Consider the following 72089-nt stretch of genomic DNA (forward strand, 5'->3'; position numbering starts at 1 on the left):
TATCAAGGAATACCATTTCTCAGGCATGAATGAACTCCAGTGGCCAAAAATCTGGTTGCAAAAAAATTGTTCCTTTTACTTAATTACCATTTTTGAATATATAATTACTAAAATTGTATCTTGCCTGAAAGATCTTTTGGAGTTAAAAAGTTAGAAAAGTTACTTTTAAGCTATTTAGATTTCTAAAAGCAGATAGATGTTTTATATATTTTTTGATTCATACAACTTATAATGACTTTTTCTTTCTTTCTAGGAAATACATATATTCAACCAAATAGTGTTTGTACTTTTGTTTTGAAACTTTACAATATTAGTTTTAAGATTACTTATCCCCAATTATTTAGTTCAGTTATCTCCTTCCCCCAGAAAGAGACATGTTCTAGATTTCCTTCTGCAGTATACATTAAATACAATGTAAATATAATTGTATTTACATACATCAGGGCAATATGCATAATTCCATGATTTATGGACACTCACCATCATACTCATTTTGTCTTTATCTCCCCAAACTCTAGTTTTGCCAATGGTGTAAGAACTTTTTAAATGTCTGATAAAGAGTAAATTCATGGTTAAGGTAATTTCCAAGGTCTTGATTTTTTAAATTATTTCAGAGAGAAACTCTTTTTAATTTTAAGGAATATTCATTGTATTAATAATACCTTTAAGTAGTTATCCCAAAATCATCCAAAATATATTGGTGGAAATATGTCCCTTCTTTCAGTTTCTTTATAGTTTCAACTAATTGAGAAAGTTTGAAAAAGTCTCCTTTTGATATCACTTTATGTTGACCTAGATCACAATTTGGAAGTTAATCTGGATCATTAATAATATGAGATTAGGTGATACAGTCATTAGTATCTTTCTGTGATATTTATTGAGTTTTAATGTGGCATAGTGTGAGGCTTCCTAGGTGGCTTGGTGGTAAAGGATTCACCTGCCAAGGTGGGAGATATGGGTTTGATCCCTGGGTTGGGAAGATCCCCTGGAGAAGGAAATAGCAATCCTCTCCAGTATAGTTGCCTGGAAAATTCCATAGACAGAGGAGACAGGTGGGTTACATGGGGTCACAAAGAGTCAGACACAACTGAGCACACACATACACACACAGTTTAGCTAAGATGAAGCTTGGGTTAATTAGTTTTGAGCCTTTGGCTGATGTAACAATAGACCAAAACAAAAGATTTCACATCCTTGTTATCTGAGAGAAATTGAAACTTTATCTACATGTATATTGCATCAACTATTTATAACTTGTTGAAATAGATTCCTTTTTCATTGATGTGGTAGTGGTCTCCTGAAATAGTCTTTGTTGATTTTCTACAGGGATTTTGTTTTGATAGTGCTGGGATGTCACATGAGTCTCTCATTTGGAATAATGGACAAGTTTCTCTGAAATAAAAAAAAAAAAGAACATAATCCAATCCCTTTTCATGATGACTTTAATACTGATGCATGAATAGAAATACCTACAACTAAAAATTATGAAATAACAAGCAAGAATGAGAGATCTCCAGCTAGTTTTCTGATTCAGTTACTTTACTTAAAAATACTCTTAGACTGTGGTGTGGATCCTGGAAATCAAAGCTTACTGATCTCAATGACCTAGCAGAACTGGCAAGTAGCAGCGTCTTCCTGCTACCCACCGGCACAAGTTAATGCTGGCCCTTAGGAAAAATTTTTGAACTGAAATAGTTGCTGTCTCTTAAGTTATCTAAATGTAAAATATGAATTTATCCAAAAATAGAATAATCATAATTGTAAACTGCCAGTTGGCTGTTTTGAAGTCAATTGGAGTCAACATTTTAAAGATCATATTATAGAAGTCTGAAATAGTCATAAACATTTAAGATCCAAAAAAATCTGACCTTGTATTCTTTTTACTAAATAAGTAATTATACTTCTATGCACATATTACACAACCATCTTTAAAAATATAGTAACAGGTGTTCCTTGCTTCAAAGAGTCCTGATATAGGAAAGCTTATTCATTCAATAAAATGCTAAATTTCAAAGTTTATTGTTAGCTTTAAAATTTTTTTTCCAAGATAGTTAAAACAGTTTTTAAAGAGCAAGCTTATTTTAAAATATTCAAGACCATTAATTTTACTTTAAAATTATTTTATATACACTTCTTTAGAAACCTAACCACCAGGCAAAATGAGGTCAATTTGTAACTACAAATACATGAGTATATGTGTGAATTCACAAATGGAAACAACCCAAATTTTAAAACAAAGTGCTCCTTCATTTACTTTCCTACAACCTTGTGCATGCAAAAGGACAAAACTATCTGTTTATACAATCATTTGTATGTTATATAATAGCAGAATATATAACAAGATAAATGTACTTGCACATATGTAGAAAGGTTAAACTGTTAGTTTTGTAGTGTGTGAAAGTCAGAGATTAAAGAGTTTTCCTCACATGAACTTTCTTTAACAGATAAAAGGGTTTCTGACATTTCAGGAAAGTTCTGTTCAAATTAACTCCCAGTGTTTTCTTTAATCTGCACAGGTAAATATTATATGCTTTAAGGTTACTCTTAGAAGGTTACAGATTCCAATTAATTAGTTTCTGCTGATAGATACATGCATAGTAAATATAAACCATAGGGTTCCAATAGAGAAATTAATTCAATTTCTACAAGAAAACACTGAGATAAATATTCCCTTTTAAGTATTTGTAAGAAAACATACTACCCATTAGGCAATTATTTAATGAAGGCAAACTTGTAGTTGTGATTAAAAGAGATTATGTTAGCACTTCAAAAAGATAGTATGTAACGCTTAATCTTTGTTTAATAAACACAAAATATGACTTGGGATTCTTGAAAATTAATAATTTTCTAAAGATTCTTTTACCTTTTTGGAATATAGATGATCATCGTTTTTCACAGAAAATATTATCAAAAAGATAAATTTTCATGTCATTCAACTTGTTATTATTTTGTTCAGACAGTAATCAGAACATTTAGTTGTGTGAAACAAGAAAAGACATGAAAAGCAAGTAAACTAACTCAGTTTAGACTATCATTTTACACCTCTATTTGCTACACTAGTTCCCCAATCATATTTGCAGAATATATTTCTTATCATCTGGAACACCTATAGAATGTCATCACCCTATCTTCCTTTTTTAAAACCTAGGCCTTCTAAATGATGCTTCATTTCCAACTGAAAACATGTGGTAAGTCCAGATGTTCAAACACAATCACTCCCCAAAGGCTTACAGTTACAGGTTGATTCAAGTATGGCTATGTATAAATATACACATCAGATCCCTAAGTTAAAATTAGAACACAGGCTGTGAAGTGCATAAAAATGGTAAGAGACCACAGTTGGCTGTGTAAATTCCTTGTTTAAATGAAAATTCACATTCTGCCCCATCAGTGTAGCACATCTGATGGAGTCAATGAATTCTTACAGAAGTGTTTGTATATGTAAAAGAGTAGATAATAGCTGTGACAATATTATCTGCATGGGAAATATGATTTGCCTAGGAGCCTTGCTTTAAATAAATTTGAAATGGCATCATTGGTCCAGTTGGGAAACTCAAGGGTTCAAAGGGTTTAAAATCATTCATTCTCTAGTCATTTCCAGTGATTAAGATATAAAGAAAGAAGTTGATCACAGGAATAATAACTTACTTGTTTTGATTTCCTAACAGTTCATTCAAACCTCAAACTAACAAGAAGAAAATCAGAAAGATTTTCTCCTTTCCCTAAGGAAAGCTAGCACTTGCTAACTAAGAATATTTATGGCGCTTTGCTGGCTAATTCATCCAGACAGATAAAAGAAAAGCAGTGGTATATGATGGAACAATTGTGAAAATAGCAGACAGATTTATGAGCCACAGGGCGACTCTCCTGGGACTCCCCCATAATTGAGTTCTTTAAACTTATGCATTTCATTGCTTTATATTTTCCTTTTTCTATCTATGCTTTCTGTAGTCACATTTCCAAGAGTCTGAACAAGGGTAAGAAAACCCATCTTCAGCATTTTCTTAGTTTAAAATTTATTATCCATGTTGTAATCAGAGCTCCCAAACCAGTCAATAACTCTCCCTCTAGTCAAAGCACTGTCACCAAGCCAAAACTGTAAAGTTGAAATAAGCAAGAGATACTCTGCTATCAATGATTGGTGCATGGTGTTGATTTCCACTTGTGTGGGAAAGGAAATAGACTCTGAATGAATGAGGGTCATGTTATAAGAAGGGAAGTCTTAAAATCTAATAAGTCCCCTGTGTTAAATCTGCTTTAGAGCAATCTTGGAGCCACTCCTTAAATAAATGTAGACCAGACTTAAGAGGATGAGGAAAAACAATTGAATCTACTGCAAAATTCCATATAAGGCGTGAAGCATATGGCTGCTATAATAGGTACAAAATAGTCTTACTTATTTCTAATAGAATGGGACAAGGGGAAAGAAGAAGCCAAGCAGATTTAATTAGCAGCTGCCATTTTCTAAACATCAGGAGTGAAGAGCCTCTTGGTCAACTTGTAATTAGAGAAATATTGCCTGATCAAAGGGAACTTTTAGAATAACTAACAATTGCTACTACTACTGTTTGTTTTTCCAATGTTGCTGCTACTAATGCAGATTATTTTACCATATGCAAATCTAGACATGTTATATATATTATCCAATTTCAAAAACTATATAAAATCAAAATTAGTAACCCTGTATAAAATGACAGGATAGACTGGTTTAGGTTAAATATTTTGCTCAAGGATTTAGAATTCAAAGACAGTTCTGTGTGTTTTCCACAACCTAAAATCACTAGAATTTTATATTTACTGTTTTATTCTTGGAATCTGCATACTATTCAATGGAAGGCTGAGTGCCAAAGAATTGATGCTTTTGAACTGTGGTGTTGGAGAAGACTCTTGAGAGTCCCTTGGACTGCAAGGAGATCCAACCAGTCCATTGTGAAGGAGATCAGCCCTGGGATTTCTTTGGAAGGAATGATGCTAAAGCTGAAACTCCAGTACTTTGGCCACCTCATGTGAAGAGTTGACTCATTGGAAAAGACTCTGATGCTGGGAGAGATTGGGGGCAGGAGGAGAAGGGGACGACAGAGGATGAGATGGCTGGATGGCATCACTGACTCGATGGACGTGAGTCTGAGTGAACTCCGGGAGTTGGTGATGGACAGGGAGGCCTGGAGTGCTGCGATTCATGGGGTTGCAAAGAGTTGGACACGACTGAGCGACTGAACTGAACTGAACTGACAAAGGGGCTTCCCAGGTGGCTCAGTGATAAAGAATCGCCTGCTAATGCAGGAGATGCAGCTTTGATCCCTGGTTCAGGAAGAACCTGGAGAAGAGAATGGCAACACATTCAAGTAATCTTGCCTGAGAAATCTCATGGATAGAGGAGCCTGGTGGGCTACATCCATAGAGTCTCAAAAGAGTTGGAAATGACTTAGCGACTAAACAACAACAAAAACAAGATACAAAACAGCCAGTAGAAAAACAGAAAGGAAGCTTGTGCATGTGTGCTTAGTCGCTCAGTCAGTCACGTCCAGCTCTTTGCAACCCTTTATACTGTAGCCCACCAGGCTTCTCTTTCCATGGGGTTTCCCAGGCAAGAATACTGGAGTGGTCTGCCATCCACTCCTGGGGCTCCTCCCGGGGCTTTTTCCAACCCAGGGATCAAGTCCATATCTCCTGTGGCTCCAGCATTGCAGGCAGGTTCTTTACCCGTTGAGCCATTGGGGTTTCCCAAGAAAATCAGAAAGGAAGAGTTGTAATATAAAATTTAAAGGATTTTAAAAATTAAACTAAAAACCTTAAAGGTTTTAAAAATCAACTTTAGTAATCAATCCTTACTAGTAACTGTAATCATTGTGTCTCATTTTTTGTATTTATTTTACAAGTCTGAAATACATACTTTCTAAAAATGCTGAAACTGATTTCAATTTTCTTTTTTTATTCTCAGAATTTAGCAAGTGGTTGTTTTTAGCTAAATTGTCTAAATCATGGACATGCCAAAGTATCAATGTTATGTCCTGACAAAAAAATGTGAATAGGGCCTCATTATTGTAGCTTAGGGCTTCCCTGGTGGGTCAGCAGTAAAGAATCCTCACAGTGGATTCACAGCAGTAAAGCACACACACAGCAACGAAGACCCAGCACAACCAAAAATAAATAAATAAAAGAACATTAAAGTCAATGATAAAATAATAAAGCAGTTTTGGATTACCATGCTTTTGAACACCCATGTTTCTGTTCTGATATAAATAAATGATTGAAAAAAATCAACATATGGGAAAATAGACAGATTTCCCACACAGAAGAATACCAAGTAAGTCATGGAACTACTCTGCCTTCAGGGAGGGAGAGCATAGTTTTCCACTACAGTGTTGGGCGCTGATGGTGTCTTTGTTCCATGGACTGCAATAGGGGAAGGAGTGAGGGGAAGAGGAATTCTATATTAGAGAAACTCGACACACACAATACCTCAGCCAGGCGGTCAAAATGGACATCAGCAGTGTATCAAGTAAAAGCAAAAACAGACTTGGATAAGGAGAAGCTTTATTCAAAAGGACTTATTAATAAGGAGGACACTCCAATACCTGAAATCTGCAATTGCCTCAAAACTAAACAGTAAAAGGCTTTTCTTTTAGAGTGAGGAAGGGTGAGCAGTAAGGAAGGGTAAGTTGTATGTTATGAGCTGAATTTTGTTCCTTCTTTCCTCAAGTTCATATGTTGAAGCCCTAACCCCCAGGACCTCAAAGTGTTAAGTGTATTTGGAGACAAAGCCTTTAACAAGGTGTAATTAAGGTTAAATGAAGTCAAATGTATGGGGCTTAATACAGTCTGACTGATATCCTTGTAAGAAGAGGAAATTTGCACACTAAGAATATTAAGGATGGATACACACAAAAGAGAGGGCATTTGAGAACACGGTGAGAAGGACAACCATCTGCATGCCAAGAAAAGAAGTCTCAGAAAAGCCAAACCTACCAACACCTTGATCTTTGATTCCTAGCTTCCAGAGCTGTGAAAAAAATAATTTCTGCTGTTTAAGTTTCCCAGCCTGTGGTGTTTTGTTATGGCAGCTCTGGCAAACTAATACATTTTTTGAAGTAGCAGGAATAACTACCAGTGTGGTTGGCTACAGTATGTGTCACCGTGGTCAGCCAATTTTCAGGAAAAGGATAAAGCCGGCATGTTTTGCATTTTAGTGTCGGCTCAGGCTTGTGGGCAGGCCACACTCGGGGTTCTGTGGAGAGAGGAGAGACCTGACAAATGTCTGATGGAGACAAAGTAGAGGGCAAGGAATGGGCAACTGTGAATACTTGTTCAAATGATAAATCATGTTGATATGTGTACCCTTGATGGGATGTGACGAGAATGGCACTTCAGGTTTATTGTCTTTCTCCCCAAAACCTATAACCTCAGTACAATCATAAAGAAACCAGACAAATCTAAAATAAGAATGTTCTACAAAATACCTGACCACTATTTCTCAAAACTATCAAGGTTATAGAAAACAAGAATAGTCTCAGAAACTGTCATAGTCAAGAAGAGCCTAAGGAGACATGACATTAAATGAAAATCAGTAGTGAAAACAGAATCCTAGAACAGAAAAAAGACTGTAGTTAAAAACTAAGGAATTCTGAATAGAAAAAAAGGGATTGCATAAAAACTAAAAAAAATTCTGAATAAAATGTGGACTTTAATTAGTAGTAACTAATACTGGTTCATTAACTGATAAATGAACTGTAGTAACTAGAGATGTTAGAAATAGGTAAAACTGGGTGTGGGATATAGGGGAATTCTATACACTATCTTCACAATGTTTCTAGAAATCTAAATCTATTTTAAAGTAAAAAAAATCTATTTAAAAATAATAAATAAAAACAGAATCTCAGTTGTACATTTCAGACAGCAAGATAGCAAAAATTGGTTGCTAAAAAATTCAAATAGGCTTTGAAATGCTGTTCTATTATAAAACATGATGTAACTACCACCCTAGGGGATTGTGGCTTTGGTAGAAAGTTTAAGTATTTTCACATTTACCAAATTCTACAAAAGTGATATTTATTTACTGTATGCGAAGTGCCAGTCAATCCAGAGATTAGAATGCTAACTCACGTGCATTTACTTCAAGAACATTTTTTTCCCTGCAAGTTCCTAAATGTTTGACCTGCATCAATCACTCCTATACCCAGACCTTCACAGATTATCCTCAACCCCATGATTTTCAGGGCTAGGATCCCTTATTGCTGTGAATGTTATCACCCTCCTTGTGTACCTTACTAATGGACTGATGTGTTATTCTACTTATTTAGACAATTTTTTTTTTTGCATTTTTAAACTATATATGTTATCAAATAAAGGGCTCACTGCCCAGCAGCCACAGAGGCCAGTACTATGGCACTGGGTTTGAGAAAAGAAGAGACTTTATTGTGAGGTCAGCCAACAAGGAGACAGGAGACAAGGCTCCAATCTGTCTCCCCACCTGGGGTGCAGTCAGACTTGTGAGTTATGGGAGAGCGCGTGGTAGCAGAAGAGCTGGTGGGGCAGATTTCCACTGCAGGGCTCTAGAACTTGGCATGCATGGTCAGGTGTGGGAAAGGGGCTTCAGCACTGGATCTTCCTGGGCAAATGACCCTTTTGAAAGGGTCAGCATTGTGGTTCTAGTCGTGTTCCCTTCCTTTGGTTTCTTTGGGAGCGGGAAGAGGAGAAAGTTTAATTCTGTATGTTTTTTGAGATAAACATTTTCTACTCTGTGCATCCCTTGCCTTCATGACTTGTGGTTTTGTTCTGTTGTCTCTGAAAAACAGCAAAATATCTTGTTAGCAACAGGAAAGGGCCATTTGGAGGTTGATTCTGTAGTTACCTATATATTCGAAACATAAATAAATGCAGTCATAAAAGTATCCAATCTTTTCCCTACACAAAATTTCAATAGCAGCAGGAACAAAGTCTATTTCACATAACTACTGTTATTCTACTGTACTCAAATAAAAAAGTTTCTTTTCTTTCTGCTTCTGGTAGCAGTCCCTCCATGTGCAAAGAAATGAATGCTGATTTTATTTGAGTGTCAGGAAGTATTGTCTTTTTGCAATATTTCCACTGATAAAAATACTTTTATGAACCATTGTCAAATCATACCTATCTTCCATGTAAGAAATCACCCTGTAAGGATACTGCAGAAATAAGCTTTTGTGATCATAGACTTGAAAACTTTATCACACTCTTAGCTTGGCATTTGTATTTAATTCTGTCTTGCTTTGAATTAAAATATATATATATATATATATTTCTACTTTCTTAAGGATAATCAAAAAGGGGAATAAGAAGAAAGCTGACCGGTCAAAAGATAGTCATTTGATTTTACTGGCTATTTGTAGTATTTTTTGCTCACTTCATAATTAAAATCTGATGGCTACAGGAAAAAATTATCTCCCAAGAAAAATTAGTTGATAGATTTCTTTATTCTTTGAAAAATGAGTTAATGCTGGCAAGTTTGAATTATTACAGTTATGGAATTTTATTTTTCCTAAGTTCAATCATTTAATGTGACTAGCCTTTTGGAAAATGAATATAATATTTCAGTAGCTCAGAAACATAATCTGTATGTATGTATTACACTTACAGTTTAATTAGAAAACTAATGAGGTGCAATTGCCAATCTGATTGGTGAGGAACTAGTATGGTAAATTTCTGTTAGCAGATTTGAGTATTTCTCTTCCAGCTCTGCATTCACCCAACCTCAGGATATAGGGATTATTACATTGGACAGCTGCCATCCTGGTCTTTGGAAACCATCCTCCTGTAAAACCACCAAATTAATTATAGCTCAAAATAAGGGAATACTGGAAGATTCAACTACTTGTGAATTTACCTTAGAAGAGCAAAAACTGTGGAACAGATGACTATGGCTATTAATTAGATGTAAGTGAATTAGCAGAAATAAAGTTTAGCAGAGGACTATTATTTATCTAGAACTTAGATCTTCAGAAGGGAGTGCACGTACATACATATGTTTTAAATATATGTTTAAGTATCACTGGTAGTAGGAGAGGCACACATTTTCAGTGTCATTAACTCTGCTTTTGAAATTAGAAGCATTTGTCACCTTTCTAGGCAATTCACAAGGTTGTTGAAGCGAATATCCTCTCACTCATGTTTTCTTTCAGCATTAGTCACCTCTCATGATTTACAGCAAATTCATGTTTTAAATCATTTTCCACACTTATCTTCCACTGTCTGAGTCTCATTCTCACAAACATCATAAATTCTAATGATAATCCTATCAAATGTAGAGCTTGAATTGATGAAATGAGTCAGCAATCTCATTGGTTGTTGTGAATAAAACCAACATGTCATTGTTAGATTTCATTTTGGTATTATTAAGTTCCATTATTTATAAAACATTGTATTTTAAATCTAGTCAACAAAAGACTTAAGGTGATTTTTACTTTTTTTCCTAAAAGCCAGCAAACTTGTTAAGACTTGTTAAAACTTAAGACAATAAAGCCTAAATCAGAAATGCCAGTAAATGCACCAGTATTTACTTACTAATGAAATAAGTAAAGACAAAAGCACTATTAATAAACACAGCTCCTATGGAACAGGCATTGTGTTTGTGGTTTACCATATTATCCTTTTGAAAAAGTGTAAATTATTACTGCCACATATTTAAGTCATGAAAATAGAGACCAAGAAGCTTAATAATTTGCCCAAAGATACAAATAATACTGAGTACTGAAATTGAATTTGAACCTAGGACCACCTGACTCCAAAACCATGTCTTATATTATTTTGCTGTACTACAATCTAATTACCTATGAATGAACAATGCTTTCCATGGGAAAAAAGGAAAACTGATGAAAAAATGTGTAAAAATTAACTTGAAACAAAATTCATTGTTAAAGAACCATAATTCATAATTTCTATAATGCAAAGTAACCCAATACTGCAATTATTCCATAATAAACTTTTTCCCCAAAATGACCTCTGCTATTGAAAAAGATTGATAGTAAAATTGAAATATTGTTAGAAAAATGTCATTTTTCCTATTAGATTCTATATATTATGTTCTCTCTTTCCTCTCTCTCTTTCTCTGTCTCTCTCTCTCTCTCTCTCTGGAATTATTTTTTGCAGTGGTTACTTTGATCACTAACTACTTGAGATGGAGCAGGCAAATTAGATGAGGAAATAGCCAAAAAGTTCAATGAAAGATAGATTGAGCCAACTGAAGATCAATCCACAATGAAGGTTAAGGGTTCTGAGTAGATAATGTAAATCAATAGAAAATATGATTGGACTTTGAAAAGTGTGATTTTTCAAGCTACTTTTCAGGAAACCATCCATTGTGTCAATTAATAACTCTGAATTTAATTCTGAGAAGTCTGCAGGTGGTATATTCTTGATCTTCTTTATCATATTGCCACTTTCAATCCCATGTGTCCCGAACATGTTGTATAAACTTTCATTCCAAGATCTAGGTTTTAACAAACATGTGAGCTCCTACTATCGGCAAAGTAAAAATGCTAGTTGTTGATGACACATTGGTGGACAGTCATTTAGCATGGTCATGATTAGCCCATAGTCAGCCCATAGACCAATATTGAGTGAATTATCAGAAATCCCAACAGATCATGTCAATGTACTAAATAGTCCTACAATAGCCCAAATACTAGGTGCTGTAGAAGTCCTGTGTTACCTAATCATGAACGATATATGAGTTTAAGTTACTGATTAAAGATGAGAGATATTAAGCATCCTTCATCTCTAACCCATGACTGGTTCTCTTGTGGTGGTGTTGTTTAGTTGCTTTCTGACTCTTTTGTGACCTCATGGATGACCGTAGCCTGCCAGGTTCCTCTGTCCATGGGATTTCCCAGGCAAGAATACTGGAGTGGGTTGCCGTTACCTTTTAGATTTTAGAATAGACATGTGCTTGTGTATCCATACTTTTTTACTTGATGTGAAAAGTCTTCCCTGACCCAAGGAATGAACCCGTGTTTCCTGCATTGGCAGCCAGATTCTTTACCACTAAGTCACATGTCCAGTCCCTGGTTCTCTTACAGAAATTCATTTCAGAACTAATCCCTGTTACTAAGAATGCTATCTCTCAAAGTCCTTTTAGAGAATGGGTTTGGGGTTTTGATGCACTCTGTTTCTTTCCAGTTGAGTGTTACATCGGACAGGTTTTTGTTCCCTCTGGTTTAGAGTGGGGACAACAATTGTGCTTACCTTATAACTTGGTGTGAGAATAAAATGGATGTATGTGTGTGTATGGCAGTAAGAATTATTGTTAGCCTATATTTACATAGTATGGCTAGTTTTCAAAGTTTACTTGAATAGACTGGTTAGCTGCTTACGAATGGTTCAAGAAGAAATAGGAGATAACCTCAAACATATGGGAATCAGGCACACCCACAAAGATTAATCTTATTTTGAATATGAAATCTTAAATATATTAAATGAACTGAAATTCCATGAGACCTCAATCCTTGACAATCCTTAGAGAAACTGAGATCACCTTGTTTTTCATTAGTAAAAGCAAAATTTTCACATTTCTGTTTTGAGGAGCATTGTAGAGGGCATTTGTCATTGTTATTTAATATTTTTCTGGGAAAATGAAACAATATCCATCATTTCCTTTTGACTATAGTTAAGTCATTGAGTGAAAAAGTGTAGATACATGAGCACATGTCCATTCTAAAATCTAGGATCCTAAAACAGACTCTAATGGGAAAATTTGAAAAGTCTATAATTTGTTTTCTATTTATAATCTTTTTGCATGCACTATGGTTTTTTATAGCTCCAGAAAATATATGCATTTCAATGATGACATATGCTAGTCAAAATGCTGAATTTCACAAAAGCATGTGAGTTAGGCTCTTTTCTAGCAAGACATTTCAACCTGAGGCAAATTATTGATTTAGGTTCTGTCCATGGATGTGTCAGAATGTCTGTGCACTATTATAAATCATATTAATACTTGATATGTACACATATACATTTTGTAGTTTTTAATTTTCAACAGATTTTAGGATAACATGGCTATAAGTAGTTAAAAACAGCTATCATAAAACACATTTTCACAATTGCATCCAATAAATGAAGTTGTCTGCCATAATACCTTTTCTTTTGCCTTCACTTCTTTAGCTCTTGCTGCATAACCAAGCAGGTAAAACTTAGCAGCCTTTCCTTTTTTTTTATTTCAAGTCTATAAACTGGTTGACTGTATCTCCTGATCTTCTTCAGTGTTGGCTGGGAAGTTTGGACTTATTCATGTGCAGTGGTCACCTGGTCAGTTAGCTAACAGCTGACTGGTCTAGGATGATGTGGATTGGGATAACTCAGTTCTTCTCCACATGATTTCCCATCTTGTAGCAGTCTAATGTAGACATCATCTCATAGCATAGAAGGTATCCAAAAGAAGTATAATTGTCCAAATCTTTTGTGAAGTCATTACTGGTGTCAATTTTTAATTACCTAATTGACTAGAACAGTTAAATGGTCTCCAATTCTATGGGAATACCAGATCTCCTGAATATTCATTGTAAGAACTGATACTGAAGCTGAAACTCCAATACTTTGGTCACCTGATGCAAAGAACTGACTCCTTAGGAAAGCCCCTAATGCTGGGAAAGATTGAGAAGGGGACAACAGAGGATGAAATGGTTGGATGGCATCACCAACTCAGTGGATGTGAGTTTGAGCAAACTCCAAGAGTTGGTGATGGACAGGGAAGCCTGGCATGCTGCAGTCCATGGGGTTGCAGGGAGCTGGACATGGCTGGCTGACTGAACTAAACTGAACTGAACCAGATCATCTTAGCTGCCTCCTGAGAAACCTGTACCCAGGTCAAGAAGCAATAGTTAGAACCGGAAATGGAACAATGTACTGGTTCCAAATTGGGAATGGAGTATGTCTAGACTGTCACCCTATATTGTGACTATATTGTCACCCTGCTTATTTAACTTCTGTGAAGAGTACGTCATGTGAAATGCTGGGCTGAATTACTAACAAGCTGGAATCAAGATTGCCAGGAGAAATTTCAATAACCTCAGATATGCATATGACACCACCTTTATGGCAGAAAGCAAAGAGGAACAAAAGAAGCTCTTGATGAAAGTGAAAGAGGAGAGTGACAAATCTGGTTTAAAACCCAACATCCAAAAACAAAGATCATGGCATCTGGCCCCATCACTTCATGGCTAATAGATGGAGAAATAATGGAAACAGTGACAGACTTTATTTTCTTGGGCTCCAAAATCACTGCATATGGTGACAGCAGCCATGAAATTAAAAGATGCTTGCTCCTTGGAAGTAAAGGTATGACCAACCTAGACAGCATATTAAAAAGCAAAGTCAGCATATTAAAAAGCAAATGTCTTTGTCAACTTTGCTGACAAAGCTCTGGTCCTTCCAGTAGTCATGTACAGATGTGAGAGTTGGACCATAAAGAAGGCTGAGAGCCAGAGAGCTAATGTTTTCAAACTGTGGTGTTGGAGAAGTCTCTTGAGAGTCCCTTGGATGGCAAGGAGATCAAACCACTGAATCATAAAGGAGATCAACCCTGAATATCCATTGCAAGGACTGATGCTGAAGCTGAAGCTCCAGTTATTTTGGCCACCTGATGTGACGAGCTGACTCACTGGAAAAGACCCTGATGCTGGAAAAGATTGAAGGCAGGAGGAGAAGGTGGGGACAGAGATTGTTGGATCCAACAGAGATTGTTGGATGGCATCACCGACTTGATGGACATGATTTTGAGCAATCTCTGGGAGATGGTGAATGACTGGGAAGACTGGCCTGCTGTAGTCCATGGGGTCACAAAGAGTCAGACATGACCGAGCAACTGAACCACAACAGCAGCAATTCTATGGGTAGGACTCTACTAAAGGGCAAAGATGCAGAAAGGGCATAAGTTGCTGCCATCTATGCAATAAGCTACCAGACCTCAAGTTACGCTATTGTAACGAATAAGTCCAAATCTCAAGCAACTGAGGCACATGACAGAGATTTATTTCTCCACTATTGTAGTCACTAGTAAATACAGCTTCATGGCGGTTTCATCTCAATTCAAGATGATATGCAGCATTTTTGTTAATGGAGAATCATTTGGAAACCATCCAAATTTCTTTCATGATGGGACTAATTAACTGAACTGCCTGCATGCTCAGGAGTTTCAGTCATGTCCAACTCTTTGTGAATCTATGGGCTGTAGCCCACCAGACTCCTCTGTCCACTCCAGAATACTGGAGTGCGTTGCCACGCTCTTCTCCAAGGGATCTTCTTGACCCATGGACCAAACCCTTGTCTCCTGTGTCTTTTGCACTGCAGGCAGATTCTTTACCTCTGAGTCACCTGGGAAGCCCAATTAACTGAATTTTGTCATATCTATTTCATTGGATCTGCATAGATTAAACAATTAATTAGGAAAACTGCTGATATGTAAGTGTATGTGAGATACATATTTAGAAGATACATAAAAGGATGAACCCTGGCATCAGAAAAAAAAGGAAGAAATATACATATACAAACACATGTACATAGAGCCTTCGTATGTGTTCATAAGTATCAAAAATATAGACAAAAAGGGAAAATAGTATGGGAATAAGTTGGGAGAAAACCAGGATTCAAAGGAAGTCTTCTCAGAGAATATCTTTTATGCTTTTTGAAGTTTGAAGTACATTATTTTATTAGTTAGTGATAAGTAATCAAAAAATAAATAATTGAAATAAGAATTATAAAAAGAGAAGACAAAAGAGCATGGATTGTTGTCAGATATATATATTCTAATCCTGAAGTACATTTTATTGGTGAGAGCTCAATCAACCTACATAACTTTTGTAAACTAGGGTTTTCCCTATTAAAGGTGAAGGATAACAATACCTCCCCAACAGAATTATTGTCAAGTTTAAATGGGATAATCCATGTAATGCACTTGTTTGACACATGTGCCCAACTCTTTGTGACCTAATGGACTATAGCCCACCAAGCTCCTCTGTCCATGGGATTTTCTAGGCAAGAATACTGGAGTGGGTTACTGTTTCCTATTCCAGGATTTAACACATAGTAGCTGGTTAATCAGTTTTCCCAGGTAGCTCAATGGTAAAGAATCTGCTGCCAGTGAAGGAGATACAGGTGCAATATCTGGGTCAGGAAGATCCTCTGGAGAAGGAAATGGCAACCCACTCCAGTATTCTTGTTTGGGAAATCCCATGGAGAGAGGAGCATGGTGGGCTATAGCCCATGGGGTTGCCAAGAGTCAGATATGACTTAGAGAATAAGCACAGCTGCTTACTGCTGCTGCTAAGTCACGTCAGCTGTGTGCGACTCTGTGCGACCCCATAGATGGCAGCCTACCAGGGTCCACCGTCCCTGGGATTCTCCAGGCAAGAACACTGGAGTGGGTTGCCATTTCCTTCTCCAATGCATGAAAGTGAAAAGTGAAAGTGAAATCACTCAGTCATGTCCGACTCAGCGACCCCATGGACTGAAGCCTACCAGGCTCCTCCATCCATGGGATTTTCCAGGCAAGAGTACTGGAGTGGGGTGCCATTGTTCAATATTCTTGTTGCTACCACTGTTCATTTCATTATTTAATTATAAGAGGTAAATTGTAAAATAGCTGAAGTGCAAGTCAAGTAGGATTTCCACTGAGAATGTTTTTCTAGATTGTTCTTTCTTCTCACTCTTCTTAATGCCTTGCTTAGAATTTAACCTTTGATTGTTGTAGATTATTTTAATATTTTTGGGAATACAGAGCCTATTATACAGACAGAAGTAAGTCAGAAAGAGAAAGGCAAATACTGTATATTAACACATATATATGGAATCTAGAAAGATGGTACTGACAATCCTATGTATAGGGCAGCAAAGGAGACACAGACATAAAAAACAGACTTTTGTATTCAGTGGGAGAAGGAGAGGGTAGGGTGATTTGAGAAAATAGCATTGAAACATACATTACCATAGGTAACATAGATAACCAGTGTGAGTTTGATGCATGAAGCAGGGCACCCAAAGCCAGTGCTCTGTGGCAACCTAGAGGAATAGTGTGGGGAAGGAGGTGGGAGCTGGGATTCAGGAGGGAGGGGACACATGTATACCTATGGCCAATTCATATTGATGTATGGCAAAAATGATCACAATGTCATGAAATAATTATCCTTCAATTAAAATAAATAAATTTTAAAAACAAATGTGACCTTTGCTCTCTTTCTGGTTAAAATGTCTTCCCATTTTAATATTATTATTGAAAGTGAAAGTGAAGTCGCTCAGTCCTGTCCGAATCTTTGTGACCCCATGGACTGTAGCCTATCAGGCTCCTCTGTCCATGGGGTTTTCCAGGCAAGAGTGCTGGAGTGGATTGCCATTTCCCTCTCCAGGGGATCTTCCCGACCCAGGAGTTGAACCCGGGTCTCCAGCATTGCAGGCAGACACTTTACCGTCTGAGCCACCAGGGAAGCACAAATGAAAGGTCAAAATCAACAATTAAAACATAGCATACAGTAACTGAATTTTTAATATCATGTTAGAATTCTCAGTTACTCCTTCCTTGTGTTGGCTACATGCAACAAATGAATTCTAGAAACTTGTAGAAAAATCATTGTGATGATATTAACTTTTCTAGTGGGGAATTTTGAGCTTTTTGGTTTATTTGTTTTGGGATCTCAGAAGTTTCAGATGTTGCAAGTGTTAGATAATACCATGATGTTTTTCACTGAAGAGGTCTTTAATTTTTTATAAGAAAGGACACATTCACATTTTGTTTGAAAGCTTGTGCTCTGAGGATTTTGTTTATTAGTTTGGCAAGTCTTTGTTGTTTGTCTGTTTTAAATAATAGAAGTCGCTTTCCACCCTAGTCGAAAAATTGAACATTGATTGAGTAATAAATGAAGTCAAGGAATTAACATGAATTTTGTTAATATCAGTGTGAGTACCTAAGAAATATTCATAGTTTCAAGATGCCTACCAAAGTTTTATTGAGGAAGACAGTGATCAGAATTTGCTTACACTAGACTATATATACTATACTATGTATACTGCATAAATTCTGTCTCATAAAAAATAAGTATGGTAAGTTCTTGATAATTTTTGAATCTGAGTTATATGTTTTGTAACTTTGAGGATAAAGTTCTTCAAAATGGTGCCTTTTTTTTTTTAACTAGGAAAATTCTGTATTTAGATTACACTTATCATTCTAATTGAACTTTCAAAAAACTCAACCTTGAACTTTTTTAACTCAATGTTTCAGGGGTGGGATTTATGCAAGAAAGCCACCTTTAGGGCTCCTTTAGAATCTACTGAGAAGAAAAGCTTGATTCTACATAAATATGTTGACACAAGAGTATACATTTATTTGTTTACTTTATGTTCAGATAAAATGGTAAAAAAAAAAGACTGAGTTGTAGCCTCATTTAACATGTTTCAATTTTTCAGAAAAATGCCTTTTCTTTGTCCTTGTACTGTATGCCAGAACACACTCTGTTGGCTGCCTCCTGTGTGTGGGTAGTGATACATCCTTCAGCAGGGTTTCCCTAACCACCCATCCCCTCCCCAGAATACAGATATTTTCATGTATGTTTTCTATAACAACATTTAAAGTATTTTATGTTTATTACCTGTTATATTGCCAGCATTGGCAAATATTTGTTGAATGAATAAGTGAATTAACATAGAAACAAATACTGCTTTTAAGACCCGGGAAACCCAAGGGATGAAGTTGTGTCTGTATAGTCTGCTGCTCAATGCTTCCTAGTATATAGGATCATTTAAAAATAATAGAGATCAATACAATATTGTAAAGTAATTAGCCTCCAATTAAAATTAATAAATTAAAAAAATAAAATAAATTTAAATAAATATATTAGAGATCAAATCTTGACTTCTAAAACATAAACACATTCATCTAAAGCCTGATCTACTCTGTGAAGCAGCCATATTATAATGGAGTCTGTCACGGCTTAGAAAATATTGTTCTAGTTTTGTGCCCAAGCCTGAGTTTTCTATGTAACAGACAAGGTACACTCAGTGATACTTTCTGGTCTCCAACACCATCTTCTTTACTGTTGAACTTCCATGTTTTACAAAGGACAACCCTGTGTCGAATCATGTTAATTGTACTGATTTCTTGTTAAACACTGACATAAAGAAAAGATGAAGGTAATTTACCAATACTTGCAGCCTAAGATGTCTCATGCATAAGCATTTCTAGTCTCAGTGTTATGTATCTTGTTAAGAGTAAAGTGAACATGGATGTAAACAAGGAAGAGTTTTGCACTCTAAAAATGAAGAAAATGCCATGTAGAGCATAAACGAAGAAACTTCAGTATGTAACCAACAGAGCATATCTGTCAAGGAAGAATTCATTGCATATTAATCACAGACTGGATTTTATAATGGTTTATACTTGTTTCAAAGTCCTATTTTTGCAACCCCAAGTTATTAGTGTTTTTTCCTGATTAAATTGGATTTCTTCCAGTACACCTCAGAATAGTGAGCTAGATTTCTTCTTTTTTCTTTATGTGGCAAAAGTAACATAAATAGCAGGTATTAATATAAAGATTTTCCTTCATCCATCCTTAAAATTTTAACTGAAAGTTTCCTCCCTGTATTAAAGTATTCCAGCCACTTGACAAGATAATGCTCCTCTGATGTGTATCTGATCTAACCCTTGTCTTTGTCAGGAAAAGAGAGATTTTTCATGGAGATGTCTCAGTTTTAAAGAATGCAGTTTGTCTCTTTAATAGTCGGTGAGGGAGTTGTAGTGTGATATATGCTGTATTTTGGCATAGGCATATGCCATGTAAAATGAAGTGCTTCATTTATAAAGTAATAAGAACATTAGCTAAATTTGTGTTCCTAAATATAAACAGACAAGTCAAATAAAGGTTTTAATTCAAACAAAAAATCCCAACCTGTCACATTGTTAGGTTTTTGACAGTTGCTGATTTGATTGGTCATCTTTCATTAGTCACAGGAAGAATTAAAGCCTTTCTGGAATTTAATTTTAATTTGATCAGCTGTTGTTTTTTCCTTTAGTATGCTCAACTTGTTCCTCTGATTAGTAATAATTTTTAATATTCTATTCTTACTGAAGTCTTAATTTAATAGGAAACTACCTAGCTATAATTTCATTTACTAGTTCCAGAGAACCACTTTGATTTTTGTTCTTCATGGCTTATGAAAAAAAATGCCATTTTAGACTCAATAAGAGTTAGTGGAATGAACTTATACTCTTGAGAGAGGAATTTTCTGAAAACTAACAAAAACTAAAAGTTTATTCTTTTTGCAGTCTATACTGTCTCACCTATTCCAGTTCTTTTTCATTTAACATAAAAATATCCTTATGTTTATCTTATTTGCTAATCAATCCATAGAAAATATATTTCAGTAACATAAAATTATTTGAAGAGTTACCCATATTTTAAAGTATTTTTCTTATGCTGTTCATGTAAGGAGACATAGTTTAAACTTTATCTGTAGATTAGTGTATCATTTACTTTTATAGTGATTAGTCATATTACAGCTATCATTGAAAATTAAGGCATTTGACTTTTGATTTTAACAACCATAAAAATGACTTGCCATGGTATATATCCTTTATTCTAGAAAATTTCTACATAATTGTTTAGAACATAAACATACATAAATGACCAGTATTTATCCTCCATACACACCTGGGTAGGTAAAAATACTTGGAATTTTAATAATTCTACCCTTGCTTTGTTATACTTAATTTTTAAATAATTGTTATTTTATTATGAATTCTTCCAATGACTTCACTCTTCTACTCTTTAATTTTACTGTCATAGAAGTTAAAGCTTAAAACCATCAAAAAAGTGATTTTACTATACAAGAAAAAATAATTTTGTTATTCTTTATGAGGGTATATTTTAGGAAAGTTTAAACTATTCTCTCCAATAACAGCACTTTTTGGTCTAAATTAGAAAGTTGTTCTTAAAGGTTAACCACCATAACTGAATAATGTAAAGTAACGTTTATGAAAACAGATTACCTATACTCAGATTTAGATCATTATATAATCATCTATGAAACACATACCATCTTGTAATGTTTTAAGTTCCAAAATATAAATATTGGGAATCTCTTGAAAATCACCAAATTCGCAACATTCTAAAATAGTAGCAGAAGGGACTTTGTCCATTTGGATAGTCCAATTAAAATGGAATTATTCTTCTATTCAGTTCAGTTCAGTCATTTAGTCGGATCGGACTCTTTGTGACCCCATGGACTGCAGCATGCCAGGCTTCCCTGTCCATCACCAACTCCTGCAGCTTACTTAAACTTATGTCCATCAAATCAGTGATGCCATCCCACCATCTCATGCATTGTTGTTCCCTTTGCTCCTGCCTTCAGTCTTTCCCAGCATCAGGGTCTTTTCCAGTGAGTCAGTTCTTTGCATCAGGTGGCCAAAGTATTGGATCTTTAGCTTCAACATCAATCCTTTCAATGAATATTCAGGACTGATTTCCTTTAGGATTGACTGGTTGGATCTCCTTGCAGTCCAAGGGACTCTCAAGAGTCTTCTCCAGCACCACAGTTCAAAAGCATCAATTCTTTGATTCTCAGCCTTCTTTATGGTCCAACTCTCATATCCATACATGACTGCTATTAATATATTATAAAATACAAATTATGCCACATCAGTTTTATTTTTCTTTGGTAATCAAAAATATAAGATGCGTATACTATATTGTATATATGTAAAATATATTTTGTATTTGTAAGATTTATCTTCCTGACAACCTTACTCTAAAATTGATGCTGAATTTCTAGTTGTTGGTATTCTCGATAAGTAGGACATTGGCCTTGTGAATGATTATTCCATGTATGATTGCTAGGTGTATCACCAGTTGATATAATAATATGATCTTAGGAAATATAGAAAGCTTATGGATCATCAAATGCAATTGCTACTCTGTTAATATGGCCCACTTTAAAATATCATCAGTAGTCAGTCAGCCAAGGCTCCACTACCTGAAGGGATAGATCTGTATCATCTGAAGCAGCACAATTTATCATTGCAGCTCAGGTTACTAGAAGTTTCTTCCTTTTTCTTATGCAAGCAAACCTTTCCACATTGTAGCTTCCACATAAGAGTCCATTCATTTTCTCTTCCTACAGACCACTGCCTAATCCTTCACATGGCAGGACTTCCTGCAAGACATTTCATTCATTCTCCCCATCACTCCAGAAGGAAGATGTGAGTACCACCATTTTCTGGATGACGATATAGAGAAGCAGAGATATCAGGTTAGTCGACTGAGACACATGGCTGAATTTTATTTCAGTCCAATCTTCTTCAATCCAATCTTCTTTTCAAAATGCTTTTCTTTTTCTTGTTTAAATAGTTAACTATGTCCCAAAGAGATTTTGATTTTAGGGTTAAATGGATTTTATGGCCTGCTTTTAGCTTCCTTAACTATACATATCTGTGTATAGCTCTGACAAGAGTAACTGAAGATAAATGTTAATATTTGCTTCTATAGTAGAGTGTAAGTTCCAAGAAGAGCCCATACTTATATTTATAAATGCAGGTTTTGGTATGGTATCCAGCTTTTCTGGACTGAAAAAGAATCAATCTTTAGGTAAAGTCTTTGAAATATATCCGAATGAAACATCTTTCATCTTGTTTCTCCGTCTTTTCATTTATTTGTTTAGTCAATACTTAATGACCATTTTCTACAAGCCCAGAAGAGCGGTAGGCACTGAACGAGGTTGCTAAAGCCCCGACCACTGTTGCACTGACTTATTTTCTGGTTCTTTCTGGGTCTGCCAATCTATAAACATTAGAAAAACCTCTACTGGATAATACTGTTTTAGGATGTAATCTCCTTGTAATTACATTATTTTATAATGACTGCTCAAATTATGTTGATCAAAGATTTACAATTTTTGATTTTGTCCTGGATTTTCCAAAGGAACCCTACATTTAGAGCATGACTATAAATAGTGAGAGAGGGAGAAATGTAAGTGTGAAAGAGAGGAAGAGAGTACATTTGAGGGTTATAATAAAACATGTAGCACACACAGAAGCACATACAAAACAGCAGTACTACAATTTCTTTTGGTTGTCTTTACTTTAAGGTCATGTTTTATGGTTATGAATATACAGAATAACTAAAGAATGAAGACTTGAATTATTTTCTATGAAGTCTCCCCAAAGCTGCATCAAGGCTCCATGTCAAAGCTGGATCTTAAGCTTTCCCCTGCTGAGAACATGACTTTGTTCTCATTAAATATTCCCCACCAGCAGTGCACATGCTAAACATAACTTTGGAAAATGAATCAAGGAGACTTCTAATGTGGGATTGTGATCAATGGCTAGTTCATTAATAAAATATTTTGATAGTAGTTAGCAATATCAGTCTTCATGGGTCAGCAGACTTGGTATCCAAGTCTCTGTGTTTTTGCTGTATGCTTGTGTCACGTGTCCCAGACAGGTCTACCCTGTGAAACAAACAGTTTCTTTCTCCTCAGACCCCATTTTGGAAATAAGTGTCCCATGCAGTTAGGTAGCATCAAACATTGGAAACAAATGACACAATAAATGATAGTCTTTTTCTTTCATTTCCATAGTTTATTACCAAGGAGATATTAAAATTCATGGGACATCAGTATATAGTTAGGCCATGAAAACAAGTACAGTAAGTCCCCTACATGTGAATGAGTTTCGTTCTGAGAGTGGATTTGTAAGTCCCATTTGTTCTTAAGTCCAGCAAAGTTAGCCTAGGTATCCAACTGACAGACTTGGTTATATCCTACTGTACTGTAATAGGTTTATAATACTTTTCACACAAATGGTACATATATAAGAAGCAAACACAAAAAATAAAGAAAACATTTTGCATCTGATAGTACAGTACCTTGAAAAGCACAATAGTTTAGTACAACAGCTGTCATGCAAGGGCTGGCATGCATGTTCACAACTTGAAGATTCATATGTAGGGGTCTTACTGCATACATCTACAGAAGTGGTTTATGAGAAGTGAAATTCTGACCATAGTTAGGGCTTTGATCCAAGGCAAAACAAGTAATCCTTTATTTATGAAGAGAGCTACTTCTAACAAAGTATGTTTAGTGGAAAAGCCATTTTATAACCCCATAAATCCTGAAATACTTATTAGAAAACACAAAATTTCAGTGAATTAAATGAATTCTCTCAGAACAGAAGAATTGAAATATTCTAAAAGAAGAGTAAGGGGTTTTTGTTTGCTTGTTTGCTTGTTTGCTTGCTTTTTCTTTTGTTTGTTTGCTTGTTTTTTTGTATTTTTTTCTGCTTGGTATATTTGAGAAGATTTCTCAAATGATTATCTAAGTAATAATGGCCAGAAGTATTTCATGTAATAAATCGGTGAAGTATTCATTACTGGGAATAATGTTAATGAAAGATTTCTGTGAGTGAGACACTATGTGGTAGAGTTTAATATGTGTAAATTAAATCATCTACTTGGAAATATACTAATAAAAGCAATGAATTAAACATCGGGACCAAGAGATTTCAGCTTATTAATATGGTGTAACTCTATTTAACAAACCCTAATTTGCTGAACACTGATACTACTGGTAAAATTAATAAGTAGAAAAAGTGTACACAGCAAAATCCCGATGTATAAAATATTAAACTTTAAAATTTAATAAAGATAGTACAATATTAAAAGTTGGGAGAAAATAAACTTAATAATTTTAAATAGGTGCCAAGCTATTACTACTATATGAGTTATAGGAAAACATTTTGCTAAAATTAAATTGTCAGTCATGCTTTGCAGACCATATTTGACAAAAATTAATTCTCAAAAAGAGAAATATCTCATTTATCTCTCAAAATTTTGATATTTTAAGATACTGCATTTCAAAGCCATGTAGGGATAAGCTGTATACTGGTATTGACTATCAACAGTGAAGTGAACAGTGTTACAATATATTGAAGACATGAGTACTCTGAATTATTTTCTTTTTTGCTGTCCAGTCAATGCAATAATTCTTTCTTATATTAGTGGTTTACTAGGGTATGCAATACATTACTGGGTGACTTTGAAATGTTAAGCATTGTCCTAGGTGCTAGTGATTCAATGGTGACCAAAGTATCCAGGTATTCAGCCACTATGGAACATGTATTCAAGTGAGACAAATGAAGGGTAATTAAATAAATAAGTGTTAAAGGAATAAAAGTAAAACTTGGATGATGAAAAATAGGATGTACATGATAAAGGAGGGCCTATATCAAGTCATTATTCTGTGATCTATAAGGCTCTCAGTTCAGTTCAGTCGCTCAGTCGTGTCCGACTCTTTGCGACCCCATGAATCACAGCACGCCAGGCCTCCCTGTCCGTCACCAACTCCTGGAGTTCACTCAGACTCATGTCCATCGAGTCGGTGATGCCATCCTGCCATCTCATTCTCTGTCGTCCCCGTCTCCTCCTGCCCCCAATCCCTCCCAGCATCAGGGTCTTTTCCAATGAGTCAACTCTTTGCATGAGGTGGCTAAAGTATTGGAGTTTTAGCTTCATCATGTCCTTCCAATGAACACCCAGGACTGATCTCCTTTAGAATGGACCGGTTGGATTTCCCTGCAGTCCAAGGGACTCTCAAGAGTCTTCTCCAACACCACAGTTCAAAAGCATCAATTCTTCGGTGCTCAGCTTTCTTCACAGTCCAACTCTCACAACCATACATGACCAATGGAAAAACCATAGCCTTGACTAGACAACATTTGTTGGCGAGCTAATATCTGTGCTTTTCAATATGCTGTCTAGGTTGGTCATAACTTTCCCTCCAAGGAGTAAGCGTCTTTTAATTTCATTGCCACAATCATCAACTGCAGTGATTTTTGAGCCCAAATAAATAAAGTCTGCCAATGTTTCCACTGTTTCCCTATATATTTGCTATGAAGTGCTGGGACCGGATGCCATGATCTTAGTTTTCTGAATGTTGAGCTTTAAGCCAACTTCTTCACTCTCCTCTTTCACTTTCATCAAGAGGCTCTTTAGTTCTTCTTCACTTTCTGCCATAGGGTGGTGTCATCTGCATACCTGAGGTTACTGATATTTTTCCCAGCAATCTTGATTCCAGCTTTTGCTTCCTCCAGCCCAGCGTTTCTCATGATGTACTCTGCATATAAGTTAAATAAGCAGGGTGACAATATACAAAAATATCTGTGCTAGACATATTTTTAAACATTTTAACACCTCTGAAATGGGGATATACCATAGGATTTATAATAATGTCACCATTATAATAGGGTTTTTTTTTTTTTTTTAGTGAAAGATAAAATGATAACAGGCCTCATATTGATGGGTTTTTAGATTTGATTAAAAAACCCTTCCCTCAATAGTTAAGAAGTGTAGTTGGGAAGTTTTAAAGAGAAAGTGAAAGTGAAATTGGTCAGTCTTGTCTGACTCTTTGCGACCCCATAGACTGTAGCCTACCAGGCTCCTCAGTTCATGGGATTTTCCAGGCAAGAGTACTGGAGTGGGCTGCAAGATAATTAACCTTAAAATTCTATATTCTCTGTGTTTAAAATGTGAATAATATAAAATCAACTCATGGAGTTATGAAGGCCAAAGAAGATAGATTCTGTAAAAATGCTGTGTGAAATGCAAAGGATTACAAACATATAGAGATGCAATAATCCTTATTAGTCTTCAACTAGAGAGGGCTTGCTCTCTAGTTAGAGCGCATGGTGTATTCACATAAGGAAACATGGATTGATTCTTCTGGTTTATGTTAAAACATCTATCTACTACCTCTTATCATATAAAGCACAACAGAATATAGGCAAAAAGCAAACTGACACAGAGATTTTCTTCTAAATATATAGTTGCATATTGAAATTTTAATGTTAACTTTTAAACATAGCCTATTGATAACAGAATATGCCATATCTGAGCATGATTAGTCATCTGAATGATTTGATTAAACCCTATTTTACAATTTTTAAAAAAAACTTCTCAAAGTTAAACTTTTTTTTTTTTTTTCTTCTTTTACTATGTAGTCCTTCCTGGATATTTAACCATAGACTCTAATGGAAATTCCATTCCCCCCTCCCCTCAACTTTCCTGCATTAATCTAAGAAAGAAAGCTATCACTTCAAACATAGTCTTGTCTCCTGTCAAAATCTCATACTGCCTGAAGATGTAGTGGAGGAGATTAAGAATCTGGCTCTACAGTTTCCAACATCAAAATGGACTGAATGATTGCAGCACAAAAAGCAGAATTAAGAAACCTTATTAGGAGACAGCTTTAGCTTGTGACCTTAGGCAATCCACTTAATCTCTTTCCCTCTCTCCCTCTCTTAGACACCCAATCTGTAAAATACGATTTATGATTTCTGCCAGCACCTGTGGTTATAAAGCCACAATGCATATATTTGTGTTGGTCAGAACATAATCCACATACACATTTGCATAAAGGATTAAGATTTGGTTAAAATCAAATAATAGGAAAAATAAACAAGTTGAATATCTATCTATATATATATATATATATAACTGGGTTTTCCACAACAACAACATTATGGAGACTTATAATCTGTCATGTTTCAAATAATACCCCATGGACAGAGAAATGAGGAAGAAATAGAAGCAGAGAAAAGACCAAGTAAATGGATAGGAACTTTTCAAGCTGATAAATGCTTCCTTCTGGTGATTGAAGCATATGTGACTCAATACTAGAAATAGAGTAAACACTAAGTACATACCAGCTTAGGAAACTGTGAATGTATTTTTGGTTGGAGCTCTCACCAACATGGAATTGAGATGCATTGCTGTTATAATAGGAGATGATTTTCTGTGTTATGTTTGCTTCCTTTATTTTAAAATTTCTAAATATTTTCTGATGTCAAACCAGGCATTTTATAACTATGCCCACATTTGAAAGAAAGTAATTTTATGTTTACTCCTTGCCATTTACAGGAAATTCCTAATAGACTTTCCTTTTTGTGGTCATTTCTCATTCTCATTGTTCATTTCTTACTGATGCCACTTCAAAGATTCCAGTTGTTGCTAATGGAAGGTGAAGGTCATTCAGTTCCTCAGTTATTGCCAGAAAATATCTTTTTTCTGTTACTTTCACTATGTAAAGATCTGGCATTAATGTCTTTATATTTCATAGAATATTGAGAAATGTCAAATAAAATATATGGGACAGGCTTTTAAAAGAAAACTCTATATTCTTGATAGACATTTAAAAACATTGATCGTGGAGTTCCCTGAACAGAACTATCTTTGTCCAGCTTCTTCCTTGTTCAATTCTTCATGGATTTCTCATTGCCAGAAAGCCTCCCTAAAATATCAATTGCATTATGTCATTTTCTATCTCAAAAATCTTTCCTTGCTACTCATATCTACATAGAATAGAGTCAAAATTTATTTCCTTTTCAAGAGCCTTTCATCAACCAAATGCCTCCTTTCCAAGGGCATTTTCCTTGACTCCTTTGAAATGAAGCAATGGTTTCAGCCCAACTTGTGTGATCAATAGAGAGTAGCCACTACTTTTGGAGCACATAATGTGCACTTACTCCTTATATAACCCCTTGAATTAAGTATCTTCATTTGAAGATAAAGGAACTGAAGCTCAGATAAGACAAAGCAATTCATCCAAGTTTACATAACTCTTAATGCCACAGCTAAGAATTAAATCCAGAATTGATACTGAAATGTGTGTTTCTCTCTACCAGGCTAGGCATAGTCAAAAGAATGCCAAGTGTCTTTCTCTTCTTTATGCTTTGTGCACAGAAAAAGTATTTCCATTTATCTCCAATGCCCATCCAAATCTCACTCTATATTTTGGTTCCAGTTATAGCCTTCTCCAGATAGCCGAAGATGGGCATCTTAGCCCTTGGTCGTTTTCTTATACTTTAACACATACGCTGACAACACTGACATAGGAAAGCTAGTCCAATCTTGTGATGTTTCTGGCTTTATGGCCTTTATATTCTTTAATGGATTTGGAATAGCTCAACTGGAATTCCATCACCTCCACTAGCTATGTTCGTAGTGATGCTTTCTAAGGCCCACTTGACTTCACATTCCAGGATGTCTGGCTCTAGGTCAGTGATCACACCATCGTGATTATCTGGGTCGTGAGGATCTTTTTTGTACAGTTCTTCTGTGTATTCTTGCCATCTCTTCTTAATATCTTCTGCTTCTGTTAGGTCCATACCATTTCTGTCCTTTATTGAGCTCATCGTTGCATGAAATGTTCCTTTGGTATCTCTGATTTTCTTGAAGAGATCCCTAGTCTTTCCCATTCTGTTGTTTTCCTCTATTTCTTTGCATTGATCGTTGAAGAAAGTTTTCTTATCTCTCCTTGCTATTCTTTGGAACTCTGCATTCAGATGCTTATATCTTTCCTTTTCTCCTTTGCTTTTCACTTCTCTTCTTTTCACAGCTATTTGTAAGGCCTCCCCAGACAGCCATTTTGGTTTTTTGCATTTCTTTTCCATGGGGATGGTCTTGATCCCTGTCTCCTGTACAATGTCACGAACCTCATTCCATAGTTCATCAGGCACTCTATCTATCAGATCTAGGCCCTTAAATCTATTTCTCACTTCCACTGTATAATCATAAGGGATTTGATTTAGGTCATACCTGAATGGTCTAGTGGTTTTCCCTACTTTCTTCAATTTAAGTCTGAATTTGGCAATAAGGAGTTCATGGTCTGAGCCACAGTCAGCTCCTGGTCTTGTTTTTGCTGACTGTATAGAGCTTCTCCATCTTTGGCTGCAAAGAATATAATCAATCTGATTTCGGTGTTGACCATCTGGTGATGTCCATGTGTAGAGTCTTCTCTTGTGTTGTTGGAAGAGGGTGTTTGTTATGACCAGTGCATTTTCTTGGCAAAACTCTGTCAGTTTTTGCCCTTCTTCATTCTGTATTCCAAAGCCAAATTTACCTGTTACTCCAGGTGTTTCTTGACTTCCTACTTTTGCATTCCAGTCCCCTATAATGAAAAGGACATCTTTTTTGGGTGTTAGTTCTAAAAGGTCTTGTAGGTCTTCATAGAACTGTTCAACTTCAGCTTCTTCAGTGTTACTGGTTGGGGCATAGACTTGGATTACTGTGATCTTGAATGGTTTGCCTTGGAAACGAACAGAGATCATTCTGTCGTTTTTGAGATTGCATTCAAGTACGGCATTTTGGACTCTTTTGTTGACCATGAAAACTAAGCAGTGGCCACAGGACTGGAAAAAGTCAGTTTTCATTCCAATCCCAAAGAAAGGCAATGCCAAAGAATGCTCAAACTACTGCACAATTGCACTCATCTCACATGCTAGTAAAGTAATGCTCAAAATTCTCCAAGCCAGGCTTCAGCAATATGTGAACCTTGAACTTCCTGATCTTCAAGCTGGTTTTAGAAAAGCCAGAGGAACCAGAGATCAAATTGCCAACATCCACTGGATCATTGAAAAAGCAAGAGAGTTCCAGAAAAACATCTATTTCTGCTTTATTGACTATGCCAAAGCCTTTGAATGTGTGGATCACAATAAACTGTGGAAAATTCTTCAAGAGACGGGAATACCAGAACACCTCATCTGCCTCTTGAGAAATTTGTATGCAGGTCAGGAAGCAACAGTTAGAACTGGACATGAAACAACAGACTGGTTCCAAATAGGAAAAGGAGTTCGTCAAGGCTATATATTGTCACCCTGTTTATTTAACTTATATGCAGAGTACATCATGAGAAATGCTGGACTGGAAGAAACACAAGCTGGAATCAAGATTGCTGGAAGAAATATCAATAACCTCAGATATGCAGATGACACCACCCTTATGGCAGAAAGTGAAGAGGAACTCAAAAGCCTCTTGATGAAAGAGAAAGTGCAGAGTGAAAAAGTTGGCTTAAAGCTCAACATTCAAACGAAGATCATGGCATCCGCTCCCACCACTTCATGGGAAATAGATGCGGAAACAGTGTCAGACTTTCTGTTTTGGGGCTCCAAAATCACTGCAGATGGTGACTGCAGCCATGAAATTAAAAGACGCTTACTCCTTGGAAGGAAAGTTATGACCAACCTAGATAGCATATTGAAAAGCAGAGACATTATTTTGCCAACAAAGGTCCTTTTTGGCATCCTGCTGTGTATTTCATCCTAGTTTTGAGAGAAACACCCTAGTTTATTTCTGTGGAAGTAACCCCTATCTAACTCTTAACTTTGTGTATTTATCAACAAGCAACTTCATCCTCTGGTTCAAGAGTGAAGAGGATGCTGACATCTGTTCAGTGTGAGCATCCTTTTTCCCTGGACAGTGATTCATCCAGGGATAGACCTATGGCATTGTTAAAGCCAAGAAAATACAATGAGGTTTCTATATGTAGAGTGGAGTTCTCTCACTTCTAGTGGGACTGTGACATTAGGAATGATATGAGCGTGGACCCTTCCTGGATCCCCTGCCTGAGATGGAAAATAATATAGCAGAAGAAAGAACTGAGATAAAGAAGAAAACACATCCTGAAAACTGAGTTTGAGCTCATGATTCAAGCCTCACTTGAAGCTAGACTGGATTTTTAGTTGCTTGAGCTAATGAATTCTGTTTTGTTTATACCGGTTTGTGCTGGATTTCCAATCAGCTACAACTGAAGACATTAAATGCATGAATACCTAGTTTTCCTTGAATACATATATACATACTATATATATTATAAATATATGTGTAAAATACGGGAACATGTACATGTTCCCCTTCCTAGGTTCTGGATTTATTTAGGACAGAATTATATTTTATTTGTCTTTTTTATTTTTCTCATCATCTATTTCAATCTCAGCTAGTAAGAACTCTATTATTACTTACTAAATTAAATAAAATTACAGAGCATTTGCAAACTGGAGGGATGGAATTATGTTTCTGGGCTTGCTTGTATTTGATATTGTATTAGAAATGAATCTTTGCCACCCAACACAAGGGTCTGATTTCCTTTTAGAGATTTGGTCCCTCTTCAAATAGCCTCAGGGTTCTTGGAGGATCCAGATTTACTACAGCTGACTCACATGGGTTGGGTGGGACATTATTATCTATTTCATGAGCAGATGACATTACACAGGGCAACAGCCATCAGCATATTTGAGTTCCTTCTCCATGGTTCAGAGATGGGCTGCTGAATGAAGCCTGTAAATTAGAGTTTTGTTGGGATTTCTTGAGCTAAGACTGAATTCTCTCTCTCTCTCTCTTTTTTAAACGTTGTGTATATTGTAGTTTCAGCTGCATTGTTGAATTCCAAAGGATATAGACCCAGGAAATGCTGTTTGTCTTCCTCTAATGCTTTTGAACTGTGGTGCTGGAGAAGACTTTTGAGAGTCCCTTGGACTGCAAGGAGATACAACCAGTCTATCCTAAAGGAGATCAGTCCTGGGTGTTCATTGGAAAGACGGATGTTGAAGCTGAAGCTCCAATACTTTGGCCACCTGATGCAAAGAGCTGACTCATTTGAAAAGACCCTAATGCTGGGAAAGATTGAGGCCAGGCGACAGAGGATGAAATGGTTGGATGGCATCACCAACTCAACGGACATGAGTTTGGGTAGACTCCAGGAGTTGGTGATGGACAGGGAAGCCTGGCATGCTGCAGTCCATGGGGTTGCAAAGAGTTGGACACGACTGAGCAACTAAACTGAACTGAACCATGAAGGGAGAGGTTGTAAGGAAATGAAAGAAACAGGTGGAGGTGAGGAAGATTTAGTGAGAGAAACTGAGACCTGACAATATTGTCGGAAGCCCTGAATAAAGCTTCATCTGAAGTCTCTCCAGCTGCTATGCTTTCAAAATACATGAGGCAATACACGTGATTTGTGTGTTTGTTTATTTTCCTTCGTCAGTTCTAATGCGTATTGTAATGCTTTCAAGAGGGAAAGCCCTGATACAAATATATAGTTTAATATCACATCCAAACTAGCATTTCTTGATAAGTGACTGCTTCTTCTGAAATGAACATGAAGTAAGAAACCTAGAACTTTAATCCTTTTCATACTGTTGAGTTGTTAAAAGTTAAGAAAGAGAACCTTCATCTCAAAATGAAAATTTGTATGTAAGAATTTTAAAAAACAAACTATAATTTTTTAGTTTTGATAAGCACTTAAGTTTTGAAATTTTTGATAAGCACTAAAAAAGACTAGGAGTTCCTAAGTAGACCTTGAAAAATGGAGCAATATCTCAAGTGCTTCTCTAGCCTTTGCTAAACCAGCTACATATTTTTTTCCAGTTATACTTAACATATAGCACCATGTAAGTTTAAGATATACAGTATAATAATTAGACTTATATGCATCATGAAATGATGATCATAGTGAGTTTAGTGGACATCCATCATCTCAACTATATATATTTTTACTACTCTGGTTAATTTTCTCTATTATCTGACCAGAGTCTACTATTATATCTGAAAACTCAGATTAATGTGTAAAGTTAATAACAACTTTTTTCTAATTATTTTGGACTGATGTTCCATAGAAAGAGCTTTGAGAGAGTCAAGAATTCTCATAAAGATCACAAGTGGACATTTATTGAAACTGATTTCATACTAGCTCATAAACTCTTTCTTGCTTATTTACGTATCTTAAAAAAAAACAAATAGAAATATAAAATTACCCATGTTTGAGGTGATCCTCTAAGATTTATAAGTAGTTTATCGTCATATATCTATTTATCTGCATGCATGTAGGTATATCTCATTTAATTCTAACAACTCAAAGGAGTGGCTATTCAGTTCAGTTCAGTTCAGTTCATTTCAGTCGCTCAGTCATGTCCGACTCTTTGAGACCCCATAAATCGCAGCATGCCAGGCCTCCCTGTCCATCACCAACTCCTGGAGTTCACTCAAACTCACGCCCATCGAGTCGGTGATGCCATCCAGCCATCTCATCCTCTGTCGTCCCCTTAGTGGCTATTATTAGACCTATAATATAGAGGTGTAAATGAGGCACAGAAAATTTAAGTAACAAGTAAATATTAAAATCATGAGCTAGTATGTAATTTGAATCCAATCAGCCTGACTCTTGTTCTTTCTTAAGACCTCCACTATCCTGCTTGTACCATTTATACGAAATGAATGACTAATTTTATTTTCTTAAAAATTGTATAGTCAAATTGTTTCTGTAGAATCAACCTCTGTCTTTGCATCAGGCTGCATAATTCCACACACTCTAAAAACCATGCCTTTTTAGGCTTCTTCCACAAATTTAATGCTACATGAAGACAGCATACTTTTGTATCCCACATTGTGCTGGGTATGTAGTAGCAGGTATTCAACAAGTATTAAGAATTTAATTGAGAATTTTATTATTTCTTTGGGTGTTTTCAGTACTATTCTGTTTTTTATTTTGCTAAAATTACGTAACAAAGTTCCATTTGATTTAGAGACAGGGACGCTGAAGGACATTTCAAGATCAAAAAATAGTTTGGGGAAATAATGTGCTCCTAGTAGCAATCAAACTTTCAAGTCAACATACCCTTTGCAAGCTCTCTCTTGTTAAAATACAAGGAAACCTGTTCAAAAAAGTCCCAAAGTACCTAACAGATAAATTCTGGGACTCCCTTGGAAGATATTACATGATTACTTGGTTGCTGACATTAAAGGCTTTGGTGCATCTGTGGGTTAAGGAATACACACACACACACACACACACACACCACACACGCACAAGCACTATTGTTAAATGTCTTCTCTATGCCCCTAGGATATTCACAGAAGCATAGAACCAAAACACTGTCACCCCACATCTAATCATGCAAGCAATTCAGTGTCTCTGATGTTGACAAATTATCTCTGGAAAATAGCCCTTGTCAGCAATGTTACTTTCAAACAGGATAGATGGCACAGACTTCTTGAGTCTTCTACAGAAATTTGGCCTAGAGCCCACAGTGCAAACTGACAATCTCTTCTAACAGTTTCTAACTATACAGTGGTTTGGGACTTGATATTGTAATTGCACTCTAAGCCTCAATTAGTTTCTGATATGATCCTCTGGAAGGTTGAAATCTTCATCTTACAGGTGTTTGTATATTCATCCCAAAGCAAAATTGTTGACTTGGCATTATGACTTTATAACTTAGAACATAAATCTCCAAAAGCCAGAAAACTTGACATCACTGCTCCCAGAGCAATTATAACTTCACCCCCTGCACTTAAATAGCTTTTATTTGATTAGATATAGTCTGAGCTGATTTTTCATCAATATTTATATAAAATAAATTTCTTCAGATGGAAAAATGTGGCTGTTTTTTAATTGGCATTTGTAAGTATTTGCTAACACCTAGTTGCCAGGAATTTATAAAGCCATGTGTTTGATGAGGAAGGTTTAAGAAGATTTTAAAGTTGTAAATTCAGTCTCTGGTAAGGAAGGGTGAAGTGGAAGAAAATGTGAGACTAAGTGCTTGTAACTTTGCAGGAAATAAAAAGTCCATATTTTTCTTCAGTCCTGATTAAATAGCTAACCCACTTATCAGTGTTCTTCAAAATGATGTAGACATAAAAATTGAGGAACTTGTAAAAATGAAGAATATCTGATTGTACTTCCAGAGATTCTGATTCATTTGATCTATATTGTGGTCATTAATTTGCATTTTTACAAGTGCTCCAGTGATTATGATAAAAGTAGGTTAAGTAATATTTCCATGAGTCTATTCTAGTAGGTACTAGTGTAATTACTCTTGTTGCCAAAATTTATATTTACTATATGTGAGGGCTTCCCACGTGGCACAGTGGTAAATAATTTTCACCTGCTAATGCAGGAGCTGCAAGAGATGTGAGTTCGATCCCTTGTTTGGGAAGATCCCTGGAGTAGAAAATGGCAACCCACTCCAATGTTCTTGTCTGGGAAATATCGTGGACAGAGGAGTCTGGCAGGCTACAGTCCATGGTGTCACAGAGTTGCACATGACTGAGCAACTGACCACACACAAACATGTGATCACAGTCTAAAAATGTATGTGTTTACAAATGCTGTCTTTAGGAACATATATACTGACATATACATGTATGTGTGCTGGCTAAGTCATTTCAGTCATGTCCAACTTTTGGTGACCCGTGGACTGAAGCCTGCTAGGCACCTAAGTACTCCTAAAGCCTACAGAATTAAAATTTCATTTCTTAGTTTGATAATGGAGCTTGTGTGCAGAGCTATATATTTTTTATTCATTTTCCAGGAGGGAATAAGAAAAGTTCTGGTGAAATAATTCACAAATAAGTGTCACCTCTTGACTTTGTGTTTTAAAAACAAATCATATTGTTGTTGTTGTTCTATTGCTAAGTCATTTCTGACTCTTTTCAACCCCATGGACTGCAGTATGCTAGGCTCCTCTGTCTTTCCTTATCTCCCTAGGTTTGCTCAAATTCATGTCCATGATGATGCTGGTGTTGCTATCTAACCATATCATTCTCTGCCACCCTCTTCTCCTCTTGCTTTCAATCTTTCCCAGCACCAGATTCTTTTCCAATGAGTCGACTCTTTGCATCAAGTGGCCAAAGTAATTGGAGCTTCAGCTTCAGCATCAGTCTTTCCAATGAATATTCAAGATTAATTTCTTTTAGGATTGAATGGCTTGATCTTCTTGCAGCCCAAAGGACTCTCAAGAGTCCTCTCCAACACCACAGTTCAAAAGCATCAGTTCTTTGGCACTCAGCTTTCTTTCTGGTCCACCTCTTACATCCCACGTGACTACTGGAAAAAACTATAGCTTTGACTAGATGGACCTGTGTAGGCAAAGTAATGTCTCTACTTTTTAATATATTGTCTATGTTGGTCATAGCTTTTCTTCCAAAGAGAAAGTGTCTTTTAATTTCATGGCTGCAGTCACAATCTGCAGTGATTTTGGAGCCCAGGAAAATAAAGTCTGTCACTGTTTCCATTGTTTACCCATCTATTTGCCATGAAGTGATGGGACTGGTTGCCATGATGTTAGTTTTTTGAATGTTGAGTTTCAAGCCAACTTTTTCACTCTCCTCTTTTACTTTCATCAAGAGGCTCTTCAGTTCCTCTTTGCTTTCTGCCATAGGGTGGTGTCATCTGTGTATCTGAGGTATTGATATTTCTGCCTGCAATCTTGATTCCAGTTTGTGTTCTTCCAGCCTAGCATTTCACATGATGTAGCCTGCATATAAATTAAATAAACAGGGTGACAATATACAGCCTTGACATACTCCTTTCCCAATTTGAAACCAGTCTGTTGTTCCATGTCCGGTTCTAACTGTTGCTTCTTGACCTGCATACAGATTTCTCAGGAGGCAGGTAATGTGGTCTGGTATTCCCATCTATTTAAGAATTTTCCACAATGTGTTGTGATCCACACAGTCAAAGGCTTTGGCATAGTCAATAAAGCAGAAGTAGATGTTTTTCTGGAACTCTCTTGCTTTTTCTATGATCCAACAGATGTTGGCAATTGGATCTCTGGTTTCTCTGCCTTTTCTAAATCCAGCTTGAACATCTGGAAGTTCAAGGTTCACATACTGTGGTTATCCAGGTTATTAAGACCTTTTTTGTATAGTTCTTCTATGTATTCTTGCCACCTCTTCTTAATCTTTCCTGCTTCTGTTAGGTCTTTACCATTTCATGTAGAAGAAATTAATTGCATGAATTCTCTTTTGAGAGAAAACATTCAATGCCCATAACTCTCACGAGCACAATAAAGTTTGTAATTAGGTAGATCTGTGAATGTCTTGTCCAGAAAAGCCAGAGATGTTTCAGAGAAATGTAAGTGCTCCAGAATAAGACTTGTACATTTTTGTTGTTAAAGACTGCAGATGTAGAATTGCACTAATTATCAGCAAAGGTTTACAGTTTTTGAAAATGGAATTGTACTCTGTTTGGGCATTATACATATTGAACAAGAAAATAAAGGCTAAAGTGGACAATATTCTTTTGTTAATTGCTACATACTTTCTATAAGACATTATAGTTTAGCTGATAGGTGTTAAGAGTAATATATTTTGCATAAGTATTTCACAATATTGAATATATATTTCTCTGTAATTAGAGCTCTGATTTTCTCAGAGAAAGATTAACTTTAAGATAATAATTAGAATGTATTTATCAAAATTGCCAGAACACATACCCAGTCCTTTGATTATAAAAAAAATGAAGAAACACTTCATCTCACACACACCCACAATCAACCCCCCAATACCTGCTTGAAAGAAAGAACAGTATATTTTTAGATAAAATATTAGCTATAAATATGTGACTTTTATAGCTTTGTTTGAAGTAAATGTGAATTTGTAAAAATTATTTTTGTTTTATGTCTGTGCAAACAGCTACTAAATATAACTTTAGGAAAGGTAAACTATTAGAAACCAAATTATTTGAATTTTTTATTTTAATCTAAGTTGAAAAGGAGCAGTGTGGCCAGTCCTCACTGCTTTACATGTGGAGTGTTGGGGCTCATGATAACATTTGAATACATTTGCAAGTCCTGTAGGAAGTCAGTTTCTTCTATTGAAACATTTGGACAGAGTTTTAGGTTTTCATCCCTGTGTGTACTTTGCATGTTTTTCCTCCTGAAGCAGAAAATGACCAGATCCAGGGTGAATTTGTCTAAATCAGACCAATTGTAATTTCCTTCACACTAAATGGATGTTAATGATTCAGTGACCAAAATGTAGACTGTTGTGAGAAAATAAAGATGCGCTGTAAAATGCTTTGTGCCTTTGGGCAATGAAGGGTTTTCACTTGTGTTTTTAATCTGATCCCCATGGTGAAGGGGAATTAGAAACTACATTTGCTATATAATGAAATGTGAAGGTTGCTCTGATTTTCTTATAAAGCCATCTTTCTGAAATGAGAATAAGTTAATTTTAGAGTAAAACTCCCATTCCAAGAATTAACAACATCCTCAAATATTTCTTTATGATTTAATTCCTTCAATTTATATATGCTATTATTTCTTATATTTACGCTTTCATCCTTATATAATATTACATTCTAAAATCACCCCAATTTCTACCACATAGAGCTCAGTAATTTGAGTGTTTTCCACTTGTCAGGGCATTGAACCTTTCAATTATCCTACCAAGTAGTTACTAAAGTAAATTTGCCACTACGTTGTAGATGATAAAATAAGACACGAGATGGTCAAGAACTGTTCAGTCATGAATTTGGCATTTTAAAATGTGTCTTTTAATTATGGCCAATGGCTTCTGTGTGATCAGATGGATATCTAATTCTGTTTTTGAAAGTTAGAAGCTGCTGGATGTAACATATTACTTTGATTTATAAGATGACTGTAGATAGAGAAAACAGTGGTGTATCTAAAGAGTTACATATGATTTTTAATAGTATTTAATCAAATTATAACCTGATCTGGTGAAGAGGTGGAGAAAACTGAGAAGGAAGATGAAGAGGAGGGAAGAGAAAAGAAAAAACTACAATATTGGCTAAAGAATGATTCTTGAATGCTCCATACACCTCATTCAATTCCTACAGGGTTGCTTGAGCAGTAAACAATACTAGGCTATATTTTGCTATTATGCCAAACTGGATTATATATATATATATATATATATATATATATCTCCTGAGTATGAGTGAACTTTGAGAATTTGAGCCCCATGTCTATAAATGACTACTTACCAAAATGTAATGAGATAATCCTGTCTTATAGGAAATCTGAACTTTTGGCAGTGTATAAAACGTCAGTCCATTAGAAAATGTAAAGAAAGATAAAAATGCAAGTAGGTTTTTTTCTGTACATATTAGTATGTGCTAACAATAATATTAATAATAGTTTTTAAAGAAAAAGTTACCTATAGCTTAAAAGGGACCACTGAAATACTGTACTCACTGAGGGTCCCAAAGTAGTCACAACATGGTTTCAGTCCTCAAACACAGCCAAATGATCAGCATGTCTGTTTACATGATGTAACCTGACATACTCTCTACCGGGATGAGGGGTGAAAAGAGCTGGAGACTGCATCAGCTGAACCTCATCACGCTTTGCCAAAAGAAAACAACAAACTGTTCAACCTCAGAAACACAAAGGCTCTTTTGACTTCATTCCAAATCAGCTAAGCTCTTTGGCATAAAATAAACCTTTTCCCAGGCATTCTGTAACAACAGTCATTTCCCAGGTTTGTTGTAATCATAATTCTCCATAAGACCTCAGAAAGCTTAAAAAGTATTTCCAAATCTTTCCTAGAGGAATACATTTTCCTCTATATTCATTCTTGGGAGAGTGTACCTGCACTTTTTGTAGAGGGTTTTTGCATTTGAAAGTACTAAAGCGAAGCCTATCTGTTTTCTTTTCTTCATCTTTCTTCCCATAATTTAAAGAATACAATTGCTTTATTTCCAAAGCTGCTCTTTAAACAAGTCCAAATCATGGAATTCTAGAATTTTAAGCATCTTTTATATATCTGGGAAATATGCAGATAAGGGGATTGGTGGGCTTGTGTTACTACAGAAGTGAAATAAAGTCACCAGCCATGAAAACACAGGATAAAATGAACAACAAAGGGAAGCCGTGGCAGGATGACAAAGAGAAGTCGAAGGAGATTGTGATTATTTACCCTGGCAGAGAGGCCAGAGCCACGAGTAATGGGATGGAATGCTGAAACGTGAAGGGAAGAGAGAGTCTTGATAGAATGTGGGTAAAAAAATGTTCTGACAGGAGAGAATTGGATTCAGAAGTACTGTCCTAAGGGAAATGGTGGAAAATCCATTACTCAGTACATGTGTAATAGGACAGGACCAAGCTCTGGAAACTGTCGTAGATAGTGATTCTGTATCGGCTCCCTGGGGAAAAGTGGAGAAGCTTTTGGTGCGATCTGATTTCTGTCACTATTTTTGACCTGTTCCAAGTAACTTGACCATTTTTTAAATTTATATACATGAGAAACTGAAATCCAGGGAACTTCTGATGAAAGAAAGATGGAGGAAGTACAATATGCAGTGCCTTTACCATGACTGATGAGTCCAGATATGATTATCAGGAGGATGAGGGTAGGACATAGTCATGATCTAAGTCCAGTGAACCAGGCAGTGCCCTGACCCTCAAGGATTGTATCCAGCCATCGCTGATGGGGCTGTCCCTCTGTAATGGAAGGGGATCGTTTCTGAAACAAACCCTGGCTTTTTCATTTGGCTGACATTTCCCTGATAGAAGGAGAGCTTATCATAAATTATAGGAAATAAAGGCGGAGAACCAATTTTCTCTTTACCTCTATTCCCCATGGACTGATAGGGCTAATGTTCCTCTTGAATGCTTTGATATCCTATGGTAGAATCAAATATTTGTTTTATTAAATGTAACCTGAAACCCCATTCTCTTTTAAATTGGAGGATAATTGCTTTAAAATATTGTATTGGTTTCTGCCATACAACAATGCGAATCAGCCATAAATATACATGTATACTTATGAAACACCATTCTGATTTACCTACTCTAGCTGCAGAGTTCAACAGAGCATGCACTAAAAATGTCCAATCAGATTCAGGAAGAACAAGGTAGGAGGCAGGAAGAGGTAAGGATATCTCTTGTTGCTATGTGACACTCAGGAGCTGTCTTAATTTCTCTGAACTAGCTTTGTGAATATTTAAATTTGTTAGTGCCTAAAAGGATATCACTTTCATGCATTGGAGAAGGAAATGGCAACCCACTCCAGTGTTCTTGCCTGGAGAATCCCAGAGATGGGGGAGCCTGGTGGGCTGCCGTCTATGGGGTCGCAGAGAGTTGAACACGACTGAAGCGACTTAGCAGCAGCAGCAGCAGCAAGAGGATATCTAAAAATACTGTGTAAATAACTATATGACATCATGATTAACATTTAGAAAGAGCTCAGTAACTGATATTTCCAACTTTAGAAACTTGCTCTCACTGGTTCACTAAGGACTTTATTTGAATTCATCTTGTAAGCTATATCTTATAGGTAGTTCTCTCTCTGGTTTCCAGCTTTATTCACCTGAAAATCAAGGGTTAGGAAGAAAGAATCTGTGGTACCAGTATATTTCAAGTTGTTATAAGATCGTAATCCTACATTTTGGATGGCAATGTAGGTTAATATAATAAATTTGGAGGGTAATTTGTCAATGATAAAATTTCTAAGTGCACATATTATAAGTGCTAAAAGTTCTTTTTAACCATGATTGACTTTTCGGAGGTCAACTGTACTAGAAATATGCCTAACTATACTAGAAATAGTGCTAACAAATCTGCCTCTAATGTGGGAGACCTAGGTTCAATCCCTGGCTTAGGAAGATCCTCTAGAGAAGGAAATGGCTACCCACTCCATTATTCTTGCCTGGAGAATCCCATGGACAGAGGAGCCTGGAGGGCTATAGTCCATGGGGTCACAAAGAGCTGGATGTGACTGAGCACACACACACATATGTGTTCACAGTTTAAAAATGTCAGTGTTTATAAATGCTGTCTTTATATGCATATAAACATGCATATACTCACACAGTCCATGAGGTTGCAAAGAGCTGGACACAACTGAGCAACTAACACTTTCACAACAACATACTAGAAATAAACAAGCAGGGAATGAATGACATATTTCCTAAAGTTGGGCTTCCCTCCCAGCTCAATCAGTAAAGAGATTGCCTGCAATGCAGGAGACCCGGGTTCGATTCCTGGGTTGGGAAGGTCCCCTGGAGAAGGAAATGGCAACCCACTCCAGTATTCTTGCCTGTAGAATCCCATGAACAGAGAAGCCTGGCAGGTTACAGTCTATGGGGTCTCAAGAGTCGGACATGACTGAGCGATTAGGTGCACACCTAAAGCTAGCTGACTATGGAGCCTTGTTTTGGCAAAATATTTCCTATAACAACTATTTAGTGAAACACATTTTGGGCAAAGCTGATCTGAAGAGTAAGCAAAATTTATGCATAAGTATAGAAGAACTCACACTTATGGATTAGCTTCTACATACCAGGTTCCCTGATAGATGGAATAAGGCATTGCAATGGCTTTCAATAAGAATATGAAGGTACACATTGCTATATATAAAATGTATAAGCAACAAGGACCTACTGTATAGAACAGGGAGTACTTTTCAAAGTGTTGTAGCAATCTGGATACGAGGAGATTTGGGGACAGAATGGATATATGTATATATGTATCCATATGTATATGGATACATATATACATATATACAGATCCATTTGCTGCCCACCTGAAACTATTACAATGTTGTTAATCAGCTATACTCCAATACAGAATAAAAAGTTTAATTTTAAAAAAAGAATACGATGAATAATTGAATGAATGATCATGCCTCATTTGATCTTCATAACAACCTTATGAAGTAGGTATTACTGTCCTATTTTTTTTTTTCTTTTTTCTAAGTGAGGCTTCTAGAGGTTTAGTCTTCATCCCACAATTCCTCAGGCCTAAGTGGTGGATCCAGACTTCAGTCACTAGTCTGCTTCTACCTCTCTGCTATGCTCTTCTCATTATACGGTACTGGAGGTCCGATTGAGGCAGTGGGAGGCAGGGAGATAAAAAGATTCCATAATCCTAAGAAACTGTCTAAGAATAGATAAGAGGAATTTATTTAAAATGGTGAGCATAGAGTTAGTCTTCAGTCTTTGGTATACTTTGGAGGAACGTTGCACCTTAATTTTTTTTAATGAATGGGGAAAATTACATCCCATAACAATAGATAAACACATCAAAGTGATAATTTTAAGAAGTTATGAAGGCTGGAAAAATCTAAATAGAAAAGAGTCAATGTTCTAAACTCATTAAATGAATTTAGATGTATAAATGGATAACACAAGACTAGCAGCCATTCATCCAATGCCCACTCCACCCCAGACAGATACTTTGTGTGATATCAGACAACTCAGTTTCTAGTAAATAGTTATACCTCTTCTTTAGTGATAAGTTTAACACAGAGAGGATGAACAACTCTCCCAAAGTTCATCAGTAAGTAAACCGAGGTGAAGTCAGTTCCAATGAATTCCAAATTCCCTATGTATTTTATGATAGTGTATTGTTATACATGGGGGAGAAGACCTTTCAAAGTGAAAGACAAGGAGAACCACTGTGATGTTATTACAAAAAAAAAAAAAAAGAAAAACTTCTGTGTTCTCATGGTTACGGACTTTAAGTGACACCTGAGCTTTCAGTGTCTGTGGGGAAGGTGTACATGTATGCATGAGAGAAAGAGGGGAGGAGAGGGCAAGGAAGGAGAGAATAAAGGAGAGAAGGGAGAAAGAAAGGGAGGAGAGGGTTCCATTTTATGAGTATATTTATCATACATTGTTAATATAAATTCTGAAGGGAGATGGCCAATGACGCACTCTGTGAAGCTGGGATTTCTCTTTTGTGATTGTGGGTATTTCATTTAGAAGTGCATCATGCATCTCACATTTTAAGTTAAATTTCCTTATTACTTTTTAAGTAGCTTGTCATGGATTATTGAGTATTTACTGTATGTTTATACTGTAATTCTCTGAAATGACATATAGTAATTGCTTTAGCTACTGCATCCGATGTCTAATTACTGTAAATGCATGTAAAGAAGTAATTAAATGGAAAAAGATAAACTTTTTTTTCCAAAACTTCATATTACAGATTAAGCAGAGGATGTTTAGCTCTTTCTCTGATTTTTGGTAAAAACAAATAAACTCATGTGCAAGCAGAACGATTAGCAAGCTGCCAGGGATAAATTGATTTGATGTGACTTGCTCATCTGTTCCACTGGAGGTGCAGAAGTACCCTGAACCCCTGCATGAGCTGTGAACTCATGCTGTGCCCCCGTACCCTAAAGACAAGCCAAGGCTTTCCCCGTTCAAACATGTTCCTCTTCTACCTTGCGATTATACTGCAGAATACAATGGGACATCTCAAGACATTTTGCGTAAAATATGCCTCTACAAACTTCTGGTCCAGTTGTGCAGGAAAAAAAAAAAGTCGATTAAAAACCATTACAAATGCCACACTCCCAAAGTTTAACAAATACTTGATTCAGTTTTGCAGCATCTGGTTATTTTTAAGTGATTTGCAAATGAGCAGCCCCTTGGTGTTCTGGACGATGTAAACCACTCAGAGCACAGAAATTGGTTGCATGGAGCTGGAGTAGGAGTAGGAGGGATGAGGTCTGTTTTATAACATCAAACACAGCAGCACTATACTGGTTAGGCAATGCCAAAAGTTGTCAAATGGCCTTTTTCCACAGGAAAAAAGAATCGCAGCAGGATGGACTTAAAGCAAGATCCAAAATTAAAGACTGCATTATTCCTCTCATCCTTCCAAGGGCAGGTGAACGCAGAGGGATATTTTCAACCACTGAGATATTAATAAAGGCAGACACAAAGAGCCTATTGCAATCTTGCTGCTATAAAGTTTAAGTTGATCCAATCTTTCTTCTGACCTTTTGAATTGCCAATTGGAAAAACACACACAAATGGCCCTCAGCTGTGAAGCAGCTCAGTGAGCATTCTAGACAACCTGTGGTCATCCCCTTGAGCAAGGAGTTTGAAAAGCGACAAGATCTGTACCCTGCCTCTCAGAGGACGCAAGTTTCTGCTCCATAGCTTGGTCTGGAAGTGCTTTCCAGCCTGCCCTTAGGTCTAAACCAGACTCCATTATTTATCTCCTTTTGGGGAGCCATAGAAATACTCTGTTACTGCCCTCAAGCTGCCAAATCTGATACTGCAAGCAACCAACAGTCTGAATTTATCAATTGATTTCATTAATGTGAACAAAGTTGGCTTTTTGCCTCAATTACAACTAGGTGAAATTAATATTAAGACATCAGGAGAAAGTATCCTTTGGCTCCAGTAAAGAATACGAATGGGGAAGAGGAATCCTTGGGATTCTGTAGCAGTGCTTGGCAGATTTTTAGATTTATAATCCTTCCTGCTTTTGCAGATGTTTAATATAGGAATTTTAATAACAGCCAGCACCCAGTTGGAAAAGACCTTGAGGCTGGGAAAGACTGAGGATAGGAGGAAAAGAGGGAGGCAGAGGTTAAGATGGTTGGATAGCATTATCGACTCAGCAGGCACGAATTTGAGCAAACTCTGGGAGATAGTGAAGGACAGGGAAGCCTGGCATGCTACAGTCTGCGGGATCACAAAGAGCTGGACACAACTTAGCCACTGAACAGCAACAACAACAACACCCAATTGTTCAAGTTTCCCTTCACCAACCCTGTTCTTCTGTTCTCTAAAGTAACCCTTTGAGTACATTCTTGGAGAATATCATTTTTAAAACATTGCATTTTTATTAATATATTCTTTCACTTGTTTGTCAGTATGTTCGTTCATTTGTTCAGTCAAGTATCTTTTTTCCACAATTTTATTGAGAAATAATTGGCACACATTATTGCACAAGTTAAAAGGCATATGTCATGATGATTCAGTTGTGCCAGCACAGTGCTAGGAAGCTGATCATATTTTCTTTAAGGCTTGCTTTCCCCAAAGACATTTGATCCAGAAAGCCATCTGTGAAAGGAGGACTTTCTGAGTAATGTAGCTGCATAGACTTGTTTTTGTATTTCTCTTCTGTTTGTTATAAAATGAAGTTAATGAAATTTAACATGTAGGTTCAAGGTTAAAAGGGACATGTGAACATTAGGGTAGTCAACATTCTAGCTCATTTTTATCTATATTTTGTCAAATAGCAGATATATACCTTGAATTTCTTAAAACTATGTGAATGGAATTCGATGCATGCATCTTCATGGCAGGAAAAGCACCATTAGATAAATACTAATAGTTGCTGATATTTATGTCAAGATCTCTGGTACTTTTCTTGACATGTATATATTAATAACATGTGTGCATGTTCAGTTTCTCAGTTGTGTCCAGCTTTTTGTAACCCCATGGACTGTAGCCTGCTAGGCTCCTCTGTCCATGGAATTTTCCAGGCAAGAATGCTGGAGTGGGTTGCTATTTCCTCCTCCATGGGATCTTCCTGACCCAGGGATCAAACCCAAGTCTCTTGTGTCTCCTGCATTGGCAGGAGGACTCTTTACCACTGTGCCACCTGGCAGGTTCATATGTAACTTGAGCTATTTGTTGTTATCATTACAATATATTTTATTGTCATTACAATTTTATGGACAGTCCCTGGTGGCTCAGACAGTAAAGAATCCACCTGCCAAGGCAGGAGACCTGGGTTTGATCCCTGGGTTGGGATGATCCTCTGGAGAAAGCAATGGCTAACCACTCCAGTAGCCTGGAGAATTCCATGGATAGAGGAGCCTGGCTGGCTTATAGTTCATGGACTCGCAGAATAGGATACGACTGAGTGACTAACACTTTCTTTCACTTTCAACTTGAAACAAAGAATGATTAAGCAACTTATGCAAGGTCACACAAATAGTAGAGATGGGATCTGAAGCCGGAAAGATCAGCTTCACATTCTGGATTCATAACCACTCTATATTGACTCTGGGAATAGGACCTAATAAAAGAGGCCAACCTTTTTGGATTTAGAGTCAATAAAGAACCAGGAATTAGAGTTAATAAAGGTGGTAGCTGCAAGTTTAAATAAATTTGAGAGCTAGAGGATAGTTACTTTACCCTTTTCTTCCTCTGACCACCCCTCGATACAGTGGCCCACACAGATCCACAATGAAAAAACATTTTTTCCATTTAAACTAAAACTGAACTTTGATCATTAGACATTAATTTATGCCTGTTACTATAATAGGTTATTGGTAAGAGCAATATGTTATGCATTTTAATTAGGACAAACTGATTTTGAATTACTTTGATCCAATTGAACCAGCATTATTGAACCTATGCAGGATTATAGCCAGTGTACTAGGATCACTGTGTACGCAGAGGATCTTGGATACACCCACAGAAACTCACACAAAGTCAACGTTGTACCTTTACATTACAAGCTTCCAAGAAATCCACAGCCTCACAAAGATCTAGGTTTAAAAGTGTGTATGACTGAAGAGGAAAAGTACTCAAATGTCAAGCAGTATGTCACATTATGTGACTAGACAAAGTCTCCTTTTGCTTGGAAATAATTAACATTGGTGGGGTTTAAAGGGAAGATTCCTGGAGAAGGTGAAATTGCCATTGAGCCCTTAGAGACAGGTTTTTGTCCAGTGTGAGGATGTATTATCAGTTATCGAAAGTTCCAGGAACAAGGTTAGGCTGAAGGTAAGGCTGGTACAGCCCCATAGTTTCATTGCTTCTCCGTGTGTCTCATGTCTTCTTTTCATAATGCTTTATTGTTCTTCAGTGTGCATCAGATGGGGGACATTTGCAGACACAGACCACTTTATGGAGTTTAACAGTCAGTTGTGCTTTCCTGGTGGTTCAGCAATAAAGAAGTGAGTTCATTCCCTGGGTTGGGAAGATCCCCTGGAGAAGGAAATGGCACCCCACTCCAGTATTCTTTTCTGGGAAATCCCATGCACAGGGGACCCTGGCAGGCTACAGTTCTTGGGGTTGCAAAGAGTTGAATACGGCTTAGCGACTAAACAACAACAACGCCAACAGCAGCAGCAGTCAGTTACATGCTTATGGAAAGGATGTGGAAGACTGCAGGAGAGAGCTCCAGAGTGGGCCTCCCAGGCTGACTTCCCAACAATCCTGTGGAGCTGGTCTTCTCAGCGTGTTTCTCCTGCTACACTAAGGATACCAGGAACACGTAAAACTGCTGGCCCATGTTAGCTATGACCCGGAACTAGGTAACTGTTTCCACATTTGTTGAATTCAGAGTCACGCCTTGCCAGCCACTCTTCACTCAAGCCAATAGTGTTTTCTCAAGCACTGCCTTTCTTTCTATGTAAGTTAGTTCTGAAAAAAAAAATCAACTCCTAAGAGTGACACTAACTAGAAGAACCTAGTTGCTGTTGAAAGCCTGCTATGCAAGGGAATCTGAAAAGAAAATAAACTGGAACAGATGAAAAGAAACTGGAACAGATGAAAAGAAACTGGAACAATGCAAAACAAGTCAGTCTACTCTATTTGTCGCCTTCATCCTTATCACTGTCTGAGAAGTCACCATGGCAGTTGAAAAAGGGCTACTTTGGAGAATCTCTGCTAGACAGTGGAGTGGGGGAGATGTCTATAGAATAGAGATGTCACCTGCCATAGGAGACATGGCTAACCGCACCTTGCCCTTTTCTCCCTGAGCTCCAAAATACACCTTCTAAATACTTGTCAACCAATTACCAAAGAATTGCTCTCAAAGTTGATCAGCATCTATTTGGGATTCCTGGCCAGGGACAAGAAATACAAGAAGATAAGCCAGAAGAATCAGCATATAATACAGAAAAATTACAAGTCTTGGGGGGCAGATTGAGACTAAGAAGAGTCTCTCACCAATTGTTTAAGGCTAACGCCAGAAAGAATTGTTACAGTTTAAATCACTAAAATTATTTATACATTCCTCAACCAAAGAGCATTATTTCTGAGATACTGGCTAGAACTTTTATCCAGCAGTAGAAAAAGTAGCATTATGACCTAAACCGAGCACATGCATCTAACTTAACTATGCCTGCATAATTGCTGGCAGTGAGCTGCGTTCCTGCAATTAGGGCTCATCAGCCAGGCTGGCGCATTCCCAGTATATGATGCTGGAGCATTCCACTGAGCCTACAGAGAGAGCAGGGCTAGGTGACATTGTCGGGCCTTTTTCATTTGAGTTACAAGTGGAGCTGTGTCTGGTCCATGTGGATAATTGTTTGTTTGCTTTTTGTCACATTTGGAACCAACGTAAATAAACCCAATCTGTAAATGAGAAAGCAAAGCCCAAAGCACCTGGAGTGTTTTGATGGAACTCAGTAAACTGAAAGCTTGTTGGCAGCCGTGAGGGAGAAAATGACATATCCTGTACCAGTGGGAGTAGGGGAAAGGATTGAATGGTCACTCTCTGATACTGTTCCATTTGTAATTTTCTTGAGAAATAATAAGGATCCATTAAGATACAGTCCCTGGAAAGGAAGGAAATGTTGATCTGCATTGGAAATGGTATTTAATTACTCCATATGAAATGCAAAATATCTGCCTTTAAAAAATGAGTTGGCATAAAGTAGTTTTCTTCAAAAGGGAAATAAATTGAGAGGTTTATGTTGATACAGAGTGCAAATTCATAATAAAACAAAACCTTCACTTGTGAGAATGTGACACAGCATGTCTAGAATAAAGTGGTGTGTCCAGAACTCCTATATGGTGGGACGTGGGCTTAGGCAGGGAGCTAATTGATGATGAACACAGGGGACTTCCTTAGAAAGAGCATTTGCAGAACTATTGACGTACATAAGGTTAAAAAATTTAAAAAGCATTTGTCCATATGAATGAAGTAGAAGAGAGAAGCATAAGTGAGCCACTTTCTTCCCTTCCTCCTCTACAACTTAACATCCTTTTGCTACTGTCAATGCTAGTGACTTTTTGGTTCTGGATAGCTTGAGAATTTGATAAAATCGCATATCGTGTCAAGTTTCTCTCTGTAAGTTTTGGTCTTTCATTTTGTTGACTTTTACCCTCTCCACTAGAAGGTCCGTACTCCTTAGTATTCAGAAATACAATGCCCATTTAACTCCCTGTCTTCATCCCTCCTGAAATATTCTGTCTTCTGGAAATAATCAAATACCATCTCTGTGTGCCCTGTTGTGAATCTTTAACTACAATATTTCTCTCAGAAGTATTTCTAGTTACAGTAGGAACTCTGAATGATAAAAGTTTAATTATTTTCATATTCTTACTGGTATTACCTGTTCCCTCTTTCCCTTCCACATATCCTGTTGAGCAAACATGGTATCCTCTGAGGTTACAGTGAAAGTAAGGTACAGACACTGTCTTCAAGGAGATCATAATCCATCAGAGAAATCTGTGGTGAGTGCTACAAATCAGGTTGGAGTTGGATGCTAAGAGAGGCAGTGAAGCAACACTTTATCCTGCCAGGGGCATCTTCTAGAAAGTGATTTCTGAACTGGAACTTAGACTGAGCAAGATGAATGCAGTGAAGAAGAGAAAGGACAGAGACCAGACGGCACAGTCTGAGGGCAAACAATACAGACGGGTGTTTCACTTTAGCTACAGCCCCGGGTTCCGTGGAGGAGACCATGGGAAGTTCAGATAAGGGCTGCATTAGGAAGAGTTGCATGTACTTTCTTGACAAGATCTAACTGTTTTGTAGTTGCTGGTTGTTGGTGTTTCTTTTTTTTTCATTTTTTATCGAAGTTGATTTGCAGTGTTTCATATGTATAGCAAATGTGTGTGTGTGCGTGCGCGCTCGCCAGCAAAGTTGCTTCAGTCCTGTCTGCCTCTTTGTGACCCCATGGACTGTAGGCTGCCAGGCTCCTCTGTCCATGGGATTCTCCAGGCAAAAAATACTGGAGTGGATTGCTATGCCCTCCTCCAGGGGATCTTCCCAACTCAGGGATTGAACCCACATCTCCTGAAATATATATATTTCAGATTCTTTTCCATTATAAGTTATTATAAGATATTGAATATGGTTCCCTGTGCCATATAGTAGATCCTTATTATCTATTTTCTATTTAGCAGTATGTATCTCTTAATCCCAAATTCCAGATTTATCCCATTCCTCCCTTTCTCCCTTGCTATTTGTTTGTTTTATATGTTTGTAAGTCTATTTCTGTTTTGTAAATAAGGTCATTTGTATCATTTTTTTGATTTCACATATAAGTAATATCATATATTTGTCTTTCCCTGTCTGACTTACTTTACTTAATGTGGTATGTCTAACTCCATTGATGTTGCTGCAAATGGCATTATTTAATGATTTTTTTCATGGCTGAATAATATTCCACTGTCAATATATACCACATCTTCTTTATCCATTTATTTGTCAATGAACATTTAGGTTGCTTCCACATCTTGGCTATTTTAAATAGCACTGCTATGAACATTGAGGTGCATATATCTTTTCAAGTTTGAGTTTTCTCTGGATATTTGCCCAGGAATGGGATTGCTGTATCATATGGTAACTCCATTTGTAATTTTTTTAAGGAAACTGCATACTGTTCTCCCTAGTGGCTGCACCTATTTCACCAATTTACATTATCACCAACCATGTGGGAGGGCTCTCCTATCTCCATATCCCCAAGCATTTGTTATTTGTAGACTTTCTGATGATGGTCATTCTGACCCATATGAGAGGGTATCTCACTGTAGTTTTGATGTGCATTTCTCTAATAATTAGTGATACCGAACATCTTTTCCTGTGCCTATTGTCCTTCTGTATATCTTCTTTGGAAAAATGCTTATTTACTCTTCTGCTCATTTTTTGATTTGGTTTGTGTTTTGTTTTTTTGTTGTTAATTGAGCTTCATGAGCTGTTTGTATATTTTGGAGATTAATTTCTTTTCAGTCACATCATTTGAAAATCTTTTCTCATTCTCCATAGGTTGTCTTTTCATTTTGTTTATGATTTCCTTTGCTGTGTAAAAGTTTTTAAGTTTAATTAAGTCCAATTTGTTTATTTTTGTTTCTGTTTCCATTACTCTAGGAGAAGGATCCAAAAAATATATATATATTGCCATGATAAGTGGTGTCCAGACTGTTTTCCTCTAGGAGTCTTATAGTGTCCAGTCTTACATTTAGGTCTTTAATCCCTTTTGAGCTTATTTTTGTCTATGGTGTTAGAAAATGATGTCATTTCATTCTTTTACTTTTACATGTAGCTGTCTAGTTTTCCCAGCACCACTTACTGAAGATATTGTTTTTCTCTCCATTGTATATTCTTGCCTCCTTTGTCATAGATTAATTGGACATATGTGAGTGGGTTTATTTCTGGTCTTTCTGTCCTATTCTTTTGATCTGTGTGTCTGTTTTGTTTTAAAAAGAAGGTGTTGGGAATCCCCTGAAGGATTCAGAGCTGGGGAATAATTGAAGAACTTTATTTTGATTCACTCTCCTCCTAGTACTGAAATTCTAACCATCACACCCCCTTGCTTGTGTAAAGAGGCAGTTCTTTCTGTAGAACAATAGGGACACCAGACCAAAAACAAAGGTGCTGTGACGGATTATCTTTGGGACACCCAGTTGAAAGCAGGGATAAACCAGTTTCTTTGCTAGAGCTTCCTGGATAGCTCAGGATAGATGGATTGGGAAATAATCCATCTGCAATGCAGGAGACCCTGGTTCAATTCCTGGATTGGCAAGATCCTCTGGAGGAGGGATAGGCTACCCACTCCAGTATTCTTAAGCTTCCCTTGTGGCTCAGCTGGTAAAGAATCTGCCTGTAATGCAGGATCCCTGGGTTGGGGAGATCCCCTGGAGTAAGGGAAAGGCTACCCACTCCAGTATTCTGGCCTTGAGAATTCCATGGACAACAGTCCTTGGGGTCACAAAAAGTCAGACACAACTGACAGACTTTCGCTTCACTTTGCTAGAGCAACTCAGAATCTTTATTGTGATGATGTACATGGAATTACCCCAAAAGGGGATATTTACAATGAAATGAAATTAGAGGAATTAATTTTCTAAGGAAAAACAAATTGAAAGCCATTCTCTCCAGACTCCTCTTTAGAAACCCAAGTACTTTCTTTATCTAGAACTTTTAACTTGTTAGATCAGAGAGAAGTGAGTTTCCAAAAGGTAACTTTTATGTTTTAAACTTGCAATAAGAAAAAAATAAATAAACTCTAGGAGTGAGGAATCATGAAATCTCTGTATACCCATCTCCACATTCAATAACTGTCAACATTTTGAGTGTGGAGATGGGTATACAGAGATTTCATGATTCCTCACTCCTTCGGTGAGTGATAAATGAACATTCCTTCATTTATCACTCCCTTCTCTACTCTGTGTAAAGCAATTTGCTCCTCAGGAAATGTCTGCTAGTCTCACCTTTAGTGATGCAAAGATTGATCCCTGGTTCAGATGGCTGTTGTGTGATCCTTCTATCTACAAGTTCCCATCAATCAGCTAGTACTACTGTTTCACTTATAGTACTAATATCTTATTAGTAGTTGAAAGACAGTTATTTTCTCTTTCTACTATTTCTTCTAGAATAAAATCTGGAACATAAATTTTTCCCAAGCTTATCTTATACAGCCTCTGTTTTAGACTGGGCTCAGCCATTTTTTTCTACGAAGTCCTGGTTAACTTTATTAGAGAATTCTGTCTAGGCAGCAAGAGAGTGTTGAGTTGCTTTAAGGGTTCCTCTACACCAATAAGCAACCTTTTAACCTTGTTATTATTAGATTTTAGTTGATCACTTTTGTTTCTCTCAGCAAAAAATAAGAAAATATATGTATGTATCTCTATTTTCTATCTTTCTGACACCAAAGTAGCATGGGACATTCAGTATTCTACCTTATTTTCTGTTTCCATCACTTAATAACCAATTTTTGTATATTTTTTCATATTGGTACATAAAGCACTTCTGTATGCATTTTCCCAGTTTCTTAGTATTCTGTTCTGTGAATCATTTATTCAGTCATTTCCTACTCAATGGACATTTCATTTATTCCTATCTTTTGCTTGAACTAATAACATCACAGTATATAACCCTTTAAATGAATCATTTTGTATTTTTGTTCAGTGACTTTGGGTTGGGTTCCAAGAAGAGGATTATTGAGTCAAGTGATATCTGCATATACAGTGTTACTAAATGTTTTCACATTCTCCTTGGGGAACCCACAGAGATTGTGCCATTTTGTATTCTAACCGTCAAAGTATGAGCAAGACTTTTTCCACAGTCTCAAAAGCAGAATATGTTGTCCATAGCATAGAAATTCAGTGATGTGATGGTTGAGAAATGGTAATTCAGTGACATTTTCATTAACATTTTTGTTGTTGTTATTGTTATTTTGAATGATCTAGAACCTCTTTTTTAATGTAAGGGTCATGTGCATGTCTTTTTTCTGAAAAACTGCATGTTCCTAAGTTTGGGGGAAGGGACATTTAATAAAGGAGGAGGAGAGAGTTAAGTTTGAGAGCAAGGAATCTTTACCCCTCCTCTGCTACTTAAATTGGAGAGAAGGAACAATAGGAGACCTTGACCTCAAGGTGGACTCTCAGTAACCAGGCAACAGATAAAGGTTGTCAAAGCTCTGGAGAGTGCCATGCTTAAAGCATAAAATTCCATAGGAGAAACTGCCCAATCTATAATCATTTTTGATGGTCCTATCTTTTACAGACGACAGAATTTGGAGGCAGGAGAGGGCTTGTGAGTCCTTAAAATCCAATTCATTTATTTTACACATGAGCCGGAGTAGTGAGTAGACTCACCCTCTTGATCAGTTTCTGTCTGTGTTTTCCAGGACCTGACCCTTTACTTCTCCTCCGCAACTGGGTCCACTAGTGGTGATAAGCAGTATTTTTTAGCTTTTCTTGGGTCGAACAAGAAATAGGTAAGATAGATTTATCTCTTTCCGAGGATGGTAGTGTTTCCTATCTATAACCAGTTAAACATTCACACCTCTTTATGAATATGAATCATTAAAAGTGTCACTCCTCCCAATTCTAAGTGCCTAGAGATTCCTATTATCTCCTAGCGGTTGACTTGTCATATACTTTACCCTTCATCCAAGAGGAACAGGTTAATGAAATCTACTGCTTTTCATTGAACTGGTTATCATGTGTTACTAAATGTCAGGAAGAATGAAGAACACCTTCACTTCTTTCAGCTGTATGAATGTAACAACTCTAACACATACTCCATAGAACAATGTATTTGAGGGGATTAAAAATATAGACACTGTAATCTAGAAGATTATGATCTAGAGATCTCTTCAAGAAAATTAGAGATACCAAGGGAACATTTCATGCAAAGATGGGCTTGATAAAGGACAGAAGTGGTATGGACCTAACAGAAGCAGAAGATATTAAGAAGAGGTGGAAAGAATACACAGAACTACTGTACAAAAAAGATCTTCATGACCAAGATAATCACGATGGTATGATCAATCACATAGAGCCAGACATCTTGGAATGTGAAGTCAAGTGGGCCTTAGAAAGCATCACTATGAACAAAGAAAGTGGAGGTGATGAAATCCCAGTTGAGCTATTTCAAATTCTGAAAGATGATGCTGTGAAAGTTCTGCACTCAATATGCCAGCAAATTTGGAAAACTCAGAGGTGGTCACAGGACTGGAAAAGGTCCATTTTCATTCCAATCCCAAAGAAAGGCAATGCCAAAGAATGCTCAAACTACCACACAATTGCACTCATCTCACACACTAGTAAAGTAATGCTCAAAATTCTCCAAGCCTGGCTTCAGCAATACATGAACCATGAACTTCCACATGCTTAAGCTGGTTTTAGAAAAGGCAGAGGAACCAGAGATCAAATTGCCAACATCCTCTGGACCATGGAAACAGCAAGAGAGTTCCAGAAAAACATCTTTTTATGCTTTATTGACTATGCCAAAGCTTTTGACTGTGTGGATCACAATAAACTGTGGGAAATTCTGAACGAGATGGGAATACGAGACCACCTGACCTGCCTCTTGAGAAATCTATATGCAGGTCAGGAAGTAATAGTTAGAACTGGACATGGAACAACAGACTGGTTCCAAATAGGAAAAGGAGTACCTCAAGGCTGTGTATTGTCACCCTGCTTATTTAACTTATATGCAGAGTACATCGTGAGAAATGCTGGGCTGGAAGAAGCACAAGCTAGAATCATGATTGCCGGGAGAAACATCAATAACCTCAGATATGCAGATGACACCACCCTTATGGCAGGAAGTGAAGAGGAACTCAAAAGCCTGTTGATGAAAGTGAAAGAGGAGAGTGAAAAAGTTGGCTTAAAGCTCAACATTCAGAAAACGAAGATCATGGCATCTGGTCCCGTCACTTCATGGGAAATAGATGGGGAAACAGTGGAAACAGTGTCAGACTTTATCTTTTGGGGCTCCAAAATCACTGCAGATGGTGACTGCAGCCATGAAATTAAAAGACGCTTACTCCTTGGAAGGAAAGTTATGACCAACCTAGATAGCATATTGAAAAGCAGAGACATTACTTTGCCAACAAAGGTCCGTCTAGTCAAGGCTATGGTTTTTCTAGTGGTCATGTATGGATGTGAGAGTTGGACTGTGAAGAAGGCTGAGCGCCAAAGAATTGATGCTTTTGAACTGTGGTGTTGGAGAAGACTCTTGAAAGTCCCGTGGACTGCAAGGAGATCCAACCAGTCCATTGTGAAGGAGATCAGCTCTGGGTATTCTTTGGAAGGAATGATGGTAAGGCTGAAACTCCAGTACTTTGGCCACCTAATGCGAAGAGTTGACTCCTTGGAAAAGACTCTGATGCTGGGAGGGATTGGGGGCAGGAGGAAAAGGGGACAACAGAGGATGAGACAGTTGGATGGCATCACTGACTCGATGGATGTGAGTTTGAGTGAACTCCGGGAGATGGTGATAAGCAGGGAGGCCTGGCGTGCTGCAATTCATGGGGTCGCAAAGAGTCAGACACGACTGAGCGACTGAACTGAACTGAACCGAACTGATGATCTGGTTGGGAAGATGAGATATCTGAAGGAAAATTTTGCGATGCAACGCAGAGAATGACTGTCATCACAGATACTGCGAAGTTAATAAAGATTAATGCAGAGCAATATAAGGGACTAGCAACTACAGAGTGGAGCCTAAGGAGTTAGGCATTTATTTAAAATGCAGATGCATGACTTATCTGTGTGTGCCTCGTCTGCAAGTGGATATTAAGCAGAATATTCACCTCAATAGTCTTCTATGAATCTTCAGTAAGAGTATCTCACAGTGAAAGTTCAATAAATGTTAGCCATAACTATTAATGTGGCTTAGAGAATTTTTTAAAAATGGGAATGGAAGTGGGAAGACCTGAGAAAAATTGTTGGATTCAATCATCAGCAAGTCTCAGGTGACTTTCCAAGGGCAGCTTCCGCCAGCTGGAAAGGAAAGGCAGGAAGGCAAAGTGCAGCAGGTTAAGGGGTAAATAGGCAATAAATACTTGCCATGAAGAAATCAATAGAAGCAGAAATCAATGCAGCCAAGGAAGTTCATCCATTTCAGACTTGGAGAGTGAAAGTAAAATAATAATATAAAGTAAAATGGTAATGTGGTAAAAACAGGTTTTCTCTCTTTTAAGGAAAGGGTGATTCTTGAAAGCAGAGGGCATTTAAGTGGCAGGGGTGAGAGAGCAGGTTCTGGTGAGACTGAGGGTGCTTTAGGTTAATGCTTTAAGAGTCTTGAGTGAAACTAGAGGGAGGCTCAGTCTTAAGAGCAGCATGCCATCAGATTTATATCCTGCAGGATCAAGGGTATTTCCTTACTAGACAGAGTAGCTTCCCACTATATCTAAAGCTAAAGGACCATGAAGAGTCATATGACCCAGACTAAAGGTTGCTCAGGGATATGGCATTAATGAATTAAGTTGCAGGACCTTAGAATGTGTTTAGCTGTCATTTGAGCAAATGGTTTTAAGTAAAGATTAAGCCCCTTATGGCCTGCTGCTGGAAATGTAACTGGCATCAGTAGAGAAAAACTAAGTATGGTAGGTATCAAATATGACTATTTATGCCAAATAGATGTATTTAAGCTGCTGCTGCTGCTACTGAGTCGCTTCAGTCGTGTCTGACTCTGTGTGACCCCATAGATGGCAGCCCACCAGGCTCCCCTGTCCCTGGGATTCTCCAGGCAAGAACACTGGAGTGGGTTGCCATTTCCTTCTACATAAGAATAATTATCTGTTTTATTTCTGGCTTCCATACAAAAAGTGGCCTTCAACAGAAAATCTCATGTTTACTCTTCAGGAACATTTTTTATGTCTTTACAAAGAGTTTGAGAGACTTGGAGTGTCATTTTCTTTCATGTCAAAGACCTATTTTAAAGGCAATTATAAAATATAGTAGCAAGCAGATGTCCATTCTTCTAGGCTGTTGTGATGAGTCAAAACAAATCTATCATAACAATTTGTATTAAACTGTGTAATCTGCTCAGTGAAGTGAGTAAAATATATGGATTACAGACAGTATCCAGAGGGACATGATTACAGAAGTTATAAAGACAGAACAATAATAGCCTTGTGTGGCTAGAAATGTGAAGTCTTTGAAACCATATCATTAATACGATTCTGGGTTACCACTGAGGAATTTTCTTAACTTCTCAAATCTGTTTACTTATCTCTGAGATGGAGCTAATACTCCATAGCCTTCAAGATTGATTAGATAAAGAAAGTGAATCCAAAGTGTCTAACATATTATGTAATGTAATACTTCTTAAGAACTGCTATGGATTCCTATTAGTACTCCTATTATTTCATTTATTTATTCTGCAAATTTTAATATCAACTCAATCTAAGGGTGCAAATTCCATGGGATGCCATTGATGCTACTTTAGAAAAATGGTTTGGGGAAATATCATTGAGGAGAGACACAATGTTCCCATATGAGTTTAAACCTAGTTCTCTCTACAGCTCTGGGATAGGTGACTAGTTGTCCAGTCAAGTATGGACATCCTGGCTCACATATAATATAAAAACATGCCAATTTTTAAGGAAGCATCATACTACAGAACTGCACTTAGGCACTAAGACTGACTGAGGAAGGGAAGACTTATTTCCCTAGTTTATTCATACAGAGTTAGGCCTTTAGCAAACTGGCCTGTGTATTCCCATCAATGACAGAATGTTAACTCCCCTTTTTCTTGTTTGAGCATTTGTGTTTAAATTGGCAGGTGATTATGAGAAAATATTCATTTCCAGTACTTTGGCTGGTTGAAACAAACAGGATTGGCAACATCTGGCAACAGGGTTCATAATTTCAGAATGGTTTTGACTGACTTTAAATCGTGTTTCAGTTATTATAGACAGATATATCTTTGGAAAATTGAACACGCACACACACATTTTAAAATTTCTTGTAGACCTATTTTCAAGCATGCCTAAATATAAAATCTACATCTCTTAAGTGATAATTAGAAAATTCATCTGCCAAAAGACAGTCCTGTGGAGATATACTGCCAAGCCAAAAATAAAAAGAGTAAACATTAGAGGCTTATTTTTTATTTTTTTTACTGCTAAGGTCCCAGAAACAACAATCTTATCTCTAAGTCTATGACATAACCAAATTAATCTGATTTGCATGTCAACTGAACAGAGAATGGGTTTGGATAGCTCTGACCATCCCAAATGAAAATTAGATTAATAATGTGGCTAAAAGAGAGGAGAAAGTATGTTTAAATAATTTTAAATGTTAAAGAGTAAAAGTAATGGAAATTGTACAGAACTGTCTTTAAATAAAAAGTAGCTGCTGTTCTATCACAGTGATATAATACATTATAAAAGTATACAGCCTAACTTGATAAAACAACGGGGTTAAAAGTCTATTTTTCTGGGACAGAGTATAACTTTGGATCTTAGACACTTTCATGGATCTGTAACAGCCATGAAACTATTCATTGGTCACTGTAGCTAGAGCTTAAAATAAGTCAGGAATGCGGATGACTGATGAAATGCCTCCATATTTTACCTTGTGCTGTGCTTGCCTACATGTTTAATTTATGTAGAGCCCTTTGGGGAATATTGACTATATTTGCCAAAGACACATTTTTAGAGTTCATCATGTCTTTTATCAATGCTATCACTTACGGAAGTGGTGTGACTGCTATATCAATATTTTATATAAACATAGGTTGTTTCCAGTGATAAAAAGAACTTTATTCCCTGAACCTGATCTTCATTTTGATTTTATTTATCTGAGGAATGCTTAGTATTCCACTGAGTTTCAAACTGAATTTATTTATTTTTTTCATATATAAACATATTCCCTAAAATAATTTTTTTTTACCATCTTCTAGATTGACTCCCACCACGAGCACCCCTACCCTTTCCTCCCTAAAAAAAAAAAAATATGCCATATATCAAGTAAATTGCAATCTGCCTTGGTAAGCAAAAGCAAATATAATAATTAAAAGAAAAAATTAACTCAATGCTCCCAATGTGTTACCTTTGAGAAAGAAAACGCTAATGTGAATTCCTATTTCCTTTGATGATTTAATCTCAGAAATCATGCAGTGTCACCTGTTTTATTTGACATTTTTTTAAGTTTGGGAGAGAAAATTAAAGGGGAGAGAAAATAGGCTCCATGTTTTAATGGAGAGATGTGGTTGTAAGACATACATGTGGGATGGTTTACATATTGGTTCAGATATTTTTGGTAAAATACTGTTTGTAACTCCAGGGTTTCCAGTTTTCTAAATTTAAACCTCACTTTTCTCCTTGGCTATTACCCTCATTCAGTGAATAATCTTCACATCATATACAGTGACTTTGCTTAGGGGGTCAAAAAGTCCTTTGTTTGATACCAATCTTCCTACGCTTACTCCAAATTTAATTTCCATACAGTATTGAATTCAGTTCAGTTCAGTTCAGTTGCTCAGTCATGTCTGACTCTTTGTGACCCCATGAATTGCAGCATGCCAGGCCTCCCTGTCCATCACCAACTCCCAGAGTTCACTCAAACTCACGTCCATCGAGTTGGTGATGCCATCCAGCCATCTCATCCTCTGCTGTCCCCTTCTCCTCCTGCCCCCAATCCCTCCCAGCATCAGAGTCTTTTCCAGTGAGTCAACTCTTCGCATGAGGTGGCCAAAGTAGTGGAGTTTCAGCTTTAGCATCAGTCCTTCCAAAGAACACCCAGGGCTGATCTCCTTTATGATGTACTGGTTAGATATCCTTGCAGTCCAAGGGACTCTCAAGAGTCTTCTCCAACACCACAGTTCAAAAGCATCAATTCTTCATTGCTCAGCTTTCTTCACAGTCCAACTCTCACATATAGTATTGAAATGAGGGCTAAATGAAGGAATATATTTATTGTGAGTAGCATAATGTGCAATATAGAGTTCTTTGTACCCTTATTAAAAATCTATTAGTTTGAACCATGCAAAATTACCATCTTAGAAGTTAAAAATGGCCAAGTATTGGCCATTGTGTGGATCACAATGAACTGTGGAAAATTCTGAAAGAGATGGGAATACCAGAACACCCGATCTGCCTCTTGAGAAATTTGTATGCAGGTCAGGAAGCAACAGTTAGAACTGGACATGGAACAACAGACTGGTTCCAAATAGGAAAAGGAGTTGGTCAAGGCTGTATATTGTCACCCTGTTTATTTAACTCATATGCAGAGTACATCATGGGAAACGCTGGACTGGAAGAAACACAAGCTGGAATCAAGATTGCCGGGAGAAATCTCAATAACCTCAGATATGCAGATGACACCACCCTTATGGCAGGAAGTGAAGAGGAACTCAAAAGCTTCTTGATGAAAGTGAAAGAGGAGAGTGAAAAAGTTGGCTTAAAGCTCAATATTCAGAAAACGAAGATCATGACATCCGGTCCCACCACTTCATGGGAAATAAATGGGGAAACAGTGGAAACAGTGTGAGACTTTATTTTTCTGGGCTCCAAAATCACTACAGACGGTGAATGCAGCCATGAAATTAAAAGACGCTTACTCCTTGGAAGGAAAGTTATGACCAAGCTAGATAGCATATTGAAAAGCAGAGACATTACTTTGCCAACAAAGGTCCGTCTAGTCAAGGCTATGGTTTTTCCTGTGATCATGTATGGATATGAGAGTTGGACTGTGAAGAAGGCTGAGCACCGAAGAATTGATGCTTTTGAACTGTGGTGTTGGAGAAGACTCTTGAGAGTCCCTTGGACTGCAAGGAGATCCAACAAGTCCATTGTGAAGGAGATCAGCCCTGGGATTTCTTTGGAAGGAATGATGCTAAAGCTGAAACTCCAGTACTTTGGCCACCTCATGTGAAGAGTTGACTCATTGGAAAAGACTCTGATGTTGGGAGGGATTGGGGGCAGGAGGAAAACGGGATAACAGAGGATGAGATGGCTGGATGGCATCACTGACTCAATGGACGTGAGTCTGAGTGAACTCCGGGAGATGATAATGGACAGGGAGGCCTGGCGTGCTGCGATCCATGGGGTCACAAAGAGTCCGACATGACTGAGCGACTGGTCTGAATATATTTTAAATGGATAAATAATTGAGGGCATATTTTATTCTATTGAATCATAAAATGTCTTCAAATTGTATAGAAAATATGTCTTTAGCTACTTTTAATTTTAAATAGAGGCTACTTATGGATCATTGGAAAAGACCCTGATGGTGGGAAAGACTGAAGGCAGGAGAAGGGGACGACAGAGGATAAGATGATTGGATGGTATCAGTGATTCAATGGACATGAGTTTGAGCAAGCTCTGGGAGTTGGTGATAGACAGAGAAGCCTGGTGTGCTGCAGTCCATGGGGTAATGGAGAGTCGGAAACAAATGAGTGACTGAAATGACTGACTAACTTATGGACTTACTGCTGCTGCTGCTAAGTCACTTCAGTCATGTCTGACTCTGTGTGACCCCATAGACAGCAGCCCACCAGGCTCCCCCATTCCTGGGATTCTCCAGGCAAGAACACTGGAGTGGATTGCCATTTCCTTCTCCAGTGCATGAAAGTGAAACTTTGAAAGTGAAGTCATTCAGTCGTGTCCGACTCTTAGCGACCCCATGGACTATAGCCCACCAGGCTCCTCCGTCCATGGGATTTTCCAGGCAAGAGCACTGGAGTGGGGTGCCATTGCCTTCTCCGAACTTATGGACTTAAGTAATAGTAAAAAATAAAAAATGTGGTTGGAGGAATTGCCCATTTGCCTTTTAGTCCCCCAACTCCATTCCTAGTATAGGATGATTCATAATTCAAAAGTGTATAAGAGAACCCCTTCTATTCTTATTATTCACATTTTTAATTGGGCTAAAATTGATAGTTTATATGTTGGCTAGATACAGAGAATTTGTAAATTAGCTACTTTTCCCCCTTGTTCCTTTTTTCTGCCTCCAAATTAAAAAGTTTCCAAACAACTTGTCTTTTCTCTATTAAAGCTTTTGCCTTCTCTACATTTTTTGGAGATCTGCCCCTCAGTGTCTAAAAGGCCAATCATTAGCTCAGTTTTCCCTATTTTTGGCATCAAGATTTGAACTGGTATCTTCAGAAGTGACAGATCAGCCCATTAATTTGTTATACCTCTCTGGCTCTCTGCCCAGTTTTACACATTTACAATGATTCATGGAAGTGAAATTTTCCACATTATTCTGCATTGACAAATCATTGTCTCAGCAGATTATACATCTAGTCTCCCATCAGTCCAACTGAGTTTGGATAATGAAGCATCTCCAAAGCTTCAGTCTTTAACCATGTTAAGGAAAGGTGCAGAATTCACAATGTTATATTGGAAACATACTCTAAAGACAGGAAGTTTCTCCCTCCAGAAAATTTTTTTCAAGAGTGAGAGGAAGAACTGACATGTTAAATCAGTTAATTGAATTCTTAAAAAAAAAAAAAAATAAGAAAAAAGTACAAATATGGAAAAATGAAAAAAGTATATATATATCATTCTTTTTTGATACTTTGGTGTGTTTCTAGTTACATTGCTGCTGCTGGTGCTGCTGCTAAGTCGCTTCAGTCATGTCTGACTCTGTGTGACCCCATAGACGGGAGCTCCCCCATCCCTGGGATTCTCCAGGCAAGAACACTGGAGTGCGTTGCCATTTCCTTCTCCAATGCATGAAAGTGAAAAGGGAAAGTGAAGTCGTTCAGTCGTGTCTGACCCTTAATGACCCCATGGACTACAGCCTACCAGGCTCCTCCATCCATGGGATTTTCCAGGAAAGACTATTGGAGCCATTGCAGTTACATCGAGACATGATTAATTACTTAAGGTCATCTTTTCTGTTGCATTGATATGGCGTCCCATCATCAATGAACAAAAGAGAAATAAGATACAAGGATATAATTTATAATATAAGGAATATTGCCAATATTTTAGAATAATTTTGTATGGACTATGATCTATAAAAATATAAAAACATTATGAAATTAATATATTGTTAGTCAACTATACTTCAGTTTTAAAAAAGAGTCATATTGGTGCATTTAGAAATGAGTAACTGCCCCCATCCTTACCCCCCTGAAAGATCACAGTTCATTATGGTTATTTCTTGGGGAAGTTTGTCATATCTGTAGTTTTTTTACTCAGTACTTCTAGAGAAACAAACTGAGCAGTAATAATTTCAGTTAATTATATTTAGGATGATCACCATTTCACCTTGCCCAGAATGTTCTTCTTTACTCCTATTATTCCAGCAGCCTCTCCTTTCAGTCTCAGCAGTATCCTGGTATGAACAGTAACGTGTAAGATCCTCCTGTCCTTGAAAATTATATTATCATCTTCCTGCTTTGCAACAGATAAATAGACAGAGATTCATTTATAACTAAAGTAGATTAGATGCCTTCAATTAAATGGATCTTTGTATTGCTAGTGGAAAATAAAAAAAAAATGTTTACCATATGGAGAGTGGATTTATATTTTAACAATCCACTCAAAAATTAGTTATGAAGGGACAAGAGGTAATATTTTATTTCTTTGACACTACTGAGATACAAGCCATGATAATGCAAGTCACAGTCATTAAAGTCAAACCTTTCAGCTAAAACTTCCTTTCTTCTAACTACTGATTTGGTTTTTCTGTCCTCTCCAAAATAATCCCAGCAAGTGACTGCAGATACTTCTGTCCGAATATTACTGGTCTTTGAAAAGTGTACACTTCTGGAATTCACCTGGACAGCTTCGTAAATTGTTGAGTGGAAACCTATCTCCCCATAATGTTTATCTTTTATTCCAAATTCTGTACTCTAGTCTCTTTCCTAGCAAGCAATACTTAGAAGTTTGAAGTATTTAGCCATATCCTTTAGGAGTTACCCTTCCTAGTTAAATTTCCTTATTTTTTTTTTTTAAGTTTCCCACTGTTTCTTTTATGTTTTCTAGTGCTTTGGAGTGAGATTCAGTTTCTTAATGTGTGTGTTAGTCACTCAGTCATGTCTGACTCTTTGCGACCTCATAGACCGTTGCCAGCCAGACCTTGTCCATGGGATTCTCCTGGCAAGGATACTAGAGTGAGTTGACATCCCCTTCTCCAGGGGATCTTCCCAATGCAGGGATCAAACCCAGGTCTCCTGCACTGCAGGCAGATTCTCCTATAATTTGATACTCATATCTATAGATGGTTTGAAGATATTTAGGTATTATGTTTTTTCCCTCCAGGTACTAAAAACTGTGTGATATATAAAAGAGTTAGTAAGCCCAAGATAACAGTGATTTCGTACTTATTCTATCTTAGCTTCTATGCTCAGAATTTCTTATTAATTCTTCAGTTCAGTTCATTTCAGTTGCATCCGACTCTTTACGACCCCATGAATCGCAGCACGCCAGGCCTCACTGTCCATCACAAACTCCCGGCGTTCACTCACACTCATGTCCATTGAGTCAGTGATGCCATCCAGCCATCTCATCCTCTGTCATCCCCTTTTCCTCCTGCCCCAAATCCCTCCCAGCATCAGAGTCTTCTCCAATGAGTCAGCTCTTTGCATGAGGTGGCCAAAGTACTGGAGTTTCAGCTTTAGCATCATTCCTTCCAAAGAAATCCCAGGGCTGATCTTCAGAATGGACTGGTTGGATCTCCTTGCAGTCCACGGGACTCTCAAGAGTCTTCTCCAACACCACAGTTCAAAAGCATCAATTCTTCGGTGCTCAGCTTTCTTCACAGTCCAACTCTCCCATCCATACATGACCACTAGAAAAACCATAGCCTTGACTAGACAGACCTTTGTTGACAAAGTAATGTCTCTGCTTTTGAATATGCTATCTAGGTTGGTCATAACTTTCCATCCAAGGAGTAAGTGTCTTTTAATTTCATGGCTGCATTCACCGTCTGTAGTGATTTTGGAGCCCAAAAACAGAAAGTCTGACACTGTTTCCACTGTTTCCCCATCTATTTGCCATGAAGTGATGGGACCAGATGCCATGATCTTCATTTTCTGAATGTTGAGCTTGAAGCCAACTTTTTCACTCTCCTCTTTCACTTTCATCAAGAGGCTTTTTAGTTCCTCTTCACTTTCTGCCATAAGAGTGGTGTCATCTGCATATCTGAGGTTAATGATATGTCTCCCGGCAATCTTGATTCCAGCTTGTGCTTCTTCCAGCCCAGCATTTCTCATGATGTACTCTGCATATAAGTTAAATAAGCAGGGTGACAATACACAGCCTTAACGTACTCCTTTCCTATTTGGAACCAGTTTGTTGTTCCATGTCCAGTTAGTTAATTCTAAGAGGTAGCTAAAGCAATCTCCCTATTACACAAAAGAGAAAATTGAGCTCAGGGAAATTAGATAAAATGCCAAAGATCACTCATATAAGAACTTAAATAGAATATAGGACTCAAATATACATCTGTCTAATTCTAAAGCCCAGATTCTTAAGCATACATGTTTTTCTTAGACTCAATATATTCCCATTAAATTCCTTACTATAGGAACCATTGAGAGGTTATTTTTTTTTTTAAGTTTTTTTAGGTTTTTGGTTTTTAATTCTCTCATCCTGCATAGTGGATATCTCATAAACTTTTTACCACCTGTACATGGATTTAGTTTACTGCCAATGGCCTTATCTGAAATCCCATGCAACTGCAATAGTGAGAGCTGGAGAAAGGGAACAGATTCTCTCCAATGAGAAAGTTTCCTTAATATTGGTGTTAATAAGCACTTTTGTATATATACCAGTTTATATTTGATCAAGTCGGCTTAACTGCTGAGATCTGACCTAGATTTTTTCTTAATTATTTCAAAGATATTATTTTGAAAAATTTTAGTAGAGTACTTACTATTATCTATGCTGCATTTTGATGATTAGAGCAGTGTTTCTTTTTTTAAAATTGAAATATAGTTGATTTACAACATTGTATTAGTTGCTGATGTATAGCAAAGTGATTTGGAGAAGGCAATGGCACCCCACTCCAGAACTCTTGCCTGGAAAATCCCATGGACAGAGGAGCCTGGTAGGCTGCAGTCTGTGGGCTCGCTAAGAGTCGGACATGACTGAGCGACTTCACTTTCACTTTTCACTTTCACGCATTGGAGAAGGAAATGGCAACCCACTCCAGTGTTCTTGCCTGGAGAATCCCAGGGATGGGGGAGCCTGTTGGGCTGCCATCTATGGGGTCGCACAGAGTCAGACACTACTGAAGTGACTTAGCAGCAGCTGCAGCAGCAGCAGCAGCAAAGTGATTCAGAATCTGAATGGATTTTTTTCCATTATAGGTTATTACAAGATACTGAATATAGTTCTCTGTGCTATTCAGTAGGACCTTGTTGTTTATCTGTTTTGTGTATAGTAGTGTTTATCTGTTAATCCCAAACTCCTAATTTATCCCTCCCCATCCCTTTCCATTTTGGTAACATGTTTGTTTTCTATTAGACCAGTAATTCTTACGTTCATACTTTCATCATTCATCTACTCCCTCTATAAAACAAACAAGCAAATAAGCAAACAGACCAACAGACCAACCAACAAATAATTGCTTCTGCTCAGTGATAAGAAAATCAGATATTTCTGTCATGTGCTAATTATTTACCCTTGGGCAACTTACTTGTGTCCCTCAATCTCAGGTTTCTTATAAAGTAGAGTTAAGGAAATTTTTGTAGCTGAAATGAGGGGGAATGTAACAGAAATAAAGAAAGACGATGGTGAAGTGCAGCTCTTTGACGTGATTTGAGGCTGTGCATGTCACTGAATATTTTGGCCAAGTAATCTATGTTTTTGAAAGTTAACTCTGTACTGGTGGATCTCCAACTTCAACATGCACCAGAATCATCTGGTCAGTTGTTAAAACACAGAGTTTTTGATTCAGCAGATTTGGTGTGGGGCTCAATAATTTGCATTTATACCAAGTATCCAGATATTTCTGATGTTATGGATGGTTTTGCCATACTTGGAGCACTGCTGGGAAGATATGGAGCAAATTAGAAGACCATGTAGAATAGTGAGAGATGAGGGATACCTCGATTAAGGCAGGTACAGTGGGAATGGTTCAAGATATTTACTGGATTTGTGACTGATAAGGTGTGGAAGACAAAAAAGGCAGAAAAGTCAAAGCTATCTTCAATATTTATAAATGAGATGAAGAAATTCTGATGCTAGCAAGAAATGTAGGAGGAACAGGTGTGAAATAAGCTCAGATTTGAAAGCACTGAGGTTTAGTGTTTGCTGGATTTCCAGATGGACATCTGTAGAATGGAGGTGGCCAAGTGGGATGACGTTGATCTCATTTCTAGTTTTAGGGGTAGAACTGAAGGTAGAATATATTGACACTGGAGGTAGAAGGGTGACTGGATGCTACTGAAACTTTATTTCTTTTGGTTGGGAGATAACAGATTTTCTCTTTATGGGTTACATCAAACTCAACTGTGACTCTAGGATGGGTGCATCTCCCTTTATCATCACTTACCTGAATAGAGGACCACTGTGTCTTGTGTGCATGAAGCCACTGGGTATACTCCTATTATTTTGTTGAGAATGGTCCAACTTCCCAGACATAAATAGCAAACTCATCTCTTTACTTAAAAAAAAATCCATTCTCATATTTTAAATGTAGTGTTAACTGTACTATAAAAATGTTGCATTAGCAGGACTTCAGTCACTTGGGATACAGCATGTTGACCAAAGGGAATATGTGTCATTCAAAGGGATATTTACTTAGAAGGGGAGTTGGAGAAGGAGAGGACTAGAGGTAATTGTTCTAGTGTTTTTATACACTATACAGAGACTATATACACTATACAGTTAATGTAGCCAAAAAGAAAATAAAATCATGGCCAGAGATAAAGATGTGGAAAAGTTTTTACAATATTCAGATTAATTGGTGCTATAGGAAAGACAGAATCAATTGGAGTTGGAAAAAAAGATAGCTAAAAATATAATTCTGAGGGAAGAAAAATATTAGGAACAGACAGAATAATGGGAATCAAAAAAAAAAAAAAAAAAGGAGAAAGAGAAAAGTTAAAGCACCTGAAAAGGAAAACTTATTACTCAGTTTTGACAGGCCCTTTTGATCATCCCTTCCTGAATAATTACAGTTTCTCTCTTCCATTTTTGAAAATAATATTTATTTCATTTATTCATTTGGCTATGCTGGGTCTAGTTAAGGCAGGCAAGCTCTTCAATCTTTGTTGTGGCATGCAGACTGTTATTTGCAATATCTAGTTCCCTGACCAGTGATCAAAACCCGGACCCATAGTTTGGGAGCAGAGTCTTAGCCACTGGACCACCCGGGAAGTCCCTATTCTTCTTCTTCTTCTTTTTTTTTTTTTTTTAGCTAATGAAAAATTTCAAGCCTTACACTCCAATTCTTTTTCTTCTATAGTATTTTTAGTGGCAAAAGTGAATTAATATTTTAACTTATTTGAACTTGTATGTTGATACATTCCTGCATTTTCAGTACTAACTAGTGGTGTTTTTGGCAAATAGATGGGGAAACAGTGGAAACAGTGTCAGACTTTATTTTTTTGGGCTCCAAAATCACTGCAGATGGTGACTGCAGCCATGAAATTAAAAGACGCTTACTCTTGGAAGCAAAGTTATGACCAATCTAGACAGCATATTCAAAAGCAGAGACATTTCTTTGTCAACAAAGGTCCGTCTAGTCTATGGTTTTTCCAGTGGTCATGTATGGATGTAAGAGTTGGACTGTGAAGAAGGCTGAGCACCGAAGAATTGATGCTTTTGAACTGTGATGTTGGAGAAGACTCTTGAGAGTCCCGTGGACTGCAAGGAGATCCAACCAGTCCATCCTAAAGGCGATCAGTCATGGGTGTTCATTGGAAGGGCTGATGTTGAAGCTGAAACTCCAATACTTTGGCCACCTAATGTGAAGAGCTGACTCATTTGAAAAGACCCCGATGTTGGGAAAGATTGAAGGCAGGAGGAGAAGGGGACGACAGAGGATGAGATGGCTAGATGGCATCACCAACTCAAAGGACATGAGTTTGGGTAAATTCCGGAGTTGGTGATGGACAGGGAGGCCTGGCGTGCTGCGGTTCGTGGGGTCGCAAAGAGTCAGACACGACTGAGCGACTGAACTGAACTGAGTGGCATTTTTTAGTATATCTAGCATTTTTCACTTTAAATGTTCAGTTTTTGAAAATGAGACTTTGTAATTATGGCAAAATCCTTCTTAAAATATACCCTCAAAGGAAAAAAATGCAAACAAAACAAAGACATATCATTTATCTTGATAAGCTCCTATTCCTTTCCACTAAATTTCCCCTAAAATTTCCAGAAAATCCAGCAAAGAATCTGATGGAGATCTCAGTGCTATTAGATTAGGGGTAGCTCTGAAACTTCAGCTTCTGAAGTCACAGCTGATTTTATTGTAAGAAAATTTATAGAGACTTATCCAACTTCTCCAGGGGATCTTCCCATTTCAGGGATTGAACCTGGTCTCCTGCATTGCAGGCAGATTCTTTACAGACTGAGCTACCAGAGAAGCTTATCTAATTAAGAGGATTTCATTTTTCATTAAAGCTGGATATATTTTGATATGATAAATACTATGTAGAATTCTAAAGTGATGGTTACATAACCAATTTGCTCTTGCTAATGTCCCATACAGAATGAACAAAGAGCCCTGCAGTTAAATGGTGAGACTTGAATATATCACAGCTGCACATTGCTGCTTGGCAAAACAACATGCATTGTATGTAGTCATGTCTACTGGAAATTTTTGAATTGTCAGAAACCCGGGAATCACAATAAAGGGCAATGCTTCAGTGAGGTGGGTGTGATTATGGAAATTGTGCTACCAATTAAACTACGGCAGCTCACAACATTGTCTCCTCCGTGGAAGGAACCTTGTGAGAAGGAGATGGTGATTGAGAAATGGAGGCGGAAGAAATGGAGAGGCATTTCTTAAGGCCTTAAGTTTTGGTTTCATGCCATCATTTTGTAATGTTCACTTCTTTCCCTTTATTCACCTGGTATCCCCAGCTGGTGAGGGATTGGGAAACATTAATCTCTAAAATGAATGGTCATTCAGTAGAAGTGAGCTATGCATAAATCATCCAGTAGACTCTTAAAAGACAAAAAGCTATTTTCAGAAAGGTCACATTAAATTTTAGTTACCATACTGTGAAGAAAGCAATCACAGTCTTCTAAGCAAACTAAGGGAATTTATTTGCCTGTAATAATTACCTCCTTGGCTTGTCTCTTGGAGACAAACCATGCAACATGGGCAGAATAGTTTATTTAGTGAAATATACTAAAACAATTACTTTTTAGAGAAACAAACTAAAACATACTAGATATACCTTGAAAGGTAGTTAACACCAT

The sequence above is a fragment of the Bos taurus genome, chromosome 7, assembly GCF_002263795.3.
Source record: "Bos taurus isolate L1 Dominette 01449 registration number 42190680 breed Hereford chromosome 7, ARS-UCD2.0, whole genome shotgun sequence".
Taxonomy (NCBI): Eukaryota; Metazoa; Chordata; class Mammalia; order Artiodactyla; family Bovidae; genus Bos; species Bos taurus.